Source organism: Onychomys torridus, chromosome 23, assembly GCF_903995425.1.
Source record: "Onychomys torridus chromosome 23, mOncTor1.1, whole genome shotgun sequence".
NCBI classification, from domain to species: Eukaryota; Metazoa; Chordata; class Mammalia; order Rodentia; family Cricetidae; genus Onychomys; species Onychomys torridus.
In genome coordinates, this window is record NC_050465.1 from 20,458,507 (window position 1) to 20,530,595 (window position 72,089).

The 72,089-nt window shown below is 41.0% G+C and overlaps 1 protein-coding gene across 3 annotated transcripts; it reads right to left on the reverse strand.

Annotated features, from left to right (window-relative positions):
* Positions 1-13,675: 13,675 nt before the first annotated feature.
* Positions 13,676-48,774, reverse strand: Vapa (VAMP associated protein A). Of its 3 annotated transcripts, none has more exons than XM_036173342.1 (7): positions 48,094-48,774; positions 29,344-29,496; positions 27,907-28,010; positions 27,182-27,262; positions 19,518-19,640; positions 15,637-15,810; positions 13,676-14,438 (listed from the first exon to the last, which is right to left on the reverse strand). In XM_036173342.1, exons 1-7 carry the CDS (start codon positions 48,170-48,172, stop codon positions 14,280-14,282), a joined length of 873 nt encoding a protein of 290 aa, XP_036029235.1. In that variant the 5' UTR covers positions 48,173-48,774; the 3' UTR covers positions 13,676-14,279. The 3 variants fall into 3 exon arrangements, with proteins under 3 accessions (XP_036029235.1, XP_036029236.1, XP_036029237.1); XM_036173343.1 differs by having other exon boundaries at positions 19,527-19,640; positions 48,094-48,773; XM_036173344.1 differs by lacking the exon at positions 19,518-19,640 and having other exon boundaries at positions 48,094-48,765.
* Between the last annotated feature and the right edge of the window lie 23,315 nt (positions 48,775-72,089).

Here is a 72,089-nt window from a genome sequence, read left to right on the forward strand (position 1 = left end):
GGTAAACAGGATAATTTAAGAAAAGCTGGAAAGAAACAAGCCAATTTAAGGGTGGGTGTTTATAATTAAGAATAAGCCTCTGTGTGTGAGTTATTTGGGAGCTGGGTGGTGGGCCCCCCAAAGAGAAAGAGAGCAAAAAGAAACCACACTCAGCTGTCCTGTAGTGTGGTATTTGTAGGATGCGCCAACAGTGTGGAAAGAAAGCACTTCCCGAGAGGAGCACAAACCCAGAGGAGCATGCCTACCTACTGCAGAGTAGGCAATGCTAAATTGTGTGTCCAAATTCATAGTTCATGAGGCTACTCTCATCAGTGTTCCAAACAGAACAGTCAAAGACAATTATACAGGACATTTTATCAATAAAATTTGTAGGGCTTTCCTTCTTAAATTATTAATTATCTGCATTTATTCTCCACCCCCATTCAAGCCTTGCTCTCCCTTGGCCAGAGATTCCTTTTGGCAACTAGTGGATATGACAATATGGACACATTAACCTGGGGTGGAGAATAAATGTAGATTCAGAATTTAACCAGTTGTTGAACATCTGGGAGAAGGACCAAGTGAAGATGAACACATAATACCCGGTATAATTATAAAGCATTATGAAAAACTAATGCTTATAACAAAATGAATTACATAGCTGATAGTCAGTAATTATATTAATGATATTCTATTGTGTCTTTTCATCACAAGATTTTACCCACATTATCACTATAATTAGCCCAATTTTGTTAGAAAAACAAACTTCATTTTGACTAGCTAATAAATTCTAAAGTAGGGTGAGGTGGGGTGGATGTTTTCTGTCCTTAGACTCAAAAGGAAAGTTTCCTTCAGCCCCATTACAGTTTGAGTTGAAAAAAAAAAAAGAAAACATTTGATGATGTTTCAGGTGTGGGTTGTTTTGTAAAGAATGTTCTCATTGGCATTGCTTTGGAAACAGTGGTTCACAGCTGCACACAGGCACATACAATCGAATGCAGGTGTGGTGAATCTGCTGATGGGGAAGGGTTCCAGGAACACATAACGACACTCATCAGTTCAAAATCAAGCTTGAGAGGAATCTGAGGGGTCCTGGCAGCGCTGGCCCACATTGCACCACATAAAACGTCACGCACACTTGGCACGGTACACGCCATCACAGCCACAGACCACAATGCAGCCAGAAACACCTGGGTTCAGATTCAAGACTCGTGGATGTTATGAGCTGCAGTGTCTTTACTGTGCACACAGTTTTCTGCTCTTATAAAAACACAGTAGTGGTGCAACCACAGAAAACCTTACTTTATTACCGTCCTTCCTTATCATGTAAGTACCAAATTAGTATTGCTTTTGACTATGATAACAGAATGTTTGGTTTTCAAAATTTGCTGTTTGAGGGCTGGCAAGATGGCTCAGCAGGTAAAAGCTATTGCCACGAAACCAAACAACATGAGTTCGGGCTCCTCAACCTGCTGCACAGGTGAATGAGAATAGACTTCCACGATGACTTCCAGTATCACTGCGGTACAGCTCATGCATACGCGCGCGCACACACACACATGAATGTAAGTTGTTTGAGTTCCTGCATTGTTTCATATTTTGAAAGTTGTCTAATGAATTTAAACCTGTGATTGAGACAGAATTTACAATCCTTAAACATAATTCTCCCATTTTTACACATCTATGCAAAATGACATCTCAAGGTGGATTATAAAGTCAAAACACTGATCAACTCTGAAAAAAATGTGACGATGCTTTACATTCCGCAGTATCAAATATTCACCCAAGACTTGAGTATGTTGTAAAAACCAGCACATCCCTCTCATTGATGTGCAAATTTGTTTTCATCTGTAATAAGTGGTAAGATTGTGTATGTCAAAGAATTAGTGAGACTTTCTTATGAATTATCAGGAAATATTTGATATTCTAGAGGTCATGTAAAGATTTTTCAGGCAAAGGGGGATCACAAGTGCAAAAATTAAAGCAGCCCTGGAAGTAACGGTTTTGGCGTCCAGAAATAGGACCATACTGCCATCTAGTGGCAGGACCAAGTTTTACAATAAATGGTTTAGACGGCTTTCCCTTGTGAAAACCTGTGTTTTAGGTTCACATAGTTTAATGTCAGGGGAAAAAATGAAAGGACCTGGAGGCAGGGTTCTGAATTGCTTTTGAGCACCAAACCTTCGAATGTCCTCACAAAAAAATCCCACAAACCTGATTCTGACCTAAAACATAAACAGGAGCCATTGGATGGGGGGTACACAATTACTTCCAGGAGATACTTTCAATTTCACAGTGCCATGTACCTAAAATTAAATTAGTAAGACTAGACGGCTCGGGGGGGGGGGGGGGGGTCAGAAACCCAAATACAGTTACAGTAATCCCCTCTCATAGGTAGCTACCTAAAGCATCAGTCCAGCCAATGACATCTGAGAATACTAAATAGAAATTTCCAGAAATAAATAATTCGTGTTTTAAATGTTTACTGTTATTTTTAAACCCATATCCAAGCTTTTTTCTTCCCTTGGACATTAATTACACTTGACAACTGATTGGCAACACAAGCCATGTACACAATAATCTGTATGGAGGTGGGCGGGTGGGTGTATGTGCCCCGTTCTAAGTCGTAGGATGAAAGCTGGTGATGCCCCCACTATCCACTGTCCACTGTCGGAACATGACCTAAGAATGGAGTCACGTGAGGAGAAGTCTAAGTACTTGGAAGACAACAAGCCAAGAGTCTTGTGACCTCAGTTTCTTCAAAAACACGGACTTGTAGGAATATGCTTTTGAGCCCCTCCCAAGTGTAATAAATAGGAGTGCGGTTTTAGATTATTCGTTACACCTGGCTATGGTTATTAGTCTACATGCCTCTATGGAAAAGGTTTTTGCCACCTGTGGTTTGTCCTTGTGATTGTACACTTACTCACGTGACGCCTCTCAAACCCGAGAGTATAAGTTGTCTGACGCGCTGAGTGAAGTTGGCTACTGATGAGACTTCGGTCCTCCTCCTTTATTGGCTCCATCTCCCAGGCCCCACCTCCTCGAGAGCAGCAACCACCACCCAAGACAGGAGTCGTCCTTTGTCCAAAGTGTGTATCCACAGAGCATATGCTACCAGCAATCCACCGTGCGCTGTGGGTATGCATTTTGGACAAAAGTCACTTTGTCACTTAGAAGCTGTTTCGGTTTCCAAATCTCCTGTCCCAGTATCCCGGTGCCTAGGTTCAAGTCATCTTTATTTTACTTTCTGGTGGCCACAGAGCTCAGATACTGATGCTGGCAGTTCAGATGTTCTTTTCAAGGCTATAAAGTAATTCAGTGAAAAAAGAACAAGAACAAGATGTTCCGAGGGAGAGATGCCACATTCACACAATTTTGATTATAGTGCATTATTATAACTTCTAATTTACTTTTAGTTAATCTCTTACTGTGCCTAATTTACAAATTAACAGCTATCATTAAAAAAAAATTACATTTGATAGTATCTGAGGTTATAGGCATCCCCTAGGGGTCACGGAATGGGTTCTCTCAAAGGGAACAGCTGTTCTTACCTACATTTACAAAGTCTAACAAGCCCCAAACATAATACTAGAAGCTAACAGTGCTTGTGGTCCCAAATAGGTAAAATATTGTGGTTCAATCAACAATAATTTTATAAGGAAAACTGATTTGGCTCAATAGCCAACCGTTTGTGGACAAAAAGAGGACAGGTCAGACGCACCTCAGTGTGCTCATTGAAGCAGCAGACAAAGGCATGCGTTTCAGCAGTGCCCCTGGGTGCCCACCAGGAGGTTCACTGCGAGGCGGAGCCCTTCTCGGCACCAACACTGTAAACATATGAGCAAGGGGATTCTTTCTTTCTGAACTGGTAACTTCACATCCTTGCTGCCTAACTCCGAGCCAGCACTGTGCACTGATGACGCTGGGGAGGAAGGGCGATCGATCTGATGGAAGGAGACCTAATGGCTCCTGTTCACAGAGATTCATCCGCACTCACACACGCAGCGGCTGGGTACTGGCAGCCAAGCGCCTCCGTCGCCTTAGGTGTTCAAAGCAGGAACGCGCTTGTACCCCGCCTCCTCTCCACGTAGAATCAAGCCGTCGGCTCTTTCTGACGCCCTAGGCCTGCTCCACCAGACTTCCAACACAGAAGCCTGGGGTTTGGACCGTTTTCCTTAAGAGATGGAGCTGTTCCCAAGACTTCCCAGGAAAGGGCTGCTTCTCTCCCACCCACCCCAAACCCAAGGCTTGCCTGCACCCTAGAGAGCCGAACCGAGAAGGGGATCCTGGCTCCCTCCCATTCCTCTTATTAAACAAGTCCCCACAGGTCGGAAAGACACTCAATGACTCTGCCACCGCCAAGTCCCTTAGTGGGAACCAAGCTCCAGGAACTAGCACGTCCCTTCCCACTCAGGTTCTCCCCACCCCTACCCTCACCCCGCCTTGAGAATCTCAAGTTTGAGGCTGGTCTCAGCTACCTGAGGAGACCCTTTCTCAAGAAAACATTTTTAAAAACAAGTATCAAGAACTCGGGAGGCAGAGCCAGGTGGATCTCTGTGAGTTCAAGGCCAACCTGGGCTCGAAAAACCAAAATAATAATAATAATAATAATAATAATAATAATAATAATAATAACAACTATTTCAAACTGGGACACTTGATAACCACACAGAAAATGGACCCCCACCCTGGCTCCTCCTACCCCAGAAAAGGGGAATGCTGCCAATGGTATTATTTGCTCCTTCTGTTAATTCAGACATTGAAAGTGTTAATCTAGGCTGTCAAGTTGATTGGACCTGTAACCAGCTAGGAGACACATCTCTGGGGCTGTGAGGGGGCTGAAGGGTGGGAGGATAGGCCAGACCCTCCCCAGAGTGTGCAGCATCTTCTGGTAACAGGCCAGATCTAAGAGGTAAGAAGGAAAAACTGCTTTTTTGCCTGCCTGCCTCCAGTGCTGCCTAGTGGGTACAACTACCCTGCGGCTGCCATCCTCCACTGACGACGGAGCCCAGCTTCTTCAGCCCTCCAACCAGACTCAAGACCAGTGGTTCTCTGGGCTTTCGGGGCCAGTTGGGACTGAGGCAGCCACCACACAACACAAGGTGTTCTTGTGTGGCCATTACCAAGACAACCAATCTAGATAAATCTCCACCGTAACAAACTTCTATTGCCTCTGCTCCTCTAGAGAGCTCTACTACAGTTGTGAACAGACTGGGAAGGAGGGTGCTGGGTCAGCCTCAGTGGGACGCTGATGCGTATACTAGGAAACGTATAACTTATACTAGCTTCTTTCATGAGAGGCAGTGAATTAGCCAGAGCTAACACATCTATGTAATATTAGTACTAGTTGGTTCCAAGAAAGTAAATGTAGTCATGCATGTACAGGCATAAATGCACCTGTGTGAATGTGTACAGAAATACCAAGAATGCATGCATTGTGACATGCTTGTATGTAGTGGTATTTGCTCCATCCATGACCTTGGTCTATAAGGCCCGAAAGAGGTGGTGCTTCTTGCCTTTGTATGTGACCTCTTAAAAGGAAAGGGAGAGGGGTCACATTTCCTTCTTCCAGGTGTGATCAGATGGCCAGGTGCGTTCACTCCTGGACATAACAGAGGACAACTTCAGCTGTTTACTCAGTTCTGTATTCGTGAGTGTATTTCCTCAACTTATATCTTAATAAATCCCTATTAACCATTAAACAGACTCATGTGATTTGATCACTAATCAAAAGCGCACATTCCTAACAGATAGCACTATATTCCCAAAAGGATGCCTCTCAAAGTATTTTACATTTTCTAGATTAATGTCACCCTTCACCGCTAAGTTACAGGTTTTTAATTCTGGTAACATCCTGCCTATATGATTGAAAAAGTAAAAATGTAATCTTAAACTATTTGAAGTCTTTGCAACCACACAGATGAGCAGAAAAGTGTAAAACTCAGAAGTGTTGGCCAGCAGGATGACCGTGGGTAAACGTGCTGGCCACACAAGCCCTAGCTTCATGGTAGAACTGCTCCCAAATGTGGTCCTCTGGCCTGTACACATGGGCCCTGGCACATGAACATCCTCATTCTCACACACACACATTAACAGAGGAAAATAAAAAGAATGAACTCTTTAAAGTGAGAACGCTTGTACCTTGGAATGGCTTCCTAAGGTATTCAAGGGCTCATGACTAGTCAAGGGAATGGCTGAAATCCTAATTCAAAGTTGTTGATCCTCAAAATCTAGGGTGGTTATTCCTACTGCCTCTCTGCAGGTGCTCACTGGCATTTACTTTTAACTTAATAGCTGCACAACTCCCCACTGCATTTGTGCACCTATCGATGCTGACTGTTAGCTCGCCTCTATTCTAAGTAAGCTCTGACTTTGCTGAAAGGCTGAATCCAGGCCTCTTGAATGTTGGGCACACACTACCACTGGGCTACGTGCCCAGCTCAGAGGTGTGCTTCTTTGCAGCTGAGATGGAGAGAAATAAACTACCCAAAGCCAAAGCTAGTAAAACAAGACAGCCGGAGCTGTAACTTATTTTCCTTCCAGCCTTAGGTCACAGCAGAAGGCTTCCTTCCCAACATAATCACTCAGACTTAGTATTTGAAGTTCTGTGCTATCATTGGTATACTACTACTCACACTAACTGGGTGGCAAACGAAGTATACAGCCTGAATTTCAGTGCCCCAAATTCTGAAACTACACTGTGACCAATCTCAAGCTTTCAGCCACAGGCCCTGCTACATAATGAACATACTTTAGGTATGTTATTCCTTGATTTGAGATTTTCAAAACCCAATCATTTTAACTCTATACTCCTTAGTGAATGACACCAAAGGAAGACCTCAACTCGTTCTTGCTGAACACCCTCAAGCCAAGTCTTCCATGCCACTCCAACCTCCCTTTTGTCAAAAGTAGAATGGTAAAGCAATTTTGGAACCAAGAATCTAGTCTACCACAGTAAGCTTACACAAATCAGCTGCTCCATGTTCTCAGCTGTGCTCCATCTTTAGATGTAAATATGGCATCCAAGACTCTAGGATAGAGCGCCTCTCCGACTCTCCCACCTGACACCTGTTCTATGTTACATGAGTTGGACATCCTGGGCTCTGATGACTAGGCACAATTTCCTTTTTTTTTTCACTTCCAGGCAATAGGATCCCTGTCTTAGTCAGTGTTCCTATTGCTGTGATGAAACACTGGGACCTAAGGAAGCTGGGGAGGGAATTTATCCAACTTACAGATCCAGAAGCAAACCAAGGCATCAACTTTTGCTCCAGGTTCCTGGAGAAGCCAAGGAGGGGTGCTGCTTACTGGCTTGCTCAGCCTTTCTTATAGGCCCAGGACCACCAGCCCAGGAATAACATCACCCATACCATGGGCTGGGCCATTGCATACCAATAACTAAGAAAATGCCCTACAAGCTTGCCTACAGAAAGAAGATCTTAGGGAAGCATTTTCTCAATTGAGGCTCCCTCCTCTCAGATGACTCTTAGCTTTTGTTTTTTTGACATGAAACTGCCCAGAACAATTCCCCTATACCGACTTATTTCAGTAGGGAATAATCTTACCATACTCCCAACACCACCATTACTGAGCATAGGGAGAGCCCAATAATAATGCAGTAATATCTAAACTAATATGAATACCAGATGATAAAAATAATACACATGAACTTATGGCCATTATAGGCAAAATTGTGTCTCAAACCCTGAATTCTCTAACAATTTGATTTTTATGCCATTTCATTTTGTGAAATCTAAGACACCCACACACCACCCACCTGTAGACACACACAGAGGCCTAATGGAGTAAAAAAAAAAAAAAAAAAATCACATCCATGCTTGTGCACTCACCTTTTTGCAATTGTTTTTCTTCTAGACAACACATACCTATAATATGACATTATCAGGTCCAAAAGAAACTCCATTCCCCAGATTCGGCTGAGTAGACAAAAGCCAGCAGTCCTTAGGAACTACCAAATTTCTTATCACTGGCCAAAAGGGAAAATGGCCGTCTATAGTGCCTACTAACGTACCAAAGCGCACACTGGCCCCTCAGCCCCTCAGTAACATTAAGTAGCTGTTACACATTTCAGAGCCCATAGGACATCCCGGCTCTTCTCATCCCGCACCTTCCTCACTCTATGGGTCTCCATCATGGGCTTCCCACCTGGGGGTTCTCATTCTAACCCTGGTAGTTCAGCCATGCACTCCAGGACCTCTCTCTTGTCTTCCTCCTTTTTGCCTCTCTTGGTCCTCTTCTGTCTTCTTCCCTCCCTCTCCCCTCCTGGCCAGGCCCAATCTGCTAGCCACGTTCAGTCTACTCCTCTCTCTCTGCTCTGGAGTCTTCCAGATGCCTCTGCCTGTTCTCTCCATCCTATCTACAGTAACAAACCTCTACTTACCCATACCTTGGAGTGGCCATGTCCTCGGTTGATACAGACATGTACCAGCACTTTGGGGGGGTAGGGTTGATCAACTGTCCTGACCAGCCTTCCTAGAGATAATCAGTAGAGCTAAGCTATCTACAGTGGAATCAACATCTGTGCTGAAAGTGTGGCAAAGCCCCACATCCAACAGACCTTGTGTCAACCTCAGGTTTCAGGATGTGGCAGGAGCTACATACTGGGACCTCTCCAGTTCTAACCTTGGCAAGGGAAAACACATCAAACACTTCAAGGGCATTATTTGGGTTGAAAATAAACTAGACAAGTAAGGGACACACTTAGGTGACAACTCAAAACCTGACTACCACACTATCCTAATGGCAATGACATACAGAAACCCTGACATAATCAACTCATAAATCTCAGGCTAACAGTCTGAAGGAAATAACAGGGAGAACATAAAGGCATTCATAATATTGGCCCCTAAAAGCTCTAAAGCAAATATGAAAAATGGTTAAAGATGAGGAAAACTTTAAAAGGAAAAAAATAAATTTATGCAAATTAGGAAGGAAACAGAATTCTGAAGCCATCAGTTCACATTCTTCTCATACCACAGGAATGGAAAATGCACTGTGCAAATGTATTAATTTCATTCTCTACTGCCATCTAGTGTGCTTTCTAGGAGCAAGAAATCGAAGTATTGGATGAAAAGAATTATCTATTTAAATAACTTAAGCATTATCTGTGGGAGACCTATGAGTACCTGCCCCTATTCACCTTAAGATGCAGACTTTATTAACACAAGCTTTGGCCTTTCATCAACCTATGTTTAAGAGAACCTTTAAGTATACTCATCAACGAGGACAAGTTTCTTACCGACTATATATACTTACCTCCTGGAAATTCCCACCCGGACACCTTCCATAAAAGGAACCATTTCACCCAATTCAAAATTGCAATATTTTTAACTCTGAATTATTAGTGGGGAAGGGCTGTGTATATGCAGAAGGGCAGAGGACAACTTCTGAGGAGCTGATACCCCTCCCATCTTGTGTGGATTCTGGATATAAAGCTCAGATCATCAGGTTTGCTTGGCAAGCACTGTACCTACCAAACCACTTCACCAGTCCCCAAACTGAGACTTCTGAGGCATTCCCTCCTTAGAAAACAGATTTGTGTTAAGAAACTGACATCCTAAATCATACAAGCCTCCCCCATCAATGATTTCCAAGGGACCCAAATGGATTCTTTTTTTCCTTCAGGAGGATGAGAATTCACTTATTTGGTAAACGTGCTCACTAAATTTTAAGTTTCATAAACTCTGACTTATAACAAAAGTACCTCAAACCCCAAATACTTGGCAAAAACGGCAGAGGGAGGGGAGGTCAAAAACCCTTTCAACTCCCAAGAGTTAATCTTTAACTTCTCTCAAATGAACTTTTCCCAAGTCTAATACACTTATTAGCAATATACTCTGAATTACAATAGTAGACAAAATATGTTAATCACAACTATAATCAAACCTTTTCTGAGCCTAACTTCTACCTAGTTAGGAAACCTGACTGCTTCAACGTGAAACAGACCCCTTAACTAGTAAGTAGCACTTGTTTCAGAGCACATTTCATGTAGTTTCACATAACTTTCAGGCAGCATCCTTAATGGCCTGTACGACTTTGATAGGGACTAGTTTATCCTATCATAGGGGTTCCTGCATGCTAAGCATACCTGGAACACTAACCTCCTCTGGCCTCATATTTTGGGAATAGGTTCTCATTGAACCATCAGTGGAGACACAAAATCATTACAACTTACTTTAAGCTCATAAAGTTCTTTTTTTTTATTTTGCACTGATAGTTTACATTTGCAAATTAAAAACCTGTAACCACCTCGACTTTAGAATAATAGCATATGTACGAAATAACATTTAAAGTAACTTCCAGCTTCCTTTTTGAAAAGAAAAGTAACTTCAAAGTTTCTTACGTGTAGGAGCAACTGGAAACCGGGAAACAGTTCTTAAAAGAAATATAACTGGAAAGGTATAATTAGGTAGAAGTGACCTACAGCACAATCCAGTGTGCCATCATGAAATGTCCACATCCTTAAGCAAAATAATGTCATGTTTTTCCAGGGAAGCAGAAAAATAGTTGTATATAATCTCTGATTTTCTTAGTATGGGCAACACCATAAAGTCAAATGTATAGAATAATTAATGGTGGGCTGCATACTTCATTTTTATATTTAAGTGCTTTAAAATATACACATTTCTGCAATCAGAAATGTATGAAGATTATTTACAAGTAATTTCTCTAGGAATCAATGTTTAACTTAGGCATTCCCAAGATGCCACTGTTGGTGCATGTACGTCTCCAGGTGTATCCTCTCCTCACGTACTATCAAATATAGGCTGAAAACTAAGCTGCTCCCACATCCTACTAAAACGAATAAGCATGAGACTATTCAAATAACTATGTTTTTAATGTGAAAAGGAAAATAACACTTCACTACAACTATCCACACATTTTAACTTCTTGAGGCTAAAAAATAAAGTCCATTTATTTAGTTTCTGATTGTATTTTTTTTTTTAAGTCGGCAGGCGGTGGTGGCACACACCTGTAATGCCAGCACTCAGGAGGCAAAGCCAGGTGGAGCTCTGTGAGTTCTAGGCCAGTCTGGTCTGCAGTGCGAGATCCAGGACAGGAACCAATGCTACACAGAAAAACCTGTCTCAACCAACCAAAAACAAATATATATATATATATATATATATATATATATATATATATATATATCCCTAACAAAGATCAGATTTAAAATCTATGAACACACCAGTCACCCAACAAGAACATGCAGAGCTCCTGGGAAACTTGTGTGGTGCTTCTAAAGAGGCAAACCACAATTGGAGAGTGCTTTTTGATCTTGCTAAAAGGTCAAATTTTTGTTTTTGACTTGTTAAAACCTGTCCACGTGGAGTATTTTCAAAAGTATCAGACAAAAGTCACACCAACACCGCCACCATAAAGAAAATTCTAAGACATCTGAAGAAAATTCTAAGTATTGTTGGACTAGAATTTGTGAGCTTACATTTTTCTTCAAGTGTCTTTGTTAAGGTAGCACAGCATATACTTAGAAGACAATTCCTTCTTGCAAATACAAGAATGAGCAAAATTAAGGTACACTGGTTAAAGAAAAATGGAAGGACTGCAGTGCATTTGGTGTCGTAAGGCCTGTAATTCTAGATTGTAATTTCAGTGTTAGCTCTCATCTTTTCCTTGTTTGCATACATAAAGCAAAAACTCTAACATGTAAGGATGAGGACAATTCATATATCATCTGCCAATAGAGCTGGACTTCTTTCCAAGTAGAACTTGGTAAGAAAATAATCTGATCACATTTCTCAGAGCAATTAAAAAGAACAAAAAAAATCAGGTGTCCTATGGAACCAGAGCCATCTCCTAAAAAAGGCAGTTAAGAGGCCCATGTGTATTTTCAAAAGATGCTACATGAACTATAATCTACCTCAAAACCAAGCACTAGATAATGTGCTTTGTAAAGCATACAATGTACTTTACATCCATCACCATCAGTGGGATAGACACTGCAGTCTCAACACTAAAACATACAGACTCAACAGTGGCCTGTACTCTCATGGTGTGAAGTCTCCATTAATAACACTGTTCAAGTTAGAATGCTTTATTTTACAGCTACAATCAGGAAACCAGACTTCTGGTTTTTACTGTCTCCAAAAGCCAGTGAGACACCGGTGAAGTCCCCAGCCCTTCTACAGCTTCAAACTCCTCAGCCACAAAAGGAAAGGACTAAGGACAGAACTAGATTGCAGGGACATTTCCATAAAACAAGATTTTTTCCTCTAAAAAGTAATTTAAGCAATGCCAAGCTTGAACTTGTGAAAATGTAAGATTTTTATCATGCTTTTCCAGTTGCGGGGAGGGAGCTTCCTGTGGTAGTACTGCATACAACAAGCTAATAACAAACAGCTAAGCATAACTTCTGGTTTGTTTTTTGTTGTTTTTACAATCAACTTGTACATAAGCAGGACGTTTTTTAAAAAGTTATCATAGAGTATAACAATACATCATATGTAACCCAAGAAATTCAAGACAACCTAAATACTTGAGAACACTTCACTTTCATAAAATGTGCAGACTTGTAACATACTTACTTCACTGCATATTAAGCCCCACAACCCAATTTCTCTTCCAAGAGAATACAACTTATACAAAACCAACACCTAGTTTTGAGAACACAAATTCACCTGTAATAAACTATACTCAGTTGAAAACAGGGTATACTTTCTGATTCTAAAATTGCTAATCTCAATATGAATACTTTAAATTAAGACCTCAGACTAAGGTTCAGGGAAGCACTAGTCTATATATAATGATCTTTCAAATTCCAACTGTGTTTCACATGGCTAACAGACTAATCTACAAAAAAATTTTAAAAAGTTAGGGCTGGAGAGATGGCTCAGTGGTTAAGAGCACTGACTACTCTTCCAGAGTACCCGGGTTCAATTCCCAGCACCCACATGGCAGCTAAGAACTATCTATAACACCCTCACATAGACACATCTGGAGACAAAACACCAATGCAAAATAAAAATAAATTTAAAAAGTTTTGATTTTCAAAATATTAATCCCCAAGGTTTGCTGAGTAATACTAACTTCTATAACAGAAAAACAATTGTTTTTTAGTATTATTAAGAAATACATTGCCAGGTGGTAGCAGCACACACCTTTAATCCTAGCAAAGGTAAGACAGAGTTCAAGGCCAGTCTGATCTACAAAGCAAGTTCCAGGACAGCCAGGAGAAACCCTGTCTCAAAAAACAAAAACTAAATACATACATACATACATTATAAAGCAGAAGTATGTAAAGTACTTAAAATTCAGAAGAATTAAGTCCTCCTTTAGAATACAGCTTTAAAAAAAATGAAACCCTGGTAAAAATGGAGTAAACTGAACAAAGATATATATACATAGTCAGCTGGCATACATGAAAGTCATTAAAATTATAGTACTTTTATATTTCTTAAAATCAATTATGGTCTTCCAAAATACCTGCATTAGCTTGAAATTCTATTCATTAATAAAAACAGACTAAAGACTGTTAAGTTACAAATAATAAAGTACTGGGAAGTTTCACACAAGAGAAAAGTGTGCATTATAAAGTCCCATTTCTGCATAGTAGACTTTCTGACCGCCACGCCCTGGGACCGCCTCAGCCCCCCTCAGCCCACCCAGCCCCCCTCAGCCCACCCCAGCCCCAATGACATGGCAGACACAAACAGGCTATCCGAGCAAGAATCTGTTAACAGTTTTATTTTTTTTATGTTAAATACCATGGGACAGGATTGTAAGGATGAAAAACTCAGTCAACAAACTGCCTCACAAGGGATAAGAAAAATTCTGCCATGATATTAGCAAAGGTAAGGAGAAAATTTACACAGTAAGAGGCACCATTTCCCCACAGAAAACCTCTTGGCATTTCCTGAATGAGTGAGATTAGCAATCTAAATAAATCATATTTCAAGAGGTAACAGCAACAGATAAAATTTAAAGGGATTATTAAAATAACATTTACAAGACTGAACAATTCTTGAACTCTTATTAAAACCACAAAGAAAGAACAATTCTTTATTTATGAATTTCATAAAGGACTGAATGTGCAACTGACATCTGCTAGTGATGATCTGATAATATACACTTTGTCCAGTAGCCGAACAGTTGGTTTTTATTGTGTTTTCTAACCGTAAGAGATCATTAAAGGCAAAGCCTATATGACGCTGTACACACAAAAATGGTCACCGCGGGCCATACTACCAATGAAATGGTAGGTAAACAAATCTTTTTCTGGTCGAGAGAAAAAAAAGAAATAGCACTCTGCATGCTTCACTCTACAAGATGAATTTCCCTAGAAAGAATCCGATGAAAATGGCTGCAATTACAACCAGAAGAGAAGGAAGAGGACTGGCGACATTATCTCTGAAGGATACAGCCGAGGTGGATCCTGCTTTATCCGAATGTGCTACCTTTCGAAGCCTTAGGCCTTCATCCTGCAGGAAAATACACAGAAGAGATCGTTAAACAAATGCACACAGGTCAGTGCTGGAGTTAAAAGTTCCTACAGACAGTAGGAGGTCAGCAGATGTGTATGGCTAGGAATAGGAACAGAATTAACTGCTGTCTACCTTGGAACCTGTGGAATTGAGACAAATTTTACAACTGGATAGAAGTGACAGCTGAGTAATTCTATAACTCTGCCTGAACAATCATCACAATCGGTGTGTTCATGTGATGGAAATTACATCTCAATAACACTGACTTTTAAAACAGAAGCTGAGGCGTGTACTCCTATGAAACCATGCAAGTTTACCTCCAATACGCTCCATGGTGTTTGACATCAGCCAGAGACTAGCAATACTGCGCACTGCACTACTCGGCAGGTTCACTGACTCAATACAACTTAGAAACCCACATGGCAGACACACATTGCTTCTTCGTGTTAAAGTGTCTCACTTACTCCATGTAAAAGAAGGAGCTGCTCCCTTCTTACTAAACGGTTTCACGAAGCCCTAAGTTTAAGTTTCTGATAGTCCTATGTTTTTAGGAGATGTTTCTTAGGAGAAACTCCTAAGAACGCAAGTTTCTCAAAGCAGGTGGTTGTTATGACAGTATTGTCATGTGGTCCTGGGGAAATTACAGACACCATTCCTCAACCACACTTACACAGCATCTCCAACTTCACTACAGTTCAATTTACTATTCTGATATTAGGGTAGCGTGAAAAGTGATATACATCATTGCCAGCTGTACTTAATTCTGTTCTAGACATGTGCTATATTCTCTGAGCATCACACTATTGCTCCTAGCCAGCCACAGGATCCCAGTGCTAGCGTGCTGTGTAGTTAAGCTATGCTAGAACGTTTAAAGGTTATATGTATTAGGTGCATTTTCAACTTGGGATGTCTATACCTTCCAATGGGTTTATCAGGAATATAATCCTATCAAAAGTCAAAATATATCTGACCACTAATTAAAATATACCTATTTCACTTCCATTACTGGATTTTCAGAAACTTTGTTTCTTTAGTCTTAAACTAATTATGTTCAGGTAGTAAGAGCAATCAAATGAGTTGAATAAAAAGTAATTAGCAACAAGATTAAATATAAACATACAGAGACTGCTAAAAGATGCTAACCCTTTCTTTGCACCTTCATCCCATGAACTCATTTTCAACCAAGAAAACTTACTCTCAGGTGCCGGTTTTCTTCTGACAGCTTCATCATTTCTCCCTGAAGTCTCTTACATTCTTCCATCAGTTTCCTTGTTTCTGTATCATTGAGCGAAACACTATGTGGCTTTGGCAGGGGTCCATCTTGTTTGGATGCATTCAATGGAACAGCTTTGCTAGGTTCCATATCATTCTGTATTTCAAAGATATTGGGAATCTTTAACTAAAAACATTTATGGATTTTAACTAATAAAAACCTAAACTCTGCATCTTTTCTAAATTGTCAAAAAAAAGTGACAAGTTTCAACTAATTATTAAGACTTTACTAGTACCAAATATGGTCATGTGTAGACATTTTCAATGGAATATGTCAATAAATACCAGCAGTTATTACATAAATCAAAATAAGCAGCCTATTTCCTCTACTCCTATACCCTTGGCACTTACCTTAACGTAGCACTTAAAAGGTATCATAATAATTTATCTTTTACATTATTTCCTCCAGAATTTTAAAAGCTGGGAGAAAAGCCATTTCTCTTTATTATTTACCCCTAAACACATGCTTTGACCAAGACTAGTCAGTCCACGAAAATACGCTAACTAAATAGTGACTAACTCCAGGTAATTTTCAATGGTCTGATTCTACAATCAAATGAGGTTTTAGGAATTGGAAGGTACAGGACAGCCTCATAATCATTCTAACAAAATTTGCAGCTGCCTAAGAACATAGAGCCAATACCAATCTAATGTCTACTAATGGAATAAAGTAACTAAAAAATACAAAGATTGAAAGGGAAACAGCAAACAGACGACTGCAATGAATGGTCTTCAAATTGTTGAGATTATCCAACTAGTGTGATTCATTGTGGTATACTATTTAAGAAGTAACTTAAGACAACTTTCAAAACTGCAAGGTCCAAATTCATCCTTGTGACTAAGCCTGTGATCCAAACTGTTTCCTTCATCCCAACATCATTTATGCCACTACATACCGTAATAGCATCAATATAAAGTCATTTTCATTTTAGATTTTTAACTTAAAGTTTTTTAGAAGGCTTAGGAGGTTAAGTCAGTAATAGAGCATTTGCTAGCAAGCTTTATCCAGATATAAAATGCTAATCAAGGCATTTATAAAATTAAATGTCATGACACTACATAGTAGTCATTTGTACCAAGATCAGAGGCTATGCATAACCATTCTGGCTGCCAGTGGGGCTGCAATGGTTAACAGTGTCAACTAGACAGATCTAGGGTCACCCAGGACTGTAAACAAACCTCTGCAAGAACCTGTAAATGGGTTAAGTGAGGTGAACTACAGACCCTGAATGTGAGTGGCACCATTACAGGGGCTAGGTCCTGAACAGAACAAAAAGAAAGAACTGAGCACCAGCACTAATGGTTGTTTCCTGCCTACAGATGCAACATGACTATCAGCTGCCACTGCCAGACCAGACTGTTCCCTCAAACTGTAAGCAAAATCAAGTTTTCTTCCTGAAGCTGCCCATGCCAGTACTTTGTGAAAACAAGGGGTTCTAATGCACAACACTGACCTGCCAGCGGATTGCCTTTTCAAGTTTCACATCTGAGAAGGGGCGCTGACTCGAAGAAGTGCTTACTTCAGTTTGCTGAGCTTCTCTTGCTGACACTATTCTTTACCATAATCTCTCCAATGCCCAACCAAGCTCACCTCTAATATAAAAAATCTGTATCTGATATATTTTACTAAAATATTTATTCTATTTTTTCCTTGACATTAAAATTTACTTCAAACTGAGTTTCAAACCCCATCCTGCACACTCCAACTTGACTTTCAAAAAGGAAGACAACAGGCAAATACAAAGTCCTCAAGTGTTGCTTAAGAACTAAGGAAGTGCTGAGTAAAGCGTTTGCCTCACACACACAAGATCATAGGCTCAATCCCCAGTACTGGGGCAAAAAAAAAAAAAAATTGAGAGAAAAATCATACTGTTAGACCAGTGTTAACTACAGAATGATATATGAAGCTAATAGTAGGGGGAGGTGTTCTAATGACTTAAATAAAAAATTTTAATTCTCAAAAAACTCTTATGTGGAGTGCAGTGCATACCTTTAATCCTGGCAGATGGAGGATAGGACCATGAAATAAGCAAAATAAAAAGACTCAACATGCTATGGCTCTTTCCAACCAATAGTAACATTTCCTTAACACCTCAATGTGTGGAGACAACACCGCAGTGTGTTATACACATCTGCAGTAGCCCCATCAGGATCTCCACTCTAACCCCTTTGTGGAGCAACTAGAAAGGAGTTAGGCACTAGACACAGAGAGCAAAGGTGACCCTAGGGCAGAGCAAGTATTTGCAACAAAGCTCTGAGAAAAAAGGAACTAAAGCATTCTTCTATCACTATTTTGAGTGAAGGGCGTCAATACACAAAGATGGTATACAGCTAAACTATGACTATGCTGTCAGAACTAAAGTTTTAATTTGTAAACGGACATGTCTGAAAAACAATGTTCTCTGGATCTTTTTTCTTCCTACTTTAACAGCAAGTGTATGGTTTCTCTAGGCCCACAATCACCAAAAATAAATGATTCCAAAATTTAAAGCCAAACAGAATTAGAAATTTAGCTAAAAGGTTGGTTGGTTGCTTGGTTGCTTGGTTGGTTTGTAACAGGCCTCACCATGTAGCCCTAGCTAGCCTGGAACTAGCTATGTAGACTGGCCCTGAACTCACCAAGAACTCTGCCTGCCTCTACCTCCCTAGTGCTGGAATTAAAGGTGTGCACCACTGCACCAATACACTCAGCTAATAAAAGGTATTTTTTTAAGCCTTCTTAAGGGGCTAGAGATGGTGCAGTGGTTAAAAAACACTGGCTGATCTTCCAGAAGACCTGGGTGTGATTCCTAGCACCAACATGGTGGCTCACAACTAACTAACTAACTATCTGGAACTCTGGTTCCAGGGGATCTGATACCCTTCTTCTGACCTCTATTGGACCAAGGCACATGTGGTGCACAAACATATAACATAAACTTAAAGTAAATTTTAAAGCCTTATTATATGCATATCCTCTAAGCCAAATCAAAGTATAAGAACGTATAGCATTTAATTATTAATCTTAATAATAGTATTTCTGAACTTTCCAGTCAGTAAGTAATAAATGCTAACAAGAATTACACAGAACCCACAAACTCAGTTACCCTAACCTTATTAGCATTCAAGCACATACATGCAGAGTTAAATTATGGCCTCATTTTTAGTCACGATTTTTTTAAAAAATCCCAAGGCAGTGCAAAGTAAACAATGATAGTTATAAAGGTTACTATTCTTGTATTTTTTCTTTCCTACAAACACAAGTCCTTGTTGAAAAGCAGTGTTTGCCAGCTCCAAACTACTATATATTTGCTATGCTAACTCAAACAAGCTACAAATTCAATGTTCAGTTTATGCTCCCCAAAGCTCATTCACGGGAAAAATTACACCAATTTAATATTGTCCACTTACTTATGTCCAGCTCAACACCTGTGACTCTACTGATCATTGTTTCAGACCTGTCAATTCTACTGTCATTTTAAATACAGTCTGAAGTGTAACTTCTGGGATGGTGAGGTTCAGCCAGTAGACTGAGGACGCTGCAGGAAGCCCTGGGCTCTACCCCCAGCACTGAACCAGGTGCCGGAGCTCACACCTGCTATCTCAGGACTTCTCAGCAGAGGCAGGAGGATAAGAAGATCAAGGTCATCCTTGGCTACACAGTGAGTGAGCTGAGAAGCCAATCTAGGCAACATGAGATCCAGCCTGGGAAAAAATTAATCCTAACTATTTATTAATATACTCAATAGTACTCATTTGCTTAGGTATCTACATTAACTTACTAACACTAGTAGACTCCTACTTCTGTTAGCTCCTATGACAAACCTGCTTCACCTCTTTTAGTTCCCTGGGGTCACTCTTCGTGTGATAACTGGCAGGTGTGGCAACTGTGTTGCTGATGCTGCTCATTGAAGTGACAGTTGAAGCAATCCCTGGTGGAGCTTTACCCTGAGGTGGCATGGGAAAAATATTCTCAGATTCAGACCAAACTGATTTCTCCTGCATGATATTGGGAATGACTAACAAATAACTTTAGCCTGTAAAACACTTGATATCTTACTCCATAAAAATAATGCATCAGAAACAGAACATCAAATCAAAACAACATTTCTCAACTAGCTTTTCATATCTCTCACACAAAATTAGGTATGGCCTTTTGTAGATCTTCACTTAGAAAAGGTATATATTTAAAAAAACTCACACTTGTCATTCAAAAAATATTCAGTTTCGTGTTCTCTTACCTTTGATAACACTTAACAGGAAAATTTTTCCCTTTGAAGCTAAAAAAAATGCTAATTATTTGTAATCGTCTCTTATACTCAAGGACCCTGTTACCTCCCAAATACACACCAGCCAATAAAAAAACCCAGAGATTCATATAACACTCTGGTTAGCCTACCATAACTCCATAGTTCCCTACTTACCTTTCAAATTCTCTTACTATATAGTTAAAAAATAACAACTCTCTGGGCGGTGGTAGCACACGCCTTTAATCCCAGCACTCAGGAGGCAGAGGCAGGCGGATCTCTTGTGAGTTCGAGGCCGGCCTGGTCTCCAAAGAGAGTTCCAGGAAAGGTGCAAAACTACATAGAGAAATACTATCTCAAAAAACCAAACACTCAAAAAGTTTGGCACAAAATAATACTTAAAAGACATCCAACCTATTCTGTCGTAACAAAAAGAACATGTATTTTGAAATATAGAATGCCTTTGTAAAAAAGCTCCTGAACTCCTGCTCTATTCATTCAGTCCCCTTGTTGTCATTAAAGCCAAAGTTTCTGTAGAAAATACTTTACTATCAGATGTTACATAGAGGGCAATACACTAAGTACATATACTTAACTAATCTGGAAAATATCAAGTAGAGTTAAGGCTTTAAATGTTTTTTAAAATTCAAATTCAGACTGAATAGGTTATAAAAGATCAAAAACAATATAGCCTCATTCCATCCCTAAAAATACTAACAGGAACTAAGTCAGGTGTGGTGGCTATTAAGGAGACAGATTCTGGCTCACAATGTACATATATAGAGGAAAATGTGTTTGACCATCTATACAGACTTCTACAGTGTCATATAGTACGAAACAAGGATAATACAAACTCCACATGCCACAATACAGTCAGTCACATATTGAACTTTGGTTGTTACCAGCAACTTAATTAAAAAACTACATCATATTTTGCTTATGTTAATTCATTAAATAAACCAGACCCAGGGTGTATCTTTGTGGCAGAGTGCCTACCTAGCATGCTGCAGGACCAGAGCTCAATTTCCAGCCCCACTGAATAAATATAAATAAGTCAATTTACTGTGTCACAAGACTAATTACAAATTGAAACTATTTGGTTCTATACTATATATTCTAATAAATATACACTACCAGCATATTTCTTCGTAACATTTTTGTTGATGTTGCACATTTGGAAATGTATTGAGTGTTCATCTTTACTTAATTTGTGCAAGATAGTGATTAACAAGACCATACCTGAAGTAACCTGACAAAACCTCATCTAGGCATCAGATTATTCAATAATGACTAAACTTCCAAAACCACAAATCTTATACTAAACCTAAGATAAACACACAGAAAGGGGTAGGTAATTTTAGTAAAAAGCTAAAAAGAAACTAATATCAAGACACTGACATTTAAAACCTTCATCAACTTCATCTATACTTAATACTGAACAGGACATTATCAACAAAGTCTTATTTCCACAAAGAGTAATGTGGACAAGGTGTTTTGTGTATACTTCTAGATAGTTAAAAAAGGGTTTAAGCACCAAAAAACTTTCATTTTATTCCAGGTCCTGTGATAAAGGATGAGATGCACCATTAAACTAAACCCCTGACAGGACATACATGTGACCAAATGAACTGTAGCCTCATAGATGACACTAATTAACATTTCTTTACGATCTGCAAGTGAGTAGCAACAGCAGCAAAAGCTGAAGGGAGAACCCTATTTCCAAAAACATTCTTCAAACACTCATCTGAGTTTCCGTGGTGATGGGATCTAACACAGGACTACTTGATAAACATGCCTGCCACCTACCCACTAAGTTACATCCTCGTCACGTCTCATCTTGTATGTGAATCTTGAAATGGAAATTCTAACATATAAAAATACCCATCAACTATCAGAAGGGCTCACTCCTAAACTACAAGCACTCAAGATGCCAAGACAGGAGGACTACCACAAACATGAGGATAGCCTGCTCACACAGTGAGTTCCGTACCATCCTGGGACAGAGACCCTACCTTCCAAAACGACGAAACAAAAATTTAACAGCAAGGCTAAGGACCATCAGAGTAACAATTTCAATACTGATGTCAAAACAAAACTTCAGGAGGTATATGTAAGGATCTGCTACACAGTAATTAATACCTTGTTTTAAAGTCATTGTCTATCTAGTGCCCAGACTGTCACCCTGACTGAAAGGATCCGAAGTTTTGTTTGGTTTAGTTTTATAGACAAGTTCTTAACTACCTTGTAGCATAGGCTGACCTAGAACTCATAGCAATCCTCCTGCTTCCACTTCCAAAGTACAGGGATTAAAGAGATGAGCAGCCAGTGCCACACTTCCAAAGTTTAAGGGTTTGATCCTAAGTCTGGGCCTTTTGCTTGATCATATTATATCAAAAAAGTTCCTAAAAGGCTGGAGAGATTGCTAAGGGTGGTTAAGAATACCGGCTGCTCTTCTGGAAGACCAGGGTTAGATCCCCAGTAGCCCATGGTAGCTCCCAACCACCTGTAACTCTAGTTCCAGGAGACTGAATGCCCTCTTCTGGCCTCTGTAGATACCAAATACACAGGTAGTAAGTACATGAAGGCAATCATGCATACACTTAAAAGAGTTTGTTTTTTAAAAGAAAGTTCCTAGTCAGTAGTTACTGAAGTAGTAACTGGTCAAAATACTGAGAACATGTGACTGTCAAATGCTAATCCATACAGGACACAGAGAGCATCCTCTCCACGGCTCTAGGAAAAACACATGGGAAAAGAAAAAATGTTAATGCTGGAAGATGGGGAGTGCAATGTGAAGTTCTGACATCCCAGCAGGACACGCATGTGACACTCTTCAATTCACAGTGGCTGTGACTACCTACACAAGAGATCCACAGGACTGAGCCTGCCAAAACCCATCACAGAAAGCTGCAGAGCTCATGGAGCACCACTCCGTCCTGAGGGTTTACACTCGGTTAACTGTTGCTGAGGAAGGAGAGACGTTTTTCTTCGTAGATCATGACGAAGGTGAACATAAGTCTTGTAGGTACCCATCCCCCTGTCATCACCTTAATGAAAAAGGCATGAAAGCACAAGCCAGCTGGATAAAGAGCAGGAACTAATGAGTGGGCAGAAGAAAAAGGAGGTAATAGGAGATGAATATGATCAAAACATAGAATGTACATTTATGAAAATAAAACAATGAAACCCATTATGTACAACTAATATATGTAATTAAAAATTTAAAAAGTTACTAGTGGTTACTTGAGTCAAAATGGCTCAAGAAGCAACCTGAAAAGCCAGCCTTCTATCAACCAATCTAATAATGTGGATATGGGAGCCCACAACTGACTCAGTTTCCCAGTTTGAATCTGAATTCTATTCTGAGTCAATAGAGTTCAAACTTGTTTGCTCAAGGACTGTGAGAAAGTCCTGATTAGTCCACAGAGTCTCCTTGAAGGGCTGTGAGAAAGTCCTGATTAGTCCACAGGAAGGAACATACTATCTAGCTAGACATAGGCTGCTGGTGCCAGCCGGAGGTACATCAAGATAGAAAAAGAAACTGTCTGCTCCTTGACGCAAGGCAGGATAGATAGTGGCTGAATGCCTGTGCTGTGCATTGTTCTACCTCTGTCCTTCAAACCATATGAGCTGGCTATGAAAAAACTCGGAGCTGTCCAGAATTGACTGGCAGACCTCTCGACTCTTTTCTGTCTTCTTCATTGTCTCTACAACCCACATGCCTCTACCTAGCTACCCAGCTGACTGTCAGCAGGCTTCGATATGTAGTAATTGTATCACATCAGAGCACAAATGCTTATTTGAATGTGTGTATGCGTGTGAGAGAGAGACAGAGACAGAGGTATATTTACAGGTTCATATATGTATGTGCACATGACAGGCACATAGAAACCCAAGGCTGGGGTTGGGTGTCTTCCTCAATCTCTTTCCACCCTATTTTCCAAGAGGCCTCTCCCTGAACCTGGGCTTCACCAATTTAGCAAGGACGGAGTCAGTGAGCTCCAGGGATCTGTCTCCTCTCCAGTGGGAGTCAGCAGAGACAACTCCAGTGCTGAAGTTACAGATACACATAGCACCTGTTGTGCTTTTTACATGAGTGCTAAGGACTCAAACTCAGGTCTTAGTACCTGAAAGCACTATACCAACTTAGCCATCTCCCCAGCTTCCAAAGGCATGAATTCATACCTTTTATATATATTAATTCATTATATATAATTATATTGCAAGTAAAGGAGGGGAGAAGACACAGGAGATGGAGGTAAAACTTATATATCACCAGAGCAGAGATATGCTTATAAATAGGAGGAAAAACATAAAGTTGAAAAGGGGACACACAGGGAGATCCAAGAGGAAAAGGGGATAAATATGATCAAAATACAATGGATACATGTATGAAATTTTCGAAATATATTTTTTACAATAACTATTAACTAAGCCAGGCATGGTAACAGACACCTTTAATCACAGCAGGCAGGTCTCTGAGAGTTACAAGCCAGCCTGGTCTACATAGTGAGTTCCAGGACAGTCAGGGCTATGTAGAGGCCCTGTCTTTAAAAAAAAAAAAAAAAAGTAATGATAAAACAGTTTATAACCTGCCTTTGTTAAGTGTTATTAGATGAAAATCACTCACCTAAATACTGTAGCTGAACTTTAATGCTATGCACTTTACCAACAACATCTACAACCACCACCAAAAACAAATCTAAATTTAATCAAGCTTCTAGGATCCAACTTCCAATAAGAAATATTAGACAAAGAAACTATGTAACACGAGAATGCTATCATACAAACCTATCATGTGGAGGACTAGAGAGATGTCTCTGGTTAAGAACTGCTCTTCCCCAGGACCAAGTGGTTCACAACTGTTTGTAACTCTAGCTCCAGGGGATCCAACACCCTGTTCTGACTTCTGCAGGTATTCACAAGCACATGGCAAACACATACACAAATAAATATTTTAAAAAACAAGCCTAGCATGCAGCAAGTCTATAGGCAAACCTAGTTCATGTATTATTTTTACAAGAGCAAAGCAAAAAGGAAGCCACTAAATTAAAGAAATAAATCATCCACATTGTTTGGATTTCCTTTTCATTTCAATTCAAACAGACTACAAAAAAAAGGACGTTTTAATGACATCTGAAGGACAAATCTGAATGCTGCCTGGACAGCTTAATGAATGTGAACACATTAAAATTTAAAGGCATAATATAAAAACATTAGAACTCTTCAGTGGGTCTTTAAGTCCTTAGAGAATTATACATGTTAATGAATAAAATCAAATGTCTAGGATGTGTCTTAAAATTATACATAAAGCCAAGCATGGTGGCAGCTTTTGATGCCAGCATTGGGAAGGTGAGGCAGGAGAGATAACCAATTCTCTGGGCTACAAAAATGACAAGTACAATCCAAGGGTTTATGGCCTAGAAATTAAAAAGCTGGTCATGGACTCAGTAATACTAAGTGTATACCCCTCTTTCTAATGTATGTCATTTTCTGTCTAATGCCTAGTTTAAAAAAAAAAAAAAAAAAAGATTTATAGCAGATGCTCCTATTAATATACAACAAATCTAAGTAGTCCAAATAACAGGAAGCCATTCTGCTGCTAACTTATGAAGGTTCAGGATATAAGTGTCGAGGAATACTCTGATGTTACTAACCAGCCTTTGGGTTATAGGTACTTATTTTAGAAAGAATCCAGCCACAAACTACTGTTCTGCTTCACAGCAGAGAAACAGAGAATTCGCTTAGTATCTAATCAAGGGGTAAAATGGGTCCCCAGTGCTTTCTTCCATAGCTGTGGGCTGGCTTCTCTGGTATGTCTGTTCCTCCTCATGGTTTGGAAAACAAGCTCAGCTGCCTATCAATTTCTTGCTGGTTTGCAAAGCAGTAAGAACCTCTCTGAATCACATTAATACCTAGGCTTTAACTTCCTCAGACTTAATTTTTCAGTCTTAACTTGTCCAATATCCAGAGTATAAATAACACCCAATGAAAGATAAACAGATCTGTATTTAATAAACTATTATAAGGTAATGGTAAAAACAAACAAAAAGCCATCAAGTGAAATAACCTCCAAATGTAATTTTAATTTTAAAGTAATGTCAATCCAGATAAATTTATTACTTTGTTATTAAATATAAAAAGCAATGGGAGGCTATTTAAAATTTTTGAACCAACAAAAAGAAAAAGGACCCTAATATGGAAAAATACAAACACCACACTTTATTTTTAATCTTGGCTATTGTAACTCAGATTCACTTTAAAAGGCTGTGTTGAAAATTCAGTGAATTATTTGTTCAATACCTATTAACATTCAAGAGCATCTTCCTTTCAGCTTTCTTAAATATAGTTTACTTTTGAACAGAGCAAATATGTTACTAGATCACAGCAAGAATGTCAGACTATAAACCATATTATGCCAATTATATTTACCCACACTATTTTATATATTTCAACACACATAAAAACAATCCCTCCTACAAGCCATAGGAAAACTTCAAATCCACAAAGCTGAAGAGATAGCTCATCCAGTGATTAAGAGCACAGGACCTGGGTTCCATCTCCAGCACACACCCATATAACAACTCACAGCTACCTCTAACACCTGTTCCAGGGGAATCCTCACCCTCTTCTGTCTCCAAGGGCACATAAGTGGTGCACAGACACACACAAAAGCAAAGCAACCACATGCATACAATAAAATTCTTAAATCAGAAAGAATAAAGTAACCACACCCACACAACAGACCACAGGCCACTGGTCTGCTTTTACTAAACACATCTATCCCTCAAGCCACAAAAGCATAACTGCTTAATACTAATCAATAAACAACAAACCATTTACTAAAAAATGAAATTGAATTTAATCAAAACACAAAGTCAAAATATTTCACAAAGGCTAAACTGTAAAAAAAAAAAAAACACTTATTCCTGTAATTCTATTTTATCCCAGTGACGTTGTTACTATTACTCAAAAAGAGGTTCTAATATAATCTTTCTTAATCATATTTATGTACGAATATCTTGTTCTAAAAAGTAAAATTTGTGAGTATTCCCAGAATTTCTTCCCACCCTCAAATTTGGGCCTACCAAGTAATATGTATTTCTTCTTAGTCAAACAAAATATTATAAAACGCAAACAGCATTAACAAGCTTTTTTAAACTTAAGTCTAAATAGATGGACTTGCCACCCCAAGTCCAAAATCAGATGCTGATAATCAACTATCTGATGATTCTTACTTACCAGTTTATCATTTTCATTCGGCATTTCAAATACACATCTCAATTTAGAATCCATTAATTCATCAGGTTTTGCCTCTTTCCACTTTAAAAACAAAAACAAAAACAAAAACAAAAAACATGAGATAAAAGATTGTGGCAAACAGGTTTATCTAAAGGGATAACCGAAGCTGAATGTGGTTGCTCAGAAAACTGCTAAGTGTATATATAGTTCAGCTAGGGTAGAAGGCTGGAGTGCTTGCTAACTGCCGCAATCACCTGCCCATGTCCCTGGACCTTTATAAGTTGCAGACCTACTCTCAACATCAATTGAACTGACAGTGGCATTGGGCCCTGGGCCCAAGAGATGGCTCAGAAGGAAAGGCACCTGCTGCCACCACTGCTGACTTGAGTTCAATCCTAGAAATCCATTCGGCAGTATGAGAGAACCAACTCCGCCAAGCTGCCCTCTGACCCCACATGCCCCGTAGAATACCCAATCAAACAATAAAAATGTAATGAAAAGAACAACAATGACTTTAGCAATACACATAACTTTTTTCTTCATGTTAGCATTTCTAAATGGTTTCTAAGAAAACAATATTTCAAGACCTTTCCACTCTTCAATTTTGTTCTGGACAGACTTACAGATATTTAATTTTAGCAAGGAAATCAAGATTTTTGAGAGCTAAACAAACCCAAAGTTTAAACTATTATCTCCAAAAATAATTTCTGTACTTCTACACTTACCACAGCTTCCATATCTGAAATATTTGGTGGAGCAAAAATTGTCTGTACCATGAACTTATGTTTACTCTTTTCATTTGGATCATAATCAAAGGGCTGTAGCATTACTAAATAAAAAGAAAAGACACATTATCTTTGACATTTCATCTATTACCTCAGTAACACAAATTTAAAGAAAATCAAAATGGGTTCAAACACTCAAATATTATTATTCATTCTCAACTTTGTAACTTTCAATTATTAAATTCATTTCTGTGATGATTTTTAATTTAGAAAATTGAGACATTGTTTTAATATAACTAGTTTTTTCTAAACTGGATTTTAAACAATTACTCAGAGTGCATTCATTTGTTTAGATCTGATTTTAAGAAAACAAAGGAAATCATAACTTCTTGATTCTAGAATCCCAATAGCATCCACTTTTTATGCCTTTAGATCTGAGTAGGCTGCAAGTTTTAAGGCTCCGTGAGTTCAATCAGGATGCTAAAGCTATGTGACATAAATACAAGACAGGAGATAATAAACCAATTAGTAATTAAGATGTATATGGCATCTTTGCAGTCAGGTTCTATTTCAAAATATTCCCAACAGGTCTTTTGTAACTTGCTATTTTAATAGTCTATGTACTTAAAAATAAAAATTATAGAATTATGCTAAAATTTTTGGAACATTATCATGAGTCACTGGGGGTTTTAATACAAGTATTTCTATGCCATGCTACCCAAACTGATCCCCATGATCTAACATAACAGGAAATCCATGTGTTTTCCTGCTCCCTTTGTAATTTACAAAAAGAAAAAGAAAGAACTACTGTTTTACAAAGAAAGTCTCTGTGTGAGGCCAGAGGCTCTCTCACAAGTAAGCTACATGGAGCCACACACAGCCTCAGCCTTGCTACCTATTTCTCAATGATGGCAGATGTTGTTATGCAGTACTGTCTTTTTAGAAGGGCTGCCTAGGGAAGGAATGCACAGTTTACAACAGAGGACATTTCGATAGCACCAGCAGACTCCACAGCAGGTGGAGATAAGGAACTGTAAGCAATACACAAAGGAGTAAGAGCAGTGCAGTTTTCAAGGCAAGACCCTGTTGGCATTTACATTGAACAGCATAAAGACTCATTGATTTTATAAGAAGGCCCAAAACAGGTACATTTTTAAGCAAAAGACTCAAAACATTTCTTCTGTAGTTGCACAAGACATGTGCTGTGTTCAAAGATAAACTAGTGAAAACACAGAAAATGGTGGTGAGCTATAGAAATAAAGAATAGACATGAAGTTTCAAGTTGACATTAATCAATCATACACCCACACACAAAATCAGGGTGAAAAAGTTTCAGCCAACTTTTTGTATATCAAGATACCCAAAGAACACCTTTAAACACAAACTGCTGCCAAATAAAAAACCGACAAGAACACTACTAAAGGCATGAACTGCTACCTGAAACAGTCACAATTGACCCGGGGTCAATAATTCCACTGTTGGGCCTCACACAGTACCGGCGAGGTGCTGTAGTCTTCACTTTGAAACACACTTTTCTATCCGATGGATTTCGCAATTTAAGATTTGTAGTGACTACATCTGTGAAGGGGCCTGTAAGGTTTAAAAGCAAGAGAATTAAAACTGGATTCACAACAAAAGTAGAATTCAAGATTAAATTAATATAATCTCAATCTCATTTTCTACAAAAAGCAAGAACTGTATCTTTCCATCTTTTGATAAGTCCAACCACAAAATTACTGATTTTAGTTCTCTCGTTCTGATTATGTTTATTCATGTTTGTGTGTTCTGACTATGAGCAAGTGCGTGCCACAATGCCTGTGTGGAGACCAGAAGATGCTTTGGGATTGGTGCTCTCCTCCCGTTATGTGGGTACCAGAAACTGAACTCAGGCCCTTGGGCATGGCAAAGCATCTCCACCAAAAGCCACCTTTCTATTTCTATTCTTACAGGGTATGTTCATGTCATATGACTGACAGAATTCCCCAGAGGTCTTCACCAGTGCTCCTCTTCACATTCACAAGGCCAACTGTCAACGTTTCCGATCTGAAAACTCCAAAAGCTGATAGTATTCACGATTCTATTCAATCAGCCACTCACATCCTTATTAAGTACTTATGAATAATGTGTCATATCCGCTATCTAGATACAAAGTTTTTGTCTTAAAGCTTTGGTTCTGTACTCAACAAAGTAAGAAGGACATAGAAATCAAAAAGCTGATCCATCTCTACTTAACCAGTATATCCTCACTTTTTTTAAATGGGCTATGATGTGAAGATAAACATTATTTGCTTTTGGCTGAAAAGCCAAGACAGATTATACAGTCCAGTTTACACAGCAAGAATTTCTTATTGATTTGAAGGCAGAAGATAAACCTAAAAACATGTCAAATAGAAAATGCAAGCCTATACCAATTAACTACTCCAAAAATCATTTTAAATGGTCATTTGAAAAACAATTTTAAGCTTTTGTTTTTTTAAGACAACTATTATAAAAACCTACCTATTTTTACTTAAATCTTTTTTCATCCACATATTTGTGTTTAGGGTGTATGTTTACATGGATTGAACATCAGCCTTCAAACTTGGCAGCAAGCTCCCTTAATCACTGAGTCACCTTCTAACCCTGTTCGTTTAAATCTTAAACAAAAACCATGCTCTTTTATAAAACTTTATTTAGAATGTCATACTTTGAAATCCAGATTGAGAAAATTCCCCAACCAACTATGTTCAATAGTTTGACTGAATGTTGGGAAATTGTCTAAGACAAAGACTTCCAGAAAAGCAAAAAAGGCATTCATTATAGATGAGAAAACAAACTACTTCACAAAAGTGGGGTGATTTAAAGTGCTTAGTTCAAGCCTTGAGAAGTAGTTTTACTCTGAAGTGCTTGTTTCAGTACAAGCTATTCGTTCATTCATTCTATAGACTACCTTACACCCTTTGTTGCTCCCAAACTGCTTGTCTCTTTGAAAAACAGATGACTTAACATCTCTACACTACAATGAGCCAAGCTCATTGAGGTGGGAGGGGAGACCTCCAACCTGTCCACTTTACTAGAAATAAATACATCTGAAAGGGGTAAAGCAAGGCATTCCCTCCTCACTAGTCTCAATTGCCCATAAACCACAACAGTGACTGGCAGCTTGCCTCTACAGCTGACCCTTCTGATCAGCTTGCACATAATTTTAAAAAAAACTACACATTTTCAATCAACAAACTCCTAAGAATTGTATGTGTTCTGAAAAAAGTATTTAATGTATTAATTACCCAATGGGGAATATATATTCCTAACATAAAAATGCAAAGATGAAATAATCACCCAAAGGACTGCTGTGGATATCGCTCTGAACAAATAATATGCTGTTTGGCCAATGGCAAGGCAGGAAGTATAGGAGGGACAAGAGAGAAGAGGATTCGGGGAAGTAAAAGGCTGGAGGAGACACCGCCAGCCGCCGCCATGAGAAGCAACATGTAAAGACACTGGTAAGCCACAAGCCATGTGACAAAGTATAAACTAACAGAAATGGGTTAATTTAAGATAAAAGAAGTAGCTAACAAGAAGCCTGCCACAGCCATACAGTTTGTAAGTCATATAAGTCTCTGTGTGCTTACTTGGTTGGGTCTGAGAGACTGTGGTACTGGTGGGTGAGAGAGATCTGTCCTGACTCTGGGCCAGGTAGGAAAATTCTAACTACAAAGGACAAAGAATCTCTCCAGAACAAAATGCTTAGACATGTTAACCTTATGAAAACAATGTCATGAATCCTATAAGAAGACACCCAGAGAATACACTAGAGATTCTTTACTCCAATGTGTCCTGGTCAAGCCTCAGTCTGAGCCCATTGTTTCTTCTCAGAATGGAAAATTAAAGAGTATTGATAATCATAAGCAAAATAGCCAAACGCTATGGCTAACAGAGACTCTGCTGCTTGGTTCAAAGTAACATCGGGTCCACATTTTTAAGTCAGAATCTGATGAAAAGCAATAACCTACCATAAAAGCATGCGTAGGCATAGATCCACAAAAACTTAACACTGAATTCATAAAAGCTAAGACTGTTATAGGAGCTGATAGCCCCCTACTACCAGAAACTCTCTCCCCTCTCTTCTCCTCTCATCTCTTCTCTCCCCTCTCCTCCCTCCTTCCCTCCTCCCTCTCCCTCCCCCCTCTCTTACACACACACACACACACACACACACACACACACACACACACACACCCCTTTACAGATCTCAGAAAAATGGAGGTTATATAAACTGAAGGTGCTATAAGGCACAAACACAATCTTTTATCCTGCTATGATTTGGGTTTTGAATGTCCCCCAAAGGCCTACTCTCCAGAGTGACAAAACTGGGAGACGGTAGACTCTTTCACTGGCTGAAGAGATATATCCTTTCAGAGGATCGTTAAGACCCAACTCTTCCAAGCTACTCTGCTTTCTAGACATTTTATGAGGGGTTTTACTCTGCCACAAACTCTAACCACAATGTTACCTGGCCACATTGCTCTCTAGTCTATATCTTAAACTTGATAGTGTATTATTATTTCAAAACAAAGCACAAATATAGGGGGAAAAAAATCTCTTTTTGAGGACAACTTTGTTAAAACAGGAAATTTTTTCAGCCTGTAAAAGTGAAGGTCACTATTACAAAACTTACTCCATCAACAACAATGCCATTCTTAAGTTACCAACGCAACTCATGTGCATTAGTTCACAAACATTCACCAGGGATTCATTGATCTGACTCCACCATAAGTATATTATGGTTTGTTCTTTTATAATGGTAAAGAAAAACTACGAGCATAAATAAAACTACTGTCTTATTTCTCTTCAATCCAAAGTAGGTACACGCATATATCTACTGCTGTGAAGAGCTACCATGACCATGGTAATCTTCTAAAGGAAAACATTTAATTGGGGATGCCTTACATTTCAGACAGAAGTTTAGTTCATTATCATGATGGCATATTTCACTAAAAAACTATCTTTGACTTCATTTTGTTATAATGAGAGCATTATATTAAATTTGTGTATGTGAGTAGATAATTTTATTTTGAGATAATAAGGAGCACTAATACAAACTGAGATGGTCCCCAAGTTCAGTTCCCAGCACCCATGTCAGGTGGCTCACACCCACCTGCAACCCCAGCTCCAGGAAATTCGACACCCTCTTCAGGACCCTGTAAGCACCTTCCGCTCATGCACATTGTCCTACACAGACAGACAGAACCTCTTTCTCACCCTGAATGGTGACTGCACTGATATATTTCCTTTTTAAAAATCATCTGAAAGCCGGGCGTTGGTGGCGCACACCTTTAATCCCAGCACTCAGGAGGCAGAGGCAAGCAGATCTCTGTGAATTTGAGGCCAGCCTGATCTATAGAGCGAGATCCAGGACATGCACCAAAACTATTTTCTCGAAGGAAAAAAAGAAAAGAAAAGAAAAATAAAAAACAGTGAAAACACAGATTTTGCAGAGAATGTAAGCTTTTGAGCAATTTATGTTAAGAAATGAATGTTTATATTCAAAGAGTTTCTAAAACTTAGCCCCCCCCCATACAGAAGTCTGTTTAAAACGTAGTAAACTACTGAAATGGCCCATCTTAAGGTCACCTAAATGATTTAAGAATACTCAGTACCAATCACAGTGCCACTGTGTGATGATGATATGCATTTCCTTTCTGAGGAGTGAAAAATCAGTTCACAGTGAAAAGCATTCTATTAAAAAAAAGAAAGAAAGAAAAAAAAACATGGTATGTACATTAAACATACACACCTTTCACAGATTTCTATTTTTATTATGGGGGGGGACTTTACCTTTTCTTTAAGCAGCTGTCAAATTCCCTAACTTGCTCAAGTGTCGGTGGCATTAAGCCAAAATGGATTTAAGTCCGGGAATAAGTTGGAAAAGCTTTGAAACTGAGATTGCACTTGTTATTTACTTTTTTTTAAGTAATCTAAGAAATCCTACCAGGGCTGGAGAGACGGCTCTACAGTGTACTTGTTGTAAGCCAGGTATACATTCTAGCACTGGGAGGCAGAGGCAGGCGGGTCTCTGAGTTTGAGGCCAGCCAGGTCTACAGAGTGAGTTCCAGGGCTGCTAGAGCTGTAAAGAAATCCTGCCTCAAAAAACAAGTTCTTGAAGAGTACTCAGGGTTCAGTTCCTAGTACCCACACGGTGGAGACCCAGTGAATACCCTCTTCTGACTCCTGTGAACACCAGGCACACATGTGGTGCACATACACTAGCAAAGCACTTATACACAGAAAATAAAATCTTTCAAAAGAATTTTAAGGAATTCTGACTATGGTTCTAAAAATAACCTAAAAATAGAACCATTCTAAGTTTTAAAATTTTCATCCATCCCTAATGATGTGGATTACTGATAATAAATTTTTTTCAATTGTCAAGCTAAGCTGCAAAGAGAATCAACCAGGGATAGGAAGCACTTTGCTTCCTCCTATATTGTGACACTCTTCATAAAGAACCTGAAATCAGTATACCATGAACATTCAGATGCATCCACAGATTGGATTCCATCAATACTCTGCTGTGTTTCAGACAGTTTCTACGCAAGCTTTAAGTCTCTAGCATTTCTGCATTTACTCCTATCCTTTCAAGAAAAGTCCTATGAGATAATGCCTCCTCCCTGAGGATCAGATCAGGTATGCTTACTGCCCCAGATAGTCTCCAACTAAGGTCAGGTAAATTTCCATGCAGCACACCATGAAAGATTTAAGGTTCTCTACGCTCAGGATTTCTGAGCTCTATGTAAAGCCACTCTCTGGATAGCTCCAAGTAGAAGCCACTAAGGAAAAACACAATTACAGGAGCTCTTGCAATGCCATGAATAACAAAGTAGTCTTTTTATTCCAATTCAGCTGTTTTCAAGTCTTCTAACATGCATGAAATTGTAGCAAGCTAACTTTTCAGTCTTTTCACAGTTGCTGACAAAGTCTTTCTCAGTTCTCCACTATGGGACAGACTATGTTAGTGGCTCCTACATAGCATCACAAAGTTTAACAAAAAAAAAAAAAAAAAAAAAAAAAAAAAAAAAAAAAAAAGATCTTGAAAAAGGATCATGCTGACTATACAATTCATATGAAAATAATCCACACATATTTCATGGTATTTCATTTTTCCTAGTATGTGTATGCCTTCTCCCGTTCATTCTATTATATCATAATCTCCTAAAGAAACATTTAATTCATTGCTGACCAAATTGAAGTTAACAAGCTTTGAATCTTTTTGCTACTCAATACGTATGTGATGAATTACCATGCCAGAAATATGGCTAACAATCATTTTTAAACAAGAAATCATAAAAGGCAAAAGTATACATGTTTTACTTCAAATGTATAACTCTTGGTCTTCATAAATCATTCTAGCTTTACACTTTTATTTTTCACTGTACTACACCTTTACTGTATTTTATCAGAATACAAAGGGTAAAAATCCTAATGAAGAGGACTGGATATTTCCCATGTAAAATACATAAATAAAAGTGAGGACTTCCCAATATCTCTTCACAGGTTTTGTCCAAGTAAGCTGTAAGTAACACTGGCTAAAGTTTCGTAAGTCAGGCATGGTGATTCACACCTTAATCTCAGCACTCAGGAGGAAGGAAGATCTGAGTTCAGGACTAGCCTGCCTGTCTACACAGTGAGTTTCAGGACAACCAGAGCTATGTAAGAGAGCCTATCTCCAAAAAGAGTGGAAGTCAAACCAGGTCTGTCTAATTCCAGAGTCTCAACTATTTACTTCCATAAACATATCATGTAGATTTCTGGAGCATTAGAGCAGTCAAATTAGCATTATATATTTATTTCCTTTGGCCCCACAGGTCAATTGTGTGTTTAAGTATTTTACATCCAAGAAAACACTGTATGGATAATTTCTTTTCATATTAACTTTATTTTAGGTGTTATTTTGACTGCATGTATGCCTGTGTCTGCCTGGTTCCTGTGAAGGCAAGAAGAGGGTGTCAGATGCCTGGAAATGCAGTTAGACTGTTATAAACTGCCAAATGCTGCTGGAAATAGAATCCAGGTCTTTTGGAAAAGCAACAGGTGCTTTTAACTGCTGAGCCTTGTCTCCAGCCCCTACAAATTTCTTAAGCAAGGAAGTTGCCTTAATTTATTTACCTGTTCCATAGTGCTGAAATATCATGAAGACTATTTCTGTTCCATTGACTGCTGTATCTCCAGCAGTTACAACAAATGCCTGACATCACAGTTACTGGTAAGCATTACTGAACAAATACTGTTGAACAAAACTGTCCCGTTTTCTAGAAAAACAAATTGAGTATGTATATGGGTATCTTGTCTCATGTACATTTATCTGCATACCAAAAAAAGGGCATGGGATCCTTCAGGACTAGTTGTGAGCTGCCATGTGTGCACTGGGAATTGAACTCAGGACCCTGGAAGGGCAGCCAATGCTCTTATCCACTAAGCCACCTCTCCAGCCCCAAAATGTGTTCTACTTCTATTCAGAAAAGGTTTCGTTATAACAGTAAAAAATAGCCCTTTATAAAATTTCACTAAAGTATGAATCTTGAGATTAGTGCTAAACCAAGACTTCATAATGACTGAAGCCTCTAAAATTCAAAAGCTTTAATTATTTAAACTGCCTGCTACATTTATTTATCCATACTGCATTATAGAAGTAAAGTTCCAAAAACCTTATGAAACTCACCAAAATGCACTTCATACAGAGGCAGTCAGTGTATGGTCATTTGAGGGAGGGAGGGAGGACAACAGGTCTGCCCACACAATAGGTAAATTCACTGTTAAAAGTTACCAATGAACAGGAACCATGTCCTTTTATTTTTTTTAAACCATTTTCCAATATCACAGTGTTATTATGGGCATGTAAGTCCAATACCCACTTGTCACTTTCACAAAAGGAAGCAATTTTAATGAAAAGTTAAAATAATTATTCTTCTCATTGTTCTCAAAAACTCTTGGGGGGGGGGGTAAGACTGGTTTCTATTATTGGTGTATTATAGCTTTTTAAAAACAACATAATGTAGAATACTGAATTAATGGTTTAAAATCTAAAGCCATTAATTAACTAGATTACTGATCCCCCAAAACAATCTAACCTCTTTCATTAAAAGAAGCCATCTGTATTAATGAAATATCTCTTAAGGTTCCTCTCATCTCTAAAATTAAGTGACACTAAGATCCAACTTATTATCTTAAGGGTTTCTTCTCAATGGTAAATAAAGATGGCAGATGGTAATTCCATTCTGAAACATTTTGTATTTAATTTGTATTTAACTGTCTCTTTTCAACTAACCTTCAGCATGCACTGGCCCCAATCTGTCTCTTGTCTGTAAGTACCTTCAAGAGTAGAGGCTATCTACATTCACCTGTGTCTAAAGTCAAGGCATAAACATTCTAACTTGTCAGTCATCAGAATATAAAAAAGCTAGCCCTTCTAGTGGCCAACTATGTATTTTCCCTTTGCCATTTAAATCACTTATTTAGGCCTCCCATAACTCACAGACACCAAAATCTGTGGGTGCTCACTCAGATCCATTATATAAAATGCCAAATATATTTCATACACATAACCTATGTATGGCCCACCACTATTCTTTAAAGAGTATCTAGATTACAATACCAAATACAAGGTTAATACTATGTCAATTATTGATACATGTTAGCAATAATTGTTTTTAAAAAGTCTAGACATGCTAATACAGACTTTTAAATACCTTTACTTTTGAGTGGTTGTTTGAATCTGTGGACACAGTGTCAACTATTGTTTTTTCAGGTGTAATTCTGTTCTTAATAGTAGTCTGTTTGGTTTTGTGGGATTTTTTTGTTTTTGTTTGTTTGTTTGTTTTTCCAGACAGGATCTCTTCTGTGTATCCCTGGCTGTCCTGGAACTTGCTCTGTAGTCCAGGCTGGCACTGAACTCACAGATATCCACCTGCCTCTGCCTCATTAGTGCTGGAATTAAAAGCGTACACCACCACCACCCAGCTACTAATTCTATTTTTTTAAATCCTAAAATAGTGGCCCATTGAACCAATCCACACTATCTGAGGAGGGACCTTAAACTTACTTGTTTAATCCTATGTGCAGGAGCAATTCTCAGAGAAATAAGTATCACCAAATACATCTAATAAAATTCTCACAAGAAGCCAGCAACTGATGCCAATATACTACATTTGTAAGCAGTTTGATTTAATGTTTCCAAAGTTGGGGGTGGAGAGATGGCTCAGAGGTCTTGAGTTCAATTCCAAGCAACGACATGGTGGCTCAGAACTATCTATAAAGAGATCTGGTCCCCACTTCTGTCATGCCAGCAGAACACTGTATACATAATAAATAAATCTTTTAAAAAAATGTTTCCCAAGTTGTTACAGATTAGGTTTTATTTTATTATTTTTAATTTTTATTTTGTGTGTGATGAGTGCATGTGTACTGGTGCCATCATGCCAATGTGGGGGTCAGAGGACAATTTGAGAAAATATGTTCTTTCCTTCCTCTCTGTGGGTCATGGGGACAAGGATCTTTACCTACCTACCACCCAGATTAGACTAAGTACAATTTAAATTGTAAATCAGCACGTGTCAACTTAAACCAAAAAGATTCTCCCAACATCAACCAACTTTTGTAGAAGGAGCATTGCAATAGGAACACTGATAAATATAAATATAAACATAAACAGTGTATATTCAATTAGTCTGAGTAAAGGGAAGTTTTAAAAACAGGTTACTACATCATTTTGAAGCAATAATCCTAGGCAATAAGTATCAATAGTACAAGTGGTAATAAACAGTCCAAAGTGTCTATGGCAGCTAGATATTGAATAAACACCCTTACAGAATTAAGTTTTACAGTGGCCTTTGTGTAAGGTTGTGGATCTGGCAATCTTTGGTGATAGCTCATTAAGCATAGAGTCAATTCCTTTGTATTTCATTGTTTTGTTTTCATTATCAAAGTCTAATAAAAGTCATTCCTTTTCAAGTTTAACTTTCACAGATGTTACATCACAATTTTACATACATTTTCTGTTAAACTGTAGAAATAATAACTCTCATTATAACTACTAAACATTCACTGTAGCAATCTCAAAAAACAAAGTAAAAATATGAAAAACAAGACACACTAATCCCAATAGAATAGAGAGCAATCTTCCAGCCTTTTTCTATATGTTTATGTATATGTCTATGTATTTATGTACCTTTTCAATGAAGACTGTAACCAATCAGTTTATCACTACAAGCAGAACAAATGTGACAGAAAATACTTCTGAAATTCAAGATTAATCAAATTCAAAACTTACAGAAAATACATTAAGACATCTGGATAGGAGACATTCTGTCGGGCAATACAGTCTTTTCAACAAATCAATGGCAGATTTAAAGGGACAGAAAAGGATGGTGAGAAATATCACTTAAGATTAAGACAAATGCATAGCACACAGTAACCTAATGCAATGCACAGATTTAAAGAAACAACTAAAAGCAGAAGTATAATTGGGAAACTTTCAGATTGACTACTAGACACTATTAAAGATTTACTGTTGAGTTTTAAATAAGAACATCACAGCATGCAAAGAAAATGTTCCCTTTTTGTTAGAAATACAATCTCAGGTAACAAGAAATGAAATGTAGGCTATAGAGTATTTGTTTTAAAAGTACTTAGGCAAGTACTAATGCTCTATCTCAGTGGCAGAATGCTTGCCTAGAATGCGCAAGAAGTCTGGGACTTGATTCCAGTACACACCCCCCAAAAAAGGCAAACAAAAATATGCAAATATGCAAGTCAAGATACTAATGATATGCTTAAGCTATTAAGTCACTTTTTTTTTTTTTTTTTTTTTTTTTTGGTTTTTCGAGACAGGGTTTCTCTGTGTAGCTTTGCACCTTTCCTGGAACTCACTTGGTAGCCTAGGCTGGCCTCGAACTCACAGAGATCTGCCTGGCTCTGCCTCCCAAGTGCTGAGATTAAAGGCTCGAGCCACCACCGCCCGGCCTTAAGTCACATTTTTTAAAAAGCATACAATATAGTAATGCTTGGAAACTTCCCTAAGTTTAAAATTTTGAATGATCTGAGTCATATTCCAGTGAATCTAGTAAGTTAACAGACATTTGCAAGTAATACTTCTTTTAGGTTTAATTTTCTTCCCAAAATAACTTTTTATAATTCTAAGGAAAGCCAAATCCTCCATCTCAGAAGAGCAAATAAGCCTTCACAGGACAGTCCCTCAAAAGACACAAAGTCAACAAGGAAAGGGGATCAGGAGGTGGCCAATAAAGTTAAAAGAATGCCTGGCCAGCAGGATTCCTTCACTGACCATTTCTGCATGGTTAAGAACTTTTTCCTTTAAGTCAAGTATAGTGGTGCACACCTTTGATCCCAAGAGAAAGCAGAGGCATGCACATCTCTTGAGTTCTAGGCCACCCCAGGCTACATAAAAAGAAAACGTGAAAAGATAAGGGATGGAGAGAAAGAGGTCAAAGCATACAAAGCAGCAGACTGCATGCAGGAAGAACAAGTCTAGAGACCTAATAATGCACAAGACATTCAACTGTGCTGTGTCTAGATTCCTGACACATGACAAACTTTACCTGGGGGAGGGGTAGAGGGCAAGAAAAGAGGGGTAGAACAATTTGCTTCAACCATTTATTACCAACATATATCCCATAACATCATGTTAGATACCTGTGATGGACCATACTGTCAACTTGACAGGATCTAGAGTCACCAGAGATAAGCCTCTGTGCATACCAGTAAGGGGTGACTTAGGTTAGGTTCACTGAGGTAGGAAAACCCACATGAACTCTGAGTGGCATCATTCCACAAGTTCAAGTCCTAGACTAAAAAAAAAAGGAGAAACACAGGTAAGCACTCATCGTCACTCTCCGCTTCCTGACTGGGGAGTCGATGTAAAACCTCAAGCTCCTGTCACCGATTTCCTACTACGATGGACTGTATCTCCTCAAACTGTTAAGCTGAATGAAATAAGCCTTTCTTCCTAGGCTGCCTGCCCAATGTGTTTTCACAGCAATGATAAAAACTATTATCTTGTATGCATTGACAAAATTTTGGGGGAAAAGAATTTGAAACAATAAAGCAATATTACCAATTACCACTAAACAATTTAGAAAATAACCAAATTCTAAAGAACTTACATCAAGTTTTCCCAATTTTTTATACACATGACCCCTTCTTATCCATGAGGATTATGTCCCAAACCACCCCCCAATGGATGCTAAAATCAAAACCAATTATCAAGTTACATAATTGAATGCCTTTTCCATTTTAACTAAGCCTGTATCACACACCATGGCCACACACTTTCAACATTTGAGGTACAACAGCAAACGGAGCACAATGCCTTCCCTTCTCCACTACTTTACTGAGAGAGGCATTTCTTACTGGAGACCTTTGCAACATCAGCATAGAATTTCGTTCTTTCCCTGGTAAGCTGAGAACTTTGCACTTCAGGGAAACACTGTGGCTTCTCTTCTCTTGAGCATATCCAGGCATACTGAAATTGCCAGCACTACTGCTGATTATTTTTTAAGGCCATATTAAGTAAAAATAAAGTAAGGTAAGGGTAAAACAAATGTTGTGATACCAACAATCTGGTAAGAAAATGTCTGAGTAACTGGCTGGTGGGCAGATTTGCAGTATGGAAATAACTGGTCCAACAGATAGGTCCTTGGCAAGAAGGAATAAGACAAAGCTAGGTTTTATCCTCCAACTCCGAAGGACACAAATTTAAACTTGTAAAATGTTTATATCTGGAATTTTTCCCCTCCTATTTTGGGACCACAGCTGATTACAAACCACAGATAGCAAAACTTACAAATGGGGAGGGGGGTGACTACTGCATATTTTCCCACTTGATTAAAATGACTTTTTAGGTGACTTTAGATATCTGTAATTTTGTGTATACAGGTACACATGTGCAAGCATGTGCAGGCAAAAGAATAAACTTAGGTGTGTCATCAGGAACACTATCCACTTCCTCTGAGACAGTCTCTCACTGGCCTGGACCTTACCAACTAGGCTGGACTGACTGGCCAGCAAGCACCCAAGTGTCCTCTCTGTCTCTGCAGTGCTAGGCTTAGTTAGAAAGAAGCACCCACACCTCCCTTCCACCTGGGTGCTGGGAATCCAAGCTCAGGTTCTCATGCCTGCAAGGCAAGCACTTTACTGGCTCATCTTCCTAGCTGCTCACCTCCTTTTTAGAGACTGTTTCATGTAGCCCAGGCTAGCTCCAACTCCAGATTCTCTTCTTCCACCTTCCAAGTGCTAGGACTGTAAGCTTGTATCACCAATGCCAACAAGCCAAGCTAAATGACTGATACTTACATGCAGTCACAAATCTTCAAAAGCCACGCCCCCCAAAAAAACCTTCTTATTACTGACTCTACAAAAAGTACAAAACCAATCTTAGTCAACTCTTTATAAAATACCCTAGCTCTCATTATTTAGAACTATGAAAGTTCAAAACACAAGTATGTGCAACACAAGTAAAAAACCCAACTGCAAACAGACCCAAGATTTTTTTTTTTAAAGAAAATTCCAATCACTGGTAAAATTATCCCCCCAAAAGTTCAGTTAAGCCACATCTGTATACGCTTACAGAACCAAATGCCTACTTGGCACCTCACACCAGCAGAAGCATGGTCTTCTTCCTTCTACCCTTCTCCCATATACCCTAAAGAATGTTACCAGTCCTCATCCAGACATCCGGTGTTTCTTAGCTCAGTGAACAGTACCACCATCCTTCCATTTGTATGCACTCCATCTATGAAACCACACCCTCTCTCAGTGCACACATCTACTTTGACCATTAATTATGTGCAACACCAATGGCCATCTCACTTCTAATACCAATTTGCACAGTTAATATTGTTTCTTTTCTTTTCTTAAGCTTTTTTGAAACAGGGTTTCTCTGTGTAGTTTTGGTGCCTGTACTGGAACTCACTCTGTAGCCCAGGCTGGCCTCGAAGTCAGAGATCTACCTGACTCTGTCTCCCGAGTGCTGGGATTAAAGGCATGCGCCACCACCGCCCGGCCTACCATTGTTTCTTAATGAAACACAAAATACCCTAGACCCTAGCCCACCTTTACAGCTATGCCACACACACACAAAAAAAAAAAAAAAAAAAAAAAAATTAAAATGCACACACTTAAATAAAATCCTTCAGTGGCTTAGGGCAAAAAATAAAACTTTTAGCTGACCTACCAAACCAGAACTACACACACCTTGGTCATTTCTACTACTGCCATCTGGAGCCCTCTCAGCTGAACATCATGTGCTCCCTCCTACCAGAGGACACTGGACCGACATTTTCCTTTCTTCCTCTAGGTTAGTGGCTCTCAACCTTCCCAATGCTACAACCCTTCAATAATGCAGTTCCTCATGTCGTAACCCACAACCACACAATTATTTTCACTGCTACTTCATAACTAATTTGCTACTGTTATGAATTGTAATATAAATATTTTTTTGGAGACAGAGGTTTGCCAGAGGAGTAACGACTGCTTTAGTTAACGTCTACTTACAATTGGAATCTCAGTTCCAAATTGTCAAAAGCTTTCCCTACATTTCATTCATCTGAAAACTGGGATCTTGCTCTTCCAACTGTAGTTCCAACACTTACTCCTGACAAATTCATGATTGAATTAATTCCAAAAATAACAAGTTTACAAGCAGAGATGCAGTAAAGAAATCAGATCAACAGAGGTAAAACTATGCAGGTCACTTGGGAAGAAAAGGTATCAATAGAATTACCCAACATTGGACCCTGCATGCTACAACAACCTGACAAGCAAGATATGCCCACTAGTCCAATAGTGGCATGACTAATATGGGGGTAACCACTCAGTTTCTAATTGTATTTGAAACCTATCCACAGGAAAGGCTGATCCTATAAACCTAGTCTAAAGCCCACTGCTGGGGAGATCCTACATAGAACCTACTACTGTTGACTTACTAAATGTTCTTGTTGTTGACCTGCTCTTCTAAACATTCATGCTTATATCCACATAGATAACTCCTGCTCTCAATCTTTATCAGAGAAGCTTCTTTTTGTAATGAGCAAAATAATTAACTCAGGACTCAGAACCTGCCGAAGTGCTAGATTAGTGACAAGGAGTGCTCAACCCTAAATGGGCTACACTTCCCTCAAGGACTAGAGAATATCAAAGAGGAAGTGAAAAGAATGTAAGAGAAGAGGACAGAAAAGAGTGCACTGAGATGCTACGTTCTGGGGACATGACATGGCCATTGCCCTTCTAAACTCACAGCAGCTGTGACCTATGCAAGACCTGCACACGGTCAAGTCAGTGACCATTACTGAGAAAGAGGGTCAGGTTTTTTTAGGGAAAGGGAGGTGGCAGCTAGTAGGCTGCTCATGCTCCCATGGACAGCCTCACACTAACTAACACACATGGGGATAGCACTAACTGGATTCACTAGACTACTTTTTAAAGTAGTGGGAGCCTGGAGAGATGGCTGAGCAATTAAGAGCACTTGCTGCTCTTTCAAAGGACCTGAGTTCAGTTAGTTCTCAGCACCCAAATCAGGCAGTTCAACCACACCATCTGAAACTCCAGCTTCAGGGAATTCTACACCTCTAGCCTCCAAGAGCACCTGCATTCATGCGTACACAGCCACATGAAGGCACACACCTACCAATACTAAAAATAAAAATAAAACCTCTTTTAAAGAGGGCATGAAGGTGAGAGGGGAACATGGGGGGGAGGGGAGGCAGGTAGAGTAGAACATAGAACAATCAAGATACATTGTGTGTGAGTTTGAGTGTGTGTGTGTGTGTGTGTGTGTGTGTGTGTGTAAAACTGTCGAAGAATAAAAGTGGTTTGTTATTGTTGTTGTTCGTTTTAAAAAGTGGTTGGAGAGATGGCTCAATGGTTGAGAACACTGGCTGCTTTTCCTCAGGATCCAGGAAAATTCCCAGAACCCACATGGCAGCTAATGACCATTGGTAACTCGAGCTCCAAAGGATATGACACCCTCTTCTGGTCTTTGCAGGCATCCAGCACCTGAGTAGTGAGTGCACATACATACATGCAGGGAAAAACTTAAGACAACAAAATAAAAATAAATCTTTTTAAAAAGTGATTTAAAAGAAATCTTTTCTAAAAAATTCCAGATCCTCTTGGTTGTACTGGGAGTCCAAAGCTGGTCTGAGCTAGATAAAAGAAACCCTGTCTCAGACAGGAAATTGGTAGTTGACAGTGATACCACAGGTCTCTCTATTCATCAAATACTTCCATGAGCTACCTTCAACACAATGATTTCAATCTATTTCTCCTTTTTCCCAACCATTAGGAGGAAGAATACACTTGGAATTATTTTAACATTTGCAAAACTTTGACTTCAAACTTCCCTCCAATACTGTTATCAGCTAGGAAAAATAAAATGCTATATAAAATATACAAATTTTGTAATACATTACATTTTAAGGGCAAAAAAAGCTTTTTCCATGAAATATCTAATTTCAAATCTAAATTACTGGTAAAATTACTGGTAGGGTTAAAAACTTTAATTATCTTTTTATGCACAAAAGCATTTAAAAGGTATGCTTTAGAATTCATTCTACAACCATAAAAGATTTGCTACATATTACTAATTAAATTTGACTAAAAGCTGGAGATACACAAAACTATACTTTCCCAAAACTGTGCAAAGTAATTCTTGTCAAGTCATTATTCATGTTAAAGGAAAACCATCAATCTCAGAATGGTTGAATAAGTCACTCCTGAAGGAACGACCAGCACAAATGCTGGATCCAAATAATTCAAGTAAACCTAACAAAGAACTTTACAAAGGAAAAAAGTGTAAACAACCTACCATTAAATGAAAAGGTAAAAATTAGTTACATAATTTTTGATATGGTCAACCAAAAGATCACCCACACTGCAGATTCTATATCACCCTATTTAGTGTAGAGTTGCACATTTAAAGACAGAGGTTTCCATTGTACAAATTATCTGTGACTAACAAAGTAACATTAAGAAGGAAAGCATCAAACCCCAAATGTCAAACTCCTACTTCAATCCTCTCATGTTCTCCCTATCATCTCCGATTCGCCCACCTTTACAGAAGTCTTTGAACAACCGGGCATTTAAACATATGCATTGAGTCTTCTCACCTCAGCATTTACCACTCCCTTTGCATAACTTTCCCCAGCCTCTTCAAAAGCTTCCTACAGAGAAAATGCTTCTTTTCTCAGACGATATCTTTTTGGTCTTCCTCACTAGCCTTGGGATCATTATTTTGATAACACAAGTAGAGCCTGTTGTATAAACACAGCTGTAATTATTTAGCATCAAAAATAAACGATATGCGTGGATACAGCACAACGCAGTATTTCTTCTGGTTTTTAAAACCTGCCTCATAAAATGCTTTTCACACAGGCTATGCAGTAGAGAAAATCTCTTGAACTGTCAAAGGGGGAAAGCAAACTACACTGAGTATCGTAAAGATGTACATTAAATCGCTTCAACTAATGATGACAACTTCAGTACAAATACTTGGAGGACTTCTCTGCACACCCCTGCCCAACCCCCCTCCAAAAATTAGGCAATACAGAAATTTGCTGCAGCAAAATGTACGCAAAATATCTATGGTTCTGAGACACCATCTAGTGTCTCCCCATGTAGCCCAGGCTTGTTTCAAACTTTCCACGGTTCCTGGCTTGGCCTCCGAGCCAGGAATCTAAGTGTAGTTCACCACCCCTAGTTTCAAAGATATTAGAGCTGCCTTAAAATCAAGTTCTTGTCTAATAAGGAGTCCTATATGTTTCCATTCAGAGAAACTTGTAAATGTACTGAAAAACTTAAAGTAGTACTACTAGCAAAATACCCTAATGTTCTTAAGTCCTAAAACTATTTAAAATATATTTTTTAAATACCTGAAACTATTTTAAAATTGTTCCCACAGGGACAATTCACTTATTTTTCATTCGGACTCAATCTTACACAATCATGGGTTTACTTTTCCTTTTAATGCTGGGACTGCTATGCAACCTTCGGAAAATCGTTCTCATCACAGTTCCTAAAATTAAAACCCAACGTATTAACTTCCAAAGGGGGACTCGCTTTACATTTAAAAAGAGGAAAGAGGTCTTCTTTTTAGCTCCACATTCTATCAGTATTCCTTAAAAATTAGTAAGTTGTTCGGTTTAAACTTTTCTTCCCCAGCGTACCCTACACACTGAGGCGCAAAAGGCCCTCGATCTGAACAACAAGGATCGCCAAGTCAGTGATCCTCTATCACAGTCAATGCTCCAAAGTCAACAGTTCTAGAGCCGTGTGGCACCTTATCAGCTTTCTCAAGGTATGCTGGGAAACGGCAAACGTTAGAGAGTCACAAACACTGAGAATTCCTCAGCGGAAAGACAGCGCGATCCCCAGGGCTAGGGGCAGACACCAGGTCCTCCGTACCCGGGGACAGGCCGAAGTGACACCGGGGACCCACCTCCACTAACCTACAACCATCCATCCCCCAGCTGACGCACAGCTTTCTGCCGCGCTCTTGGGGCCCTGCCAACACTCGGGGTCACTCCCAGCCAAGACACCGCTGGGCCGCCCGGCTCTCCGGAGCCCCGCACCTGACACGGGAGACTCCGGGCGAGGCCCTCGACCGCCCCACCCGGTCCTGCGCGCCTCGCCCGTGGGGCCGCGCCTGCCCGCGGCCACCGACAGCCGCCCGCTGACGCCCGCAGATCCCGCCGCGCCGCGGCCCGAAGCTCCAGCCCCCAGACACCACCCGCAGGGCCCTGAGCGCGCGGCGGCCGCCCCGGGGCAAGGACACAGTGCGGGCCCGGCCGGCCGAGCCGAGCCGGCGGGCGTGCGGGCGGGCGAGCCAGGCGCGGGCGGGCTCCCGCGGCGCCCCCGCGGGCCGCAAGATGGCGGCGGCGGCGGCGGCGGCGGCGCCGGGCTGAGCCCTCCGCGGCGCCCGGCCGGCTGGCTGGCTCCTTCCCCTCCCGTCCGCAGCCCGGGCGGGCTGCGGCGAACAGCGAGGCGCGGGGCCGAGGGACGCAGCGGGGCCGCGGTCCCCGACGCTGGGCGCGGGCGTGGGGGAGGGGAGCGCGGCCCGTCCGGCCTTGCCGCCGCCGCCTGCCCGCCTGCCCGCCCGCCCGCCCCGGTCCCCGCTCGGGCGCGTCCTAGCCAGCTTACCTTTGAATTTGAGGTCGGAGGCTGGGTCGAGGATCAGGATCTGCTCGTGCTTCGCCATGGCCCCGGAGGCGGACGCCATCGGAGACAGCGCAGAGCGGGGGCGCGCCCGCGGCGGCGGCGGCGGCGGCAGCGGCGGCGGTTCGCTGGCGGGGGCGGGGGACGGTGGCGGCACCGGCTCGGCGGAGCTCTAAGACCGGGCCAGGCTCACGATGACTCCCGAGGCTCCGCGCCTGCTGCCGGGCCGCGGGGTTCCGAGGGCCTCCTGCCGGGTCAGCAGCTCCGGGTGTCACAACTGACTCAACCCCACACCAGCCGCCGCGGACGCGCGCACTGCGATCCTCGGCTCCCCACGTGACGGGCTCGACGTGCCTACGTGCGCGCCTCCGCGGCCCGGAGCCCTCGTGCTGGCCCCGCCCTCTGGGCCTAACCCAACTCAACGCTGAGCTAGTGCGCCTGCGCACCACCACCACCTCCCCGCCCGGGCCGCGCCTCCGGGCGCCCTTCTGCTGTCAATGGCTACGGAGCGAGCTAGGGGCGGAGCGGGGCTCTTTGCGGGGGACGCGGTGCGCGGCGCCGGGCGAAAGGCGTCGTTCCTGGCCCCTAGGAGCTGCGAGTGCGGAGCTGGAGCGCTTACTACGATGGGGCCTCACGGCGTTCCAAGTGGAATTCCGAACGGAAGAGCGTCAAGCAGCGCCGGGTGCCTCGACTCCCAGCATGCTCCGTGCGGGCGGGGCGTCCGCGGGGGCTGCTGGGAGCGGGGAAGGAGACCGCGGTCCGTTGGAGGCGGGTGGGTGGGGCCGCTGACACGGCTTTTGGCTGGCCCAGGGCGTCTCGTCTGCCCTGGAAAAGAAAAGGGTTTTGCAGGCTACCTTGGAGGCCCGTGTCCCAGAAATAGAGGCCGCCCTGTGGGAAAGCAGCAGGGCGTGTCCGTCTGGTCAGCCCGGGATTCCTTCCGCCCTCTGCGGAGGCGCGCTCTGTCCTCCTTGGTGTTCCAAGGCTGCCTCCTCCCTCATCTCCCTCCAACCGAGCCAAACCAGAGGAAGGAACACACACCTCGCTCAAAAGCAAACGGGTTCCAGGAGAAATCTGTGCCAGTCACATGTTAAATCAGTCTAGAAACGATTGTCCGGTCCTGCAGCGTGGAATTCACGTGCGGGATCTACGATTCATATCAAGCCCAAACCAAATCTGTTTGCCACGTTCTCGTGCAAGGGACTAATTTTATCTGCATCACTTAGGAGAGCTTGTACCAAAAGAGAAAAATGCCAGGCAGCAAAGTTGCTGACAGATCTTCAGCCCATTGCCAGGGTAGCCAGGGACAGGAAAAGCAAACAAAACAAATGGATGTGCTGTAAAAAGTAAACCTTTATTGTGTCCTATGGTGCTGCTTGAATTTAAATCTCTAGGAAGCTCCAGGCAAACAAAGGACCTATTGTTGATGGTGTTGTCAGGAAGAAGCACCCTAGACTGCCCAGGAAGCAAGTGTTGAAATGAGGCAGTCTATACTTAAACTTTTCAACTCACCGCCCCTTTTCACCTGAGAAATATTGATGCCACTCTGGGTATATAGGATGTAAAATAGTGGTACAGAGCAAACACTTATAAAGAAGTTTGTTTTCACAATGAAACTCCTACAACATTTTTTAAGAGCAGATCAAAAAGTTTATCCATTTAAGACAAAAGCAAGTTTGTATACAAGTGAGATAGCTTTGGTTGTTCGTTTTTACATAAAAATTATTCTTCGCTGAATATTTGATACTTTTGGACTCAACATTTTCAACTTTTTTTTCCTTTTGGAGTTGACTGGTATTTTGATTTATAATTACTAATGCTAAGAATCATGTCATATAAATACCTAGTGCAAAATGGCAAAGATTGGTCTGGAAACATTTCAGAAATAGTTGGAAATTCTATCCTAATCCCCAGCCAAATTTATTTAGGGACTTTTTCTTTCCCAGTGAAATTGAAGTCAGTAACCCAAACTGCAATTTTTAAAACCAAATATTCTAACACAATACAATCCAAAGATGTACAAATTTGACAGGTGCTAAGAAACAAAAGTAGGAAACTATTAAGTCTTTTTCCCTTAAGCATTATGTCTTTATAAGAGTAGAAGGCTGGCGGCATAAGAGATGGCTGAGCAGTTAAAAGCACATCACTGTCTTGCAGAAGACTTGAGTTTAGTTCCCAGCATCCATAGCAGGCTGCTCACAGTTGCCTGTAACTCCCAGCTCCAGGGGCAGCCAATGCCTCTGACTTCTGAGGGTACTTGCACTCATGCACAGACCCATACAAGTATACATAATTAAAAACAATCTCTTTTAGCCAGGCATCGGTGCCTTTAATCCCAGAACTCAGGAGGCAGAGGTAGGTGGATCTCTGTGAGTTTGAGGCCAGCCTGGTCTACAAAGTGAATTCCAAGACAGTCAGGAATATTACACAGAGAAACCCTGTCTTGAAAAAAGACAAAAAATAATAATAATAATAATAATCTCTTTTTTTCTTAAAGACTAGAAAACTACTGTGTACTGTAGTTCATGCACAATAATCTCAAATCTGAGCTTAGATGTTTCCAGCAACAGTCATTAGACATGTGTAGCCAGAATGCATGCACAGAACAAAGTGCACATTGTTCAGAACCAAGGCAACAGTGATAACCCACAATGCCACACGGGTGAGCACCTCCAGAAATACTTGGGATTCACCACTCATTTGACTTTTGCTTTTGATGGTTGTACATTAAGAAACCTTTGCTGTTGTAAGACTTTTCCCAACCCCCACAGTCAGTTACATGACCCCACAGAGGCACACAACCCACAGTTTAAGAAGAGTCTAGACAGAGTCCGTGCCCCACCTCCAACCCAGAAGACAATGCCAAACCTAAAGCACAGATCTTCAGTCATGAAGAGCCCCGTAAAATGGAGGTGCTTAAATTGTTTGAAAAGCAATTTGCTTTTCCTTTGAATTCTTTTTACCCACAAAATCATTTTGAAATATCAGTTTTTATTAAACACACACACACACACACACACACACACACACACACAATTTGAAAGAGCTTGTGGGTTTAGTTAAAAAACAAACAAACAAACAAAAAAAACAAAAAAATCTGTGATTGATAGCCAGTTCAGAGGATAGTCTTGCACATCTATTTCATTCTGAATTAAAGACCTAAAAGTCCTGAGAAACTCCGGTATTGTGTTCGCCTAAGAACTTGTATGGACATGCTACCCTTGGCTAAATGACCACTTCACCATTGGTTAGACACCTCTCATTAAACAACATAGAACTCCTCAGTGTGCCAGCAGCAGGATCGCATGCAGAGGAAGCTGCTCTACTGCAGGACTGTGATAATCCACTGGAATCAAATACTTCCTGGGGTTGCTTAAAAAATAAACAAGTCGGGGTTGGGGATTTAGCTCAGTGGTAGAGTGCTTGCCTAGCAAGCACAAAGCCCTGGGTTTGGTCCTCAGCTCCAGTAAAAAAAATAAAAAAAAAATAATAATAATAATAATAATAATAATAATAATGAAAAATAAAAAAAATAAGTCTTGTACATATATACTCTTAAGAACTAGGAGAAGCCAGGCATGGTGGTGAATGCCTTTAATCCAACCCTTAGAAAGGAGAGGCATGTGGGCCTTTAGGAGTTCTCAGCCTGCCTAGTCTACTTAATGAGCTTCAGGCCATCCTCTGCATAGTGAGGCCTTGTCTCAAAGAGAAGAAGAGGAGGAGGAGGAGCTACTATAAGAATTTAAATAGCTAATAATCTAGGAACACATGCAACATGCCAGGATTAGTCTACTATTACTATTAGGACATGAATGCTACTCCTGAATCATCTACCCCTCATAAATTAGCACCCTGTTTAAGAGATCTGCGCTTTGGTATTTATTGGTGTCTTTCTTGTACAAAGAACTCTAAAAACATCACACACTATTCAATTTTATAACCATTGGCAAGTGTCACTTCTGTTGATAGGGAAATGGGAACAGGTGAGAACATTCATATCAGTATTAGAGGTAACCCAGAAAGAATATTACCCAATTTCACATTCTGTGTATTTTTAAATGATTTATTGTAGTTGGAGAGCTTCTCTCCAGGTTCCACCAAGCCCCAGCGGTCCCACAACCCACGTATAAAATAATCATACAGACACTTATATTATTTAAACTGCTTGGCCATTAGCTCAGGCCTACCATTGTCTAGCTCTTACTCTTATATTTAGCCCATTTCTGTTAGTCTATACTTTGCCACATGGCTTGTGGCTTACCAGTGTCTTTACATGTTGCTTCTCATGGTAGCGGCTGGCTGGCAGTGTCTCTCCTCCAGCCTTCCACTTCCCAGTGTCCTGCCTATACTTCCTGCCTGGCCACTGGCCAATCAGAATTTTATTTGCACAGAGCAATATCCACAGCACTTCCCCTTTTCTTTCTTTTTTTTTTAAAGGAAGGTTTTAACTTTTACATAGTAAAATTACATATAACAAAACAATTATCAAGCAAGAATTACAGTTACAATATTAAAGAAGATATCCTATCTATCTTATATTTGTGAGTCCAAGGTTTTATATCTAACTTATCTTTTATCATAACTGAGGAAATTATAACTATCTAATCTTCAACCACATCAAAGACCACATCAGAAGGATATAATATTACCTGAGAACTGGGAGAAGGATGCAAGCAACTTTCAGGAGTCTTGTAGGGTAGACAGAGACAGCTGGCAGCCTGGACAGTCACCTAATGTTCCTTTGTAAAGTTGGGGCATTGTCTTCAGCCCATAAGGCTAGAGTCTCTTGGACACTTTTTTCACTGTCCTGTAGAATATCTGGCAGTTTCCTCTGCGAAGCAGGAACCTGAATGACCATTTTGTCAAGCAAAGTTCAGTGGTCACCTTTCTATGGGTCCTGCATGTCCAGTTGATCGAGCAGTCCAAGCAAGAACAGTTTCTTGCCCAAATGGCTATTTTTGCCAAGGTGAAGATAAGATATGTCTTCATGAAGATAAGATGTGTCTTCAATGCCCATCCTCCTCTCTGAAGTAAATTGGTGCTGCCAGGAGCAGACATGTCTCACTGTCCAGAAAGTCTAAATTTTAAAAATATTTTAAATGCCATATTCTGTAGGTCTTTGAAGTATTTGAAGATTACCTATCTATCTGAAATATCTCTGTGTATACCTAGAAGACTTAACTAACATGGCTACAAGTATGATTATCATAGATGACTAATTATTAATCTATTTTAATTATCCATTATAATTTTAAATGAGCTGTACAAACATAATACCTTAAACATGAGTAGAAATATGCACACAGTATAACAAAATTAACTTTAAGTTTCTATCAATAGACTAAAGTCTATACCAATATAAAACATTTTAAACAAGTTGTTGCTCTTTAGAAGTAAGTTCCTTAATCTACCCTTTCATCCTATTATATCTATATCATATCCCCTTCTCTTCTTTAGAAAGAGATCACATTTATAATCAACCTGATTTAAATAAAAATATTGGCTTTTCTCTGTCCCACACCAGAGGGCTCTTCTGATTTGGAACACAAGAAACTCTTAACCTTTCTTTTAACAATATGTCTCGGTTTAGAGAAGGAGTGAGCCAATTCTATCTCCAAAGCCAGCTTGATAATTTTGGGAAAGTGGGCTTAGTTTTTCTTACTACTTCCTGCTGGAGAGGGGCGCTGTATCTTATGGGGACACAAAGAAAATTTTAGGATTATGGAGTAGTCCATTAGGGTGAACCTCTGAGCCAGTTGCCTTGAAACCATTCTGGATGTTGGATCATCTGGGCCATGGTGTCATCAGAGACCTTTTAGGTGGTCTTGGCTGATCAAACCTGATGTATCTTAATCTGGAACAAATCCACAGCCTCTGGCTTTCTGTGGAAACAAAAGCAGAGACTCCTTTCCAAAGCAACATATCCTTATATCCAAATTTTGAAGTCAAGGTACCTTTAAAATTTACATACTTGTTTAACTCAACAGCTTTTATGATCAAATCTTTTTCTGCAGTTAAAAATCCCAAAGACAACATAAACCAGATTCTCTGTGTAATATCCATCTTTGTAAGACTGAAACACAGCTGTGGCTGCTGGCTCCGCCCACCTTAGCTTCCTAACATGGTGGTGGTACAGTTTACTGCCAGCTTTGGGTCTGGGGCCATGTGTACCATCAACTATCAGAAGCAGTTCTATCAAAGTAATTCATAGCCCAGAAACCTTTTGTTGTTGTTTTTAACTAGCAAAGGCTAAATCTACCACGTAGCAGAGTAAAGTGCCGCTTGTAGATTCTTCATTCCTGCCACACTGCAAGTCAGACGCACACGCAAGGAACCCACCATAGTAGCTCAACAGGTGAGTGGAGAGGTAACCCAGAAAAGAATATTACCCCAATTTCACATTCTGTGTTTTTTAATGTTTATTGTAGTTGGAGAGCTTCTCTCCAGGTTCCACCAAGCCCCAGCAGTCCCACAACCCACGTATAAAATAATCATACAGACACTTATATTATTTAAACTGCTTGGCCATTAGCTCAGGCCTACCATTGTCTAGCTCTTACTCTTATATTTAGCCCATTTCTGTTAGTCTATACTTTGCCACATGGCTTGTGGCTTACCAGTGTCTTTACATGTTGCTTCTCATGGTAGCGGCTGGCTGGCAGTGTCTCTCCTCCAGCCTTCTACTTCCCAGAATTCTCTTCTCCTTGTCCTGCCTATACTTCCTGCCTGGCCACTGGCCAATCAGAATTTTATTTACACAGAACACTATCCACAGCAATTTATTTTCAATGTGTATGTGTGATTGCCTTCATGTATGTATGTGCACCACATGCATGCCTGCTGCCTGTGGAGGCCAGAAGAGGGTGTTTAATTCTTTTCATTGGAGTTACAGGCAGTTGTGAGCTGCCCAGTGTGGGCGTACTCTCAACTGATGAGTCATCTCTCCAGCCACAGCGTCTGTGTATTTTTACTCTCCTCACAGCCACCGTAAGTGACACCCCACAGTAGCCCAGGCAACAATTTAAAATTAATCACCTTCTATTGTTTGACAGAAGGGTAAACATGGGACCTAATGCTTATTCTCTTCTTAGATTGATTCAAGCAACACAGAAAGGTCTTTTTAGTATCCTTCAATAAATGTCTATAAACATATACATATTCTTAAACACAGTTTTCTAAATTTTTATGAGCCCCAGAGATATGAAAACTTTATTTCAACTGATTCATATTAGTAATAGTATTCACCTTTAGACCAACTATCTCTATGGACTTGACAATATTTTTTCAAGGTTGCCTGTACACTTTTCTTATTTGGATATGTCGGTGCACATGTGTAAGAGTCAGGAATTGAGAAGGCGAAGGTAGAGAACTGCAAGTTTGAGGCTAGCCTGGACTACACTGCAAGATAGTCTCAGGCTATCCATCAAAAGTATTCCTTCTCAACAGGCAAACTTAACCCTCAGTATAGAAGTGCTCTATAACAATGAATCTGTTTATGAGTAATTCCCCGAACAACTTGAACCAGTGGGCATTTCAAAGGCCATGCTGTTAATAAACATGAAGAATAATAAAAATACAACCAGTAAAAGTACAAACATCAAATCTGAACTGTTTGGATCAAGTCCTGTTTTCCACTATGTGATCTTAGCAGCTGGCTGAGTCTTTCTTTACCTATTTGACATCTGCAGAGTAAGACAACAATGCTTACATTCACAATTTGTCATAATAATTAAGTGGGCTACTACACAAGAGCTTGGAACAGTGCCCAGGACTATTACGTTATTAGTGTTAAATTTTAAAATACTACTGTGTGCCTAGTATTGTGGTAGATGCTGTAGACTCATGCTGAGACATGGTTTCTACCCTGCAGGCTTACATTCAACCTATAGAGAGACAAGGGTGGAATAATTAAGTATTTTATTCAAATTTCAGTAAACAGAAGAAATGAGAAGTCTAGAGTTGTATGAGGGTGGCCAGTGGTAACTGATTGGAGGATCTGAAGGAAAAATCTCTTGTGATGGTGATAAGAGGTGTTTTCTGAGGGCCAACAGGTAACACAAGTGAAGACCAGACTGGATGACGTAAGCCAGGCTCGTTCTAAGTCAATAAAGGAAGACTGATATTATGACAGTGGGTAAATCTGGAAGTACATCACAGGAGAGGAAGCTGAGAGGCCAAATGTGTCCTGTACTTTTCTGTTGCTGTGATAAAACACCTGACAAAAGCCATTGAAGGAAGACAGAGTGTGTCCTGGGTCACTGAGGACAGTCAACCATGGCAGGCAAAGTTGGAATGCCGGGAATGACTGACTTCAGGTGTGCCTCCTAGCTGGTTCTAAATCCAGTCACATTGAGAATATTGTACTAGGTCATGTAGACTGTTTTAAAACATGCTGATTTGTTCTTTATCATATGAAAATAAGAAACTATCAAAGGATTTTAAAATGGGTTCTTTTTCAAAACTGTGTATGTATACATATGTAAGTAAAAGCACCCAGTGAGGCCAAAAGATGGTATCAGATCCCCTGGAGCTATAGTTAAGAGCCCTGTGGACCAAACTCAGGTCCTCTGCAAGAGCAGTACACGGTGTTAAACGCTGAGCCATCTCCCCCACCCAACAGTGGAGTCTTAGGAGCAATCTTTAAAGTTCTTTTGTTGCAGTGTGGAGACTGGATTAAAGTGGGTATGAGTGGAGAGCCAGTTGAGGACCTGCTGCAGGTCAGATGACAGAGGATAAGGGATGGCAGCATGAACCAGGGTGGGAATTGTGGAGCTGCAAAAAAACATGGTCTCTTCATGTAGGGTCAATAACCAATCTATACTGGTTAGAGTGGTAATCAGTAAGGTGGGAAGGGGAACTGAGGCAGTGGAGGCTAACTCAGCACCTCTGACTTACACAGGGGAGTGATGCAATTCATGGAAAGGAATTTGAGGGCTGGGATGTGGGGATGGAAGGATCAGGAGGCTAGGCTGTGGCAAAGCTGCCTTTGAGACATTCATGGAGAAATGTTGAGTGAATCAGCACTGGAGATCTGCACTGGAGACCAGCACTGGAGATCAACACTGGAGATCTGCACTGGAGATCAGCACTGGAAACCGAATCTCAGTCAGAAGCATGCATGGTGATTGTGATGATGGGCGTGGATGAAGTACCTAATACATAGGGAAATAGAGACCATCACACAGATTCTCAGGAAACTGTATAGTTTAAGTATCTCATTAGATAGAATGTGTTTTCAGTAGGGAAGTGTGGCCAGAGAGGAGAAGAACTAGGAAGACGTGTCCTACTGGTGGCCCAGTTTTGCCATTTTCAAACCATTTGGCGACTCTTTTCTGAGCATCAGGGACCAACTTCATGCAGCTAAGATCCTGATGATCAAATGTGCTTGTATTAGTAACTTTTCTGTTGCTGTGATTAAACCATCATGACCAAGGCAGCTTATAAAAGAGTTTATTTGGGCTTATGGTTCCAGGGGAATAAGAGTCCATGATGGCAGAGGTGTCTAGAGCCAGACGCTAAGAGTGTCCATCTTGAACTGCAAGAAGGAAGCAGCAGAGAGAACAAACTCAAAATGGCATGGTGCTTACAGTGACATACTCTCTCCAACAAGGCCAGGCATCCTAAGCCTACCCAAATAGCAACACCAGCTAGGGACCAAGCATGCAAATGACCAAGACTATGGGGGATAGCTCTTTCAAACCATCACAGTGTTCAACCAATGAGATATATTCAGAGATCATTACTCTGTCTCTGCCAGGTATTTTCCTGCTGGAGGAACACACAGACTTAAAAGACATTGACTAGTTTCCTGGATATCAAGAGGCAGTTAATTGTTGCAAGGTCAACAAGAGCCATAACCACAAGAAGTGATGAGTGTTACCTCCTGGTCTCTAGATCAAAGGTGTGTGTCTTAACATCAGTGGTTCCAGAGCCACACCACAGGTGCCCAATAGGGTTAGCTTAGTTGTGTCCCAGAGAGTCTAGTTCAGATCCTGCTTCTCCAGCTCTCCCCAAAACGACTTTATGAGCACTCACTTCCCATCATTATGTTACTTCCTGGTTATAATACTTGAATGGTGCAGAGAATAAGTCATGATGGACAGGACTGGGAAACATTCGTTTGCAGAGTGTCCATAGTGTGAGGGTAAAAAGGAGAAGGTACATTTGCTAAATAGATGGATATGAGAATGATAACTGCCCAAGACAAGGTCAGAAGAATCACAGGAACACACAACTGTGTGGTGGTAGATTTCCATGTAGGTACTTATTGTAGTCTGTTTGTAAGACTTCTGTGAGAAACACAGATTCCCAGAAAAGGAAACTGAAGCATCACCATGACATAGTCAAGGCTGGATAAGTCAAGCTGGGAAAAAAAACACCCTGAAGATTTTTCCTTGTGTGACCAGATGAAGTAGCTAAAACTAGATTAATAATCTTTATGGTAAATTTGAAGAGGATGTATTTTATTTATCTCTCCTACTTTAGAATCAGTGTGTGCCTGTGCAATAAATTACATAATCGAATGGCATATAAGTATGAATTTACCTCACATCTCCCACTATACCAGGGTAGCCAAGATCACCTCCCAGGTTGTGTGTCTTTCCCTAATTTCTTACAAATATTTAGTTTGTTGTGATCATTGGCAGTGCTTATAAGAATTCTGGAGCTGGAGAGATGGCTCAGTGGTTAAGAGCACTGACTGCTCTTGTAGACAACCTGGGTTTGGTTCCCAGCACCCACCTGGCAACTCGCAATTATCTTTAATCCCAGTTCCCAGGAGATCCAGCATTCTCTTCTGGTCTCAGCAAACACCAAGCACTGGGCACAGACACAGTGCACAGACATATTTGGAGACAAAATACACATTCACATAAAATAATTAAAAAAAAATCTAACACATTGCTGCATAATTGTTTATTGAGCTAGCAGTAGCTTAGCATTAGCTGCATGGTCCATTGGCATGAGTCCTTAGCATTTACCCGCTGAATGCACAGAGTAGATTGTCACGCCTGATTGATGGGCATGTAAATTAACATGTCTCTTTTTCTGAAACCGCAAATAGCATTTCAGGGAAGAACCTTAAGCACACATCTGTAGCACAGGCTACTTTAATTTCCACAGGAAGGCATGCAGTGTAGGAGGACCACTAGATCAAGGAATCTGTCAATATAGATGACACTCTGGTTATCCAAAAGGTCACACACTGCATGCATCTGGCAAGAATAGACACAGGACTATCTCTTCTTCCCTCACCAAGTCCCAGTGACATACACAAGCCACCTTGGATAGTTTGCTCCCTAAAATCTTAGGGTTTACTGAATTTCTGCTGAATCTATCCTGAGTCCTTGCAGCCACTTTGTCCTTTTGCTTATCCCATCGCTCTCCAAAAGGCTGAAAGGCAACAACCCCGTCATTCTCCGAGCTGGCAATGTTTCTACCACAACCATAATTGCTCTTGAAGGAAATTCATTGAACAAGAAAAGACAAAGTGTCAACGAACATTGAAGCCTTTCTTGACGCCCAGCCTGGCCCCTCACAGCCTTCTCGTACAGGAAGTATCTAGATTTCTGCGGCCCTGTGATTATACAATCAAACACGATGGCTTCATTTATAAAGTAGCAACAATCCAATCCTATTTATTATCTATGAGAACTGAGTGATATAATTGGTTAGACACTTGATGCTATTTAACCAAACATTAACCAAAATGATTTGGTATTATATGTGTCCTTTGAGACAGTAGTTTTTATATCTACAACCAAATTCCATCTCTTAGTTCAATCGACTGCCTTTTAAACAGAAATTAAGTTCTCGATTTTTTCTGAAGATTATGAAGACTTTTTTTTTTTTACTACTTAGTCAAAATAAGGCTGATGATCTATTTAGGGTCCCAGTTTCAGTCTGGAAGATGTAAAAAGTCTAAGTGAACGTGCATAGGCATTACCTAATGTGTGAGCCACTGGAAGAGAAGGACATGAAAAGCAGTACCAAGGAAAGGAAACTGAAATCCAGGGTATTTGAGAAAGCCTTTGAAAGTGTCTGACCATTTTGAGACCATAGCATTTTTTTTAAATGTCAGAGTATATACTGAAACACACATGGAAGCATACTTTTTTAAAGATTTTTTTTCTACTAGAGCAAGTAAGTTGCTAATAATATCATATATGTTCATAACAGGATTGTTCAAAATATCTAAAGTATGGAAGCAAGCCAAGTGCTCACCTTCAAATAAATAAGTAATAAAACTAGGTATATGGCACCGTGATGGCTAATCTTTATTATGAACTTGATTGATTTTAGAATCACCTAGGAGACGCATTGCTGGGTATTCCCAGAAAGGTTTAACTGAGGAAGAAAGACCCACACCGAATGTGGGCGGCACCATCCCTTAGGCTAGGGGCAAGGGCAGGCTGAAGTTCTTAAAGGGAAAAAGGAGAAAGCAAGCTGTGCACCCGTAACCATCTCTCCCTGCGTGACTGCAAAGCCTTCCCTGGCCATGACGGACCAAATCACCTCAAACATAAGCCTGAAAAAACCCTTCCATCCTCAAGCTGAGTTTGTTAGTTATTTGGCCATAGTGATAGGAAAATAACCAATATTTGCCCGCAGCCAAATATGATTAAGCCTTAAAAAGAAAGGGGGCTGGCCCCGGAGAGGAGGCTCAGAGTTCCTAGCATCAGGGGGCTCACAGCTGCCTGCAATTCTATCTCCAGGGAAATCTGATGGCCCTAACCACCTGAGCACCTGCACACCAAAGCACAGAGACAAACAAGTGTACACACATACACAACTACACATAATTACAAATATTTTTTTAAAAGAGGGGGAGGAGGGGGAAGAGGAGAAGGGGAACTAGAGAGATGGCTCCACTGTTAAGCTTGCTGCTCTTTCAGAGGAATGGAGTTCACTTCCCAATCCCCATATCAGTAGACTCACAAATATGTGACTCCAGTTACACAATAAGTTCCAGATCAGCCTGGGATACACAGTGTGACCTTGTCTGAAAAAGGCGACGACGGACGGAGCATGGTGGTGCACACCTTTAACACCAGCACTCAGTCAGAGTCAGAGCGTTCTGGGCTAGCCAGAGCTACATAGTGAGACCTTGTAAAAGTAAAAAGGAAATTCTAATGCATGTACAACAGAGATGAACCTTGCGGACACTGTGGGAAATGAAATAACATTAAATGACAAGTGTGATGCTACCCACATGAGGGACCTAAAAGTGGCCATGATCAGGGTGTGCTTCCCAGGGGTCCTACGAAAGGAGGAATGTAAAGTGTAGGTCTGACAGAACGTCAAGAGTTCTAGAGATTGATTGTACAATGGTGTGAATATTCTTATTGTGACTGGACTGTGCTAGTAGTGGTCAAGACATATCTCACCACAGTAAAAGAATAAAAATGTTTGCTATTGTCAGTTAGCACAAATGGTTAATCATTGAGTATGGTAGCGGCATCTTTGATATCTCCCTCTGTCTGCAGTGGCTCTTCTTACCTCTTGTACAATGGTCTTAAGCAATAGTCTATGGATCAAGAGTCCAGGGCTAACTTCAACTCTGTCATTAAGATGGGGCCAATAAGGGACTGGAGATGTGACTCAGCAGCTGCTGGCCTCCTTAGGCACTAGACTAGGCATAATGCACAGATATACAGGCAAAACACTTATCCGCGTAAAATATATTGTTTTTTGAGACAGGGTCTCTCTATTACATACCTCTGGATGTCCTGGAATTCACTCTGTAGACCAGGCTGCCCTCAAACTCACAGGGATGCACCTGCCTCTGCCACCCCAAGTGCTAGGATTAAGGTGTGTATCACCCATGACCAGCCAAATAAAAATATTTTAAATGAAGCTAATAAAACTCCTGCCCCCACCAAGTTGTGAAAATAATCAAACAAGATATTTCTAAATATCTGATCATAATAACTGCCATTTGTAAGTACTCAATAATAACTGTTAGGATTATTTATTTTGGAATTGTTAGTTCATATGCATCTTGTTTGTTCTCTTTCAAGTTTTATCTTCTGTTGCTATAGCAGAATATCTGAGACTGGGTAACTTGTAGAGAAAAAGAGTTTGCTTTGGAAGAACAAACTTGGCAAGGCTCGGGTCCGGGCCAGGTGTGTGGAAAGAGGAAGAGGTGGGTGTGAGGAAGACAGTGGGTATAGTGATATTTTATTTGTATTGAAATGTGATTTTATTTGTATGTTAATAAAGTTGCCTTGAGGTCAGAGCAAGCCAGAGCAGAAGCTGGGCGGTAGTGGTGCACGTCTTTAATCCCAGCACTTGGGAGGCAGAGCTAGGTAGATCTCTGTGTGTTCAAGGACACAGCCAGCATGGCAGACACACACCTTTAATCTCAATACCAACCATAGAAGACCTGGAGGTCTGTACAGACAGGCAGTGATGAGGAGGTCATGTGGTTGGGTTTACAACTAATGAGAAAACAGAACAGAAAGTCTATAAATAGACAGGACACACAGAAGTAGCTCTCTTGCAGAAAGGAAGGACAGCAGAAGCAGTGAAAGGTAAGGTTTTCCCGCTCTTGCTCTGACCTCGTGGTTTTTAACTCTGCAATTGGTTCTGTGTTTCTTATTTAACAAGATGGTTACATCTACAAGTGGGCAGGGCTGAACTTCCACCACAGATGATCTGTTCTCCAGAGCCAGAGATGAATTCATCACTGGTGCTCTGCCCCTATGACTAAACACATCCATTAAGCTTCACCCCCCCCCCCAATCCTGCCATGCTGAGGAACTACAGTTTGTAGCAGATGACTTGGAGGGAGACACTCTGTCAGGAGGTTTAGACACGCTGATAACTCTCAGGAAAACTACACACTAAAAAATAGATCATTGCCACTGAGGACTCAATGGCACAGCCTCTCAAAGAGTTACTCCCAAGGGAATTTGCTGCTGCAGGGATATTGTTTAGGTCTAAACTATAATTTCATCAGCATCCAAAAAAAAAAAATCTTTTTCCTTCTTCTTTTCCAAGACAAGGTCTTATTGTGTAGCCCCAGTTGGCCAGGAACTTACTCTGGAGACAGCCGCTCAAATTCACAGAGATCCCTCTGTCTCTGAGCACTGAGATTAAAGATATGTGTCACCATGCCTGGATGAATTGTTAATCTTTACATAAAAAATAGGAATGTGAGCCCATGTGGGCTTTATGTTTATTGTTCAGAAAAATAAACACTCACAGTCCTATACCCATCCTTTAAGTCTATAAGCCAAAAAGATACCTATAGACACTCTATAGTTAAAAAGATACCCTCCATCGATATCCAATGAATTCCAACCATCATCCATTAGGAATTTGAAAGTTCACTTAAAGCATGGAAAAACCTGGAATTCCGGGGAGAGAAGGGTGGTGGCATTGCCTTAATTTCTTTTCAGGGTTTCTCTGTGTAGTTTTGCGCCTTCCCTGGAACTCACTCTGTAGACCAGGCTGGCCTTGAACTCACAGAGATCCGCCTGCCTCTGCCTCCCGAGTGCTGGGATTAAAGGCAGCTGCCACCACCGCCGCAGCCACTGGCATCTTTTTTTTTTTTTAAGATTTATTTACTCATGTATTTTATATATACACCAGAATAAGGAATCTGATCCCAATACAGGTGGTTGTGAGCCATCACGTGGGTGCTGGGAATTGATCTCAGGACCTCTGCAAGACCAGTCAATGCTCTTAACCACTAAGCCATCCTCTAGCCACCTTAGTTACTTTTCAATTGCCGTGGTAAAACACCACGACTAAGGCAACTTACAAAAGAAAGCCTTTAATTCGGGGATCACAATTCCAGAGGGTTAGAGTCCATGATCATCAGGCAGGAAGAGGGCATGGCAGCAGGCAGGAAGGCGTGATGCTGGAGCAGCAGCTGACTTCACACCTTGATTCACAGGTACGGGATGATAAACGGAGGCTTTTCTCTGTCCTACCCTATCCCGGCTTATGTTAATTATAAATGTTTGGCCGATGGCTCGGGCTTATTACTAGTTAACTTTTACACTTAAAATAACCCCCCCCTTTTTTTTTTTTGGTTTTTCAAGACAGGGTTTCTCTGTAGCTTTGGGGTCTGTCCTGGACTAGCTCTGTAGCCCAGACTGGCCTTGAACTCATAGAGATCCACCTGCCTCTGCCTCCCGAGTGCTGGGATTACAGGCGTGTGCCACCACTACCCAGCCATATTTCTTATCTATGACTTGCCACGTGGTTTACCTCATTTTTTACCTGTCCCCCGTTTCACTCGGCGGCTGGCTGGCCTCTCCCTGGCTCTGCCCTTCTTCATCTCCAACTTGATTGTTCTGCCTAACCTTATTCTGCCTGTCTATTGGCCAAAACAGCTTTATTTATCAATCAATGAGAGCAACATACATTCACAGCATACAGAAGGACATCCCACAGCACCAGATAGAGAGTTCACTTGGAAATCACCAGGCTTTTGAAACCTCAAAGCTGCCTCCAGGAACACACCTCCTCCCACAAGGCTATGTCTCCCAATCCTTCTCAAACACTTCCACCAATCTAAGCGTGTTATATACCTATGTATATCCTTAGGAGACTGAGTCAGGAGGATCCTGAATGTAGGCCAGCCTGGGCTGTATAGCAAGACCTAGGGAGTCAGGGAAAGGGGAATAAGAGAAGAAAAGAAGAGGTAAGAACAAAGAGAAAAGGAGGGGAAGGACTGGGAGGGAGTGGGGAGGAAGAAGGATCTTTCTCACACAGTGATTTCAGTCTGGCAGGAAGATCCGGGCATTAAGGAGAGGAACACAGAGAGCATACCTCACACCCGCTGGAGTTGAATTTCTACCCAAAGAGACTATGTGAATTCCTGTTTTCAGCCCTTCTAAGCGGCAAGGCCACACTGCACAGTCCAACCATTGTTACCTGGCATAACTTAGGAGATGTAAAAAGACAGCTTTCTATGGGAAAGATCCCAGCTCCATCTGCACCTTCCGAACCAAGAACCATTAGCTTGCCAGTGGCTTCCTCCTCTGTCTGAGGTCACTGGAAGATATTGATCGAGGAGTCATTAGCTTCACATTTAGCTTGGCTTTTCAGACACCACAGTGCTGTGGGCTTCCAGAGGCAAGGGCGGTGAGGGGTGTGTGTGTGAGTGTGTGAGTGTATGTGTGTGTATGTGAGTGTGTGAGTGTGTTAGTATGTGAGTGTGTGCGTGTGTGTGAGTGTGTGTGTGAGTGTGTGTGTATGTGTGTGTATGTGAGTGTGTGAGTGTGTTAGTGTGTGAGTGTGTGTGTGTGTTAGTGTGTGAGTGTGTGTGTGTGAGTGTGTGTGTGTGAGTGTGTGTAGCATGTTTTCCACTCTTTCTGGAGACATGAAGTTGTGAGAAAGGAGGCTGGGCAGAGGCGGACACAGGAGAGTGGCCCTGCTTTTCCTGTGTTCTCAGTGCTACAGGTCACTTTGACTTACAATTACTTTAAACTTAAAGGACACCCTCAATGCATTTGTTAAAAAAACAGTATGCATGTCTAGCCAACAAGTAACAGAAGAAGCATATCGTTTTCTGTTAGTTTTTATAATTAGGTTTCTCTTTTTCCATCCCTGATTGCCATGACCAAACATTATGTCTTTGCTTTTACCGTTTTCCATGATCAGAGTTTGGATTTTTGAGTAAGTCATCTTTTTCTTCATTCTGGAATTTGGAAATCCCAGTTTTAAGTACAGTTTCATTACTGACTCCATGCCACCTGGACCCAACATTTATCATTGTTGCTCTCTCTCTCTCTCTCTCTCTCTCTCTCTCTCTCTCTCTCTCTCCTCTTGTGTGTGTGTGTGTGTGTGTGTGTGTGTGTGTGTGTTTCTCCTTTTCATGTTAACATGTCCATTGTTCCAGTCTCTTATTTATGCAGCTTTTTTCTAGGAGAGACTGTTTCAATGCAGACTTCCTGGTATTCTGGCTCATACAATCTTTTTGGCCACTATTCCAAAATGTCCCCTGAGCAATGTACATAGGAGCTGTGATACAGATGTATACATTGGTCTGATCTCTGCACTGTATCCAGTTGATCTCTGCACTGGTCTCCATTTGCTGTAGAGAGGCTTCTTTGATGAAGGGGTGGTAGCTACACTTATCCAGGAAAGGTGGTTTGTGTCCCTGTATGAGTGTTTTTGCCTTCTTCTCTGTATGTCCCATCCTTCAATCCTTTTAGCTGCTTTTCAAAGGGAGATTTTGTGGAGCCTCAACTGGATACAGTGCAGAGATCAGACCATGGGGAGCCCAGTCCCAATGCACACATCTGTATCACGGCTCCTATGTACATCGCTCCTATGTACAGGGGACATTTTGGAAGAGCAGCCAAAAAGATTGTATGAGCCAGAATACCAGGAGGTCTGCGTTGAAACAGTGTCTGGGGGGAGGGGTATACTCATATATGTATGCATGTGGGGGTCAAAGGAAAACTTGCAGGAATAGGTTCCTTCTATCTGCCAGGTGAGACTTGGAGATCAAATGAAGGTTGTCAGTCAGCGCACCTTTACCCACAGAGCCATCTTGCCGGCTCTTAGTTACTGTATATAACCACAGAATAGAGTCTTTCATGATTCCCTTACAAAGTCTGGGAAACATGAAATTATCTGCTAAAAATAACAATAGAATTCTAAGCAACAATGTACCATAATTTCCAAGTTTGGGCTACATAAAAATGTATTTGAAATGACCGTTTCCACCTCAGAAAGACCAGTGTTAACAGTGAAAGAGAACAACCCCCACTGTTAAATCAGTCAGGTGTGGAGAGTAACTTTCTAAAGCATTGCGTAGACGAGCAGACCCCACACTGTCCTAGCCATTCATGTCTTTTGTATTCTTCTGGTCATCTTGTCTGGGTCAGTGTTTACCGTGGTTTAAATATGGTGTTAAGTGGGTGTGTTCAGCCTGGTCTCCAGTATGGTGACTGAGATGGTAAACATCTTTATGATGTGGGGCTCATGGGAGATGAGGTTAGGTCATCGACGTGTCATATTTGGAAGCGATTAGCACTCGTTTCGTGGAGTCAGTTCTCACGAGAGCAGGATGCTACAAGACCACCCCACACGTGGTCCCTTCTGAGACATGGTTTTCCTTTCTGCTTCTGTGCCTTGTTGTGAGGCACCAGAGGCTGAACAGATGAGATCCTTCTTTTCTTTATTTAGTGTCCGGTGCCAGATATTACACTACAGCAACATAAAACAGACTAATGTAATGTTTCATGTTCTCTTTTGATTCATACGCATTATACCAATTTTAGTGAAAGTTACTTAATATCATAATTTGTCATTTGAATAAGACAGATACTATTTAGTTTTAAGGCTATATAGTTATATAAGGAAGTCAGAGTGAATCAACCTGAGACGAGGAGGTATTCTTAAGAGGAATTTGACAGATAAACAGCCCTTAATGGGCTTGGCTTTTCATAGGGATTTGTAAGTGGGGATAAGGATGACTCTGGTATATTCTTAGTGTCTAATGCAGTAGTGTTCAGATGCCATTTCCTGAGATCAATATTCATAACAGTTCCTTCCTTCCTCCCACTTCCTGAGCACTTCCCAAAGTAGTCCCCCATCCACGTCTCCGGCTTGGTGGGATTGACCATATTCTGGGCATGTACAAGTGCCTACGCCTGACAAATCAGAGTGTCTCAAGTCCTCCAAATATACACTAGTTCAGGGACTGGCGCATGAGCCAGCCATGTGCTCAACACAGTAGTGGGACTTCTGTTGAGGTAATTAGCAAGCAAGGCTCAGTTTGTATCTGTGATTTTTGAACCATGAGGTAACCAATGATTAAAAACAAGATGGACGGCAGGACCTGAGGAGTGGAAAACACCCCTGTCCTGATGGTGGTATTTCATTGTCTGCATCTATCTGAAACCTTTGGTACCCTTGGAATCTACAGTTTGGGGGTCAGGGAGATGGCTGAGTGGATCTTGCTTGTCAAGTCTGATGAACAATCTTAAGTTTGACCCCTGGAACCCAACTGGTGGAAAGAGAAAACAGACTCTTACATCGTCCTCTGCTCTCCACACATTCACCATGGCAGACACATTCTTCTATGCACATTCATGCACTCAAAAGACAAAACGTAATGAAACAGTTTAAAAAGAATTTCCAATTTCAAGATTTGATAAACTCTCTAAATTTGCTGGACCAGTTTTAAGGTGGTTTTGCGTTAAGGTTTGAATCTGAAATTGCCCTCCAACACACACATACTCTCACATACTTACATACTTTCTCATACACACTCACTCTCCTCTCATACACATACACTCTCTCACACACTACACACACTCACACACACACACTTCTCTCACATATCATACTCTCTCTCACATACTCACACACATACAAACACTCTCTCTCTCTCTCTCTCAAATACACACACACACTTTGTCTCTGTATCTCACATACATACATTCTCTCTCTCTCTCTCTCTCTCTCTCTCTCTCTCTCTCTCACTCACACACACACACACACACACACACACACACACACACACGTATGTTGGAACATCTAGTGCTCAGCTAGCAGTGCTATTGGAGACTGGATTGCTATTGGAGATTGTGGATTGGAAGGAGGTAGCGCCTAGCTAGAGGAAGTGGGGCACTAGGAGCAGATCTTGGGATACCATACCCACTCTGGTTCCACCCTGTGGCTGTCTGCTTATGATCAGCTGCTACCATATGACCAGCTGGTTCTCACCCCTGCTGGTACAGGCTGACCTTTTCCTGCCACCATGCCTTTCCCACCATTGTGGGCTGTGTCCCCTGAAACGGTGAGACAAAAATACATCTTTCTTTCATTGATGCGTTTCTGTCAGGCATTTTTTTTTTTTCAGAGCAACCAGAAAAGTTAGTGAATACACTTTCTGTCACCAGCAACCAAAGCACTGAGTACACCACCTACCTCATCCAACCCACGAGCACTCACTTAGTTCATCTCCAAACAGCACATCTACTGGCTTCACCTCTGTTCTTACATCATATTCACAGACCCTCTGGCTAAAGTCAGCTAGAACACCCTTGACCTCGGGCCAAGGGGACTCACTTGGAGCGCAAATTCTAATTGCTTTCAATAATGAAAACCTGGAGTCAGATATCGAAGGTGAAAGCTGAAAGATCAGAGAAGCAGAGCAGCCAGCCACTAGAAAGACTTCTTACCTCTAGGAATCCTCAGTCTGAAAGGGGCTGAGCTCCCGTCTCCTCCAGCCTTATCACTTCCTCTCTCTGCCCAGCCATATCACTTCCTGTTTCCTCCTCCCAAGTGCTGCGATTAAAGGTGTGTGCCCCCACTGCCTGGCCTCCGGTGGCTAGCTCTGCACGCTGATCTCCAGGCAAGCTTTAATTGTTAGAGCACAAACAAAATATCACTTCATTCACTCTTCTTTGTTTCAATCCCCGCCAGTTTGTTAATTTCTAAAGTTGTTTGTAGTCCTTAAATGTCTCTAAACAGCAACTGGTAGAGGCCTCCAAAGTATTCCTTTTTGCTCATTATATATAATTTCCTTATTACATGAGTAAGCAGAAGAAAAATACCCATCCCAAGAGACAGCCTGTATCACAGTATGCCTTCTGTTTATCTCTAATAAAATAAGGACTCATTTCATTTGGATCATTTCGACCTGTTTTCTTCTTTTCTGGGGACAGGATTTCATTATCTATCCCAGATTGATCTGGAACTCGGTATGTAGCCTTCTAACCCAGGCTTAGAGCTAAAGATTTTGCCTCAGCCACCCCGGTGCTGGAATACAGTCTGGGCCGATATACGCAGCTCTATCTCAGTGGATGTCGGGGTGCAAGCTGCCCCTCTTCCACATGCCACCCCACCCACAGAGGAAGGAGGACCCTGTCTAGATGAGCTTCAGAACTCTGGCCAGATCCAAGCGGCAGATAACCAGGCCTGCTCTGCAAAGTACTGCCTGCTAGGATTCTGTGTAAACTTGACTGAGCAATGAGCCCAACATTATCCCAACAATTTTATCCTGATGACCTGCTGGGATGGAGAGAAAATGCTACTTATTGGAAATCAAGGAGCCCCTGCTTGACAGGCCACAGCCTCCTGCTGACGTTCCTAAGCTTGTGTCTCCTGAAGTCAAAGCCTCTCTCTCAGACCCAGTGCCTTTCCCCAGACTGTCGTCATCAAAGGGAACAAGAAAAGAGTTACCATCAAAAGCATGCAACTCCAGTCCAGAAGACTCTGTGGGGACAGTGTCTTCACTCTGATCACCGCCAGCCCACAGCAGTCAGCACGGTCCCTCTGACACTGAGCTCTTCTTATCCATTTTCTTCTTTCTCCTGGGCCCCCTCCTCCGTCTCCTTCTAAAATGCCTAATCAAAATGAGCTCTCTCACCTGCTGCAAAGCATTTTAAAGCCACGTCTTGATTTTTACCCACTGCATAACATGTTTTACAGGACAGCGACTCCCATGAGGCATCTTAAAATCTTAACTACCCAAGCAAAGGTAGAGTGGGCTCAGGATCAACAGAACTCAGATCAGAGTTCAGGTCAGGAAGCTACAGCAACAAGGATGGCCGTCAAGAGCAGTGTGGGCTGCTGGAGCGGCTGCACAGGCTTACAGTGGTTTCTTCACCAGGTGGGTGAAGCAGCAAGGCCTCAAGCTTGAGACAAGAACAGTCTGGACTCCATAGCAAGCTTGATGCTCAGCCTGGACTATGTAGTGAGACCGTGCCTAAAAATTAAAAACCAGAAGACATGAAACTGTATCAAATCAAATCCTAAGACATTATGAGACCCATCAATTCCTGAAAGTCAAAGGAAAATTGGAAACACCCTAGCCTACCAAGGAGACGTGAGGACGCTTCTTTTCTTCTTGATGGTTGATTTAAAAATATATATATATGGGTGTGTGTGTATGTGTGTGTGTGCGTGCCATAGTTCACATGTTGGTCAACTTTTAGAATTCAAAGGTTCTCACCTTCCACTGTGGATTCCAGGGATCAAACTCAGGTAGTCAGGTCTTTACAACATGTACTCTTACCCACTGAGTCATCTTGCTAGTTGACCTTTAGTAAATCTCTCTTCTTGCCAAAGTCAGGGCCCTAACTGTGGCTTCTGTGTATGTACCCCTTGCTTGGCATCCTGACTTTATGGGAACACCAGCTGTCATCACAGATTGAAGAAGCTCCTGAGGGAGAGAGCTCGGCATGGGTTGGGCAGCCCAGTCACTGGGAAGTGATTCTGTTGCCCCAGCCACCAAGCTCTAGCTCATACTAGTGAAGAACTGTGATAGACACTGGACCCAGCCAAGCCCTGGCCTTGGAAGCTGGGCTACAGAGCCTCTCTATGCTATGTATGTGAACTTCTGGTGGGGAAATTCTAAACCAAGGAGCTGAAGAGTGAAGGAGAAGAAGAAGAAGAAGAAGAAGAAGAAGAAGAAGAAGAAGAAGAAGAAGGAGAAGAAGAAGAAGAAAATGCCACTGAGAAAGCAACCAGTTCCAGGTGTGTTAGTCAACATCGGTTGTGAGAAAAACACCTGAGACAATCGACTCACAGAGGGAAGGTTGGGAGCTGGAGATATCGCTTGAGGCCAAGATCCCTGCTGCTCTGGCAGAGGTCTCAGGCTTGGTTTCAGCACCCATGTAAGCCTGAAATTATTCCTAACTCAAGTTCCAGGAGATATGACACCCCCTTCTGAACTCCATGTGCTGGGGGATGTCTTTCCGTATGCTGTGAATATGTGTTGTTCCCATTGGTTAATAAATAAGCTGCTTTGGCCCATGGCAGGGCAGCTTAGAGGCAGGCAGGAAATCCAAGGAGAGAGACAGGAAAGAGAAAGGCAGAGTCTGGAGAGACTCCAGCCTGCTGCCCAAGGAGCAATGTGGCAGCAGACCGGTAAGCCATGGAACACGTGGCAAAACACAGATTAATAGCAATGGATTAATTTAAGATATAAGAACTAGCTAGTAAGAGGCCTGCCATAGGCCATACAGTTTGTAAATAATATTAAGCCTCTAAGTGATTATTTTATAAGC

What these genes read in the sequence shown, in the direction of transcription:
- Vapa (XM_036173342.1), bottom strand. Translation starts at nt 48,172, where the DNA reads ATGGCGTCCGCCTCCGGGGCCATGGCGAAGCACGAGCAGATCCTGATC. An exon ending in CTCCGACCTCAAATTCAAAG is followed by an intron (nt 29,497 to 48,093) that starts GTAAGCTGGCTA and finishes TAAACCTTACAG; the next exon opens with GCCCCTTCACAGATGTAGTC. An exon ending in AACTAAAAGAGGTGAAGCAG is followed by an intron (nt 15,811 to 19,517) that starts GTTTGTCATAGG and finishes TTTGAAATACAG; the next exon opens with AATGATATGGAACCTAGCAA.